The sequence below is a fragment of the Dermacentor variabilis genome, chromosome 7, assembly GCF_050947875.1.
Source record: "Dermacentor variabilis isolate Ectoservices chromosome 7, ASM5094787v1, whole genome shotgun sequence".
Taxonomy (NCBI): Eukaryota; Metazoa; Arthropoda; class Arachnida; order Ixodida; family Ixodidae; genus Dermacentor; species Dermacentor variabilis.
This window is the reverse complement of record NC_134574.1, coordinates 134898238-134970326: the sequence shown is the minus strand read 5'-3', so window position 1 is coordinate 134970326 and position 72089 is coordinate 134898238. Positions and strand designations below refer to the sequence as shown.

The 72089-nt window shown below is 44.9% G+C and overlaps 1 protein-coding gene across 2 annotated transcripts; it reads left to right on the top strand.

Annotated features, from left to right (window-relative positions):
• The first annotated feature begins 14046 nt into the window (after positions 1–14046).
• On the top strand, positions 14047–45165 carry LOC142587149 (tissue factor pathway inhibitor-like). Of its 2 annotated transcripts, none has more exons than XM_075698036.1 (5): positions 14047–14164; positions 23527–23625; positions 37586–37684; positions 40133–40315; positions 45011–45165. In XM_075698036.1, the coding sequence occupies exons 1-5, from the start codon at positions 14116–14118 to the stop codon at positions 45148–45150; spliced, it is 570 nt and encodes a 189-aa protein (XP_075554151.1). In that variant the 5' UTR covers positions 14047–14115; the 3' UTR covers positions 45151–45165. The 2 variants fall into 2 exon arrangements, with proteins under 2 accessions (XP_075554151.1, XP_075554149.1); XM_075698034.1 differs by having other exon boundaries at positions 40130–40315.
• Positions 45166–72089: the final 26924 nt, after the last annotated feature.

Genomic DNA, 72089 nt, shown 5'->3' with positions numbered 1-72089 from the left:
TATTTACCCTTTAAGTGCACAAAACACTTGACGACTGCTTTAAGGGTACATGTTTCTTAAACTTTTGTGATTCGTGGGTGATTTGAGATGCTGATTACTAAGCGTTGCTCGATAACTGATGATTCTGATGATAGTTGGAGCGATAAGCCTCTCTTCCTGCATAAGAAGGGCACATGCATCAGTTGGTGCGTTGCACTTTTACGCCAACTATTTATTCCTAAAGTAGACATTACTCTTCACGACTGCTTTAAGGGTACATGTTATCTAAAACTTTTTTGATACATGGGTGATTTCTAATGCTGATTACGCAGCGGTGTTTGATAACTGATTATGATTGGATCCTTGAGGTTTTAAAAGTTTTTCATCTGTATAATAATGACCTGTCATTGACACATAATATTCAAGCTGACAATGAGCTCCTTCAAAATTTAACTGTGAAGTATTTCGGGAAACATACCTACTGGTGCTCTTCATCACATGCGAAAAAAAAGGATTTCGCCCGGTCACTTTACCAACTGTAAGATTATAACAACATGCATCGCCAAGCTCGCTTGGGAATCTTGATTAGAAAACTGTGCACTCACCAGCTAAAGATTACTCTTGAGATCCAGGTACAGCTGCTTTTAGGAACCAGCTTTTCTCATTAGATGTTGGTGTAAGTGACGGAAGCCTCGTTACAGAAGCTCAAAGGAAGCCAACCGCAAGCACGGGCAAATAAATGGAGCACATGTTGATCACAGGCTGTGGTCAACATGTACTCAACTCATTCGCCCAACATCAAAGACACCAGATGTTGTGCGCTACATACGCAAGGTCATCCACAGCCTTAAGAAAGCGGCGAACCGGTATGAGGTAGCTGTTCATTCTTGTCGCTCCAAGCAAAGTTGCCTGTACTTTCCCCTGAATTGCTGTATGTACTCTGCAAGGGTGCGCATTGAAGCACATCAAGCATTACGTGCAGTGTTCGACAGAAGTGGTTTATCAAATTTCATTCAGGTGTGTGAGCACGAACTACCAAATGAGGGAGCGTGTAAACCATTTAGGAAAGCATTTCATCCCGCACCTTTCAGCGCGCTGAAATCAGCGAGGCGTAACTTGCTTATCCTGTGTGCATTGTTGTCCAGAGAGAAAAGAAAGGTGGTCGAAATAATCCGGAGGCTTTCACTAAGGCATATCTCACGCCCTGATGTGGTTTGCAACTCCGACTTCGAACTCATCTTTTTACGTTGGCTTCACATTTATGTGCTGTGTTTCACACGAGGTGACCGAAACTCGAGACCGCCTTTGTCTATACTGCTGTCATGACCACTGGTCGAGCTCTGACTGAGGGTTGCAATCGCATACTGGTGAATATCAACCACATCATTCATTACATAGCCCTCATCGGTCATATTATCTTGCTATCATAGCAGTCGGCTAACGTCGGTTGAGTTGGATCAATCACACAAAGGAACACTAAATGTTTCACAACATGAGTCTTGAAGCCTGTGTTTTCCCTGTCCACAACGCCCCTCAGATCAATACAAACTTACTCAATCGGAGTGGCAATGGTATAGTGGCAAGAGGACTAGTGTGACCTGCTTGAGCTTCTTTTCTGTGATGCGGTGCTCGATGGCGTCGAAGATAACGCTTTCAACAAGCTACAATCTCAAAGATGAAAACGATGGAAATATCAAAGATGGAATCTCAAAGAAGGAAACGTCATTGAATCCACGTCAGCGATTATCTCAGATATAGAGAACCATGCGTGGGCTTCGCGTATCACCACAACAGCCTGTTCCTTTCAAATCCCTCGCTTTGCACCAAGGTCGCAGCGAAAGTGACATTGCTGAAGAATTTTGCTGAAGACTTTCCACCTTGCAGTTCCAACGCGCAATTACACCATGTGCCACTCCTGTGCCACGGGATCCCCGCATCGATGTAATTTTTTCGCTGGAGGAGTTTGAAGCGGCACTGGCGACTTGCAGGCGCTCTTCGTCACCTGGCCCGGACGGGGTAACCTAGGCGGCGCTCGCCAATCTTGGGCAGAAAGCACGACTCATGCTGCTAAACCATTACAACGAATCTTGGCGCAACGGTTTGGTTCCACGTGAATGGAAATACAGCCACTTGGTTCCACTTCTCAAACCGGGTAAATCGCCGTTAAACTTGTCATCGTACCGCCCCATCGCTCTGGCCAGCCGCATAGGGAAAATAATTGAAAGAATGATTTTGACGCATCTGGAATGGTACCTGGAAAATTACAACGTGTACCCATATGCCATGTCTGGCTTCCGGCGTGGGCGCCCATCCATAGAAAATGTCATCGATTTGGTTAAATTTGTTGAGCATCAAAAACGTCGGAAACGACTCACTGCTGCATTATTCCTAGACATAAAAGGCGCCTATGATAATATAGCACATTATGCCGTTATAGATACTCTGATTTAAGCCAGAATTGGCGGCCGCACTTTTGAGTGGCTGTGCAGTTATTTGATCGACAGGCATTTTTTCGTGATGACCGAGGATGGCGCCACCACTCAACGCCAAACGTGCCGTGGAGTACCGCAAGGTGGAGTGTTTGGGGGGGGGGGGAGCCCGACGCTATTCAACCTACTGCTCGTTGGCTTAGTCCGATGCTTGCCCAACACAGTTCAGGTATCCATATATGCCGACGATATCTGCATTTGGGCGTCTGCTGTAACACGACTGCAGGTACGAGCACGGCTACAAAAGGCAGCTACGCTAACATCACTGTACTTGCGAAAACAGAAGTTAGAGATGTCTTAAGAGAAATGCTGCCTTATTACATACACTCGGAACGAAATGAAGCGTTACACTGGGCAAGCAGTAGCAAATCCACGGAAACACCGCTTTTTAGGGGTAAATATTGACCGCGACCTATCATGGAGCCCGCATGTTTCATACCTGAAGAAGAGATTATGGACAATAATACATCTCAAATTTCTCGGCGGAAAGTCATGGGGCACTTCGGTGCGGTCAATGCTGCAGCTTTCCAACGCCTTGTTCCTCGGTTAAGCAAGACACAGCTGCCCTGTGCTTGGGAACACCTGCAAAAGAAACCTGTGTGTACTCCAGGAACTACAAGCTCAAGCGCTAAGGCCGTGTCTCGGTCTTCCGAGGTGTGCGTCTACAGCGGCAACGATTGTCACAGCTCGAGGTCATCCAATATCAACCAACTTGGCAACCGATGCTCTCAGGGCGCATATTCGGCCCGTTTCCCGATTAACTTCTCACCATCTTGCCGCTCTACCAAGAAGGCCACACACAACTTTCAGTCGTGTGATTGATGTCAATCGTACCTCATTGCCAACGAACTACGTGCCGGCAGCAAGACCATCCTCACCTTTATGGTGCCTGCACAGACCTGACATACACCTCAACATCCCAGGAATTATGAAGAAAGCCAACATGGCGTCGTTTGCCCTTAAGCAGGCCACATTAGACTCTAGCTGTTACATGAAGTGCACAGTGGCTGTGTACACGTTTACATCGACGGTTCAGTCACATCTGCAAGCGCAGCTGCCGCTGTGGTGATACCAAGAATATCCGTCAAAATACAGCTAAAGACGTCACATGTATCATCAACAACAGCTGCTGAACTGGTAGCCCTGCGTGTGGCTCTTCATTTCATTAAGGAGGAACCATCCCACGCATGGTCACTCTTCTGTGATTCCAAGGCAGCCCTACAGAGTGTACTCACAGCACTGCGCCATGGACCACATGAGCAGCTCGCCGCAGAGATCAGAGAAGTCCACCATCGACTAGTTGACGAAGGACACTATATTATATATCAGTGGTTGCCTAGTCACTGCGGCATACATGGCAATGATCGAGCAGACGCAGCTGCCTGATCTGCCCATGACGGCGTCAACTGGGTTGCCATTCCTTTTTCGAGAGCCGACGCAGCGCAAAAACTTTCCGCAGTTGCGCGTGACGTGACATTAGCCCAATGGAATTCATCCGATTTCACAAGTGCACGCCTCCATACACTGGACCCTAATTTACAGCTCCATATTCCGCCCGAGCTTCCACGACGTGCGTGCACCCTTCTTGTCGGTCTGTGGCTTGGAGTAGTATGTTCAAATGCCTACTCTTTCCTTATCGGAATGGCCAACAGCCCACTGTATGACTTCTGCGGGTGCAACGAAACCATCGAGCATCTTCTTTGTCATTGCTCTCGTTTTAACCCACAAAGAGCAGTCCTCTCAGCCACGTTAGACAAACTGGACAAGCGCCCAATGACAGAAAACAAGATCCTTGGAACCTGGCCTACGCGAAAATCAGCGCGATCCGCTATGAAGACGCTGCTGCGATACTTGAAAGACACGGGACCTTCTCACAAGTTGTGACTGTACACTGTGTGACGTAGGACTGTACGGTGACACTGCGTAAGACTAGGAACGCCTTTGCGGGCTGCGTGACAGTGCCCACAGAAATAGTTCGTGTGTACGTGCGTGTATGTGCTTAGGTTTCTTCTTTCCCTTTTTTATCCTTCTTTCTTTCTCACCTATTGCATCCCCTTGCCCCTCCTCCAGTACAGGGTAGCGAACCGGAGATAATCTCTGGTTAACCTCCCTGTCTTTCCTTTGCCTTTCTGTCTCTCTCTTGCTTAAACTTTGAAAATAGCTTCCTCACCAACATGCGCAAAGACGTGTAAGCACCAACGAACCTCATACTTATATTCTTCCGTCCTTGTTTTTTTGTTGCTCTAAATAAGTCCAATACTTTAATCCACCCTTTACCTAAATTTATCACCCAGATACAGAAGCGTTTCTTATGTTAGCCCGACAGGAACCGTAAGAACCGACTAGGCCAGTGAATGGAAACGAAAGCACAGCAGGGTTTGTTGATTTTGTCGTTATTTCAAGTAAAAGAGACGTGTACCAAGCTCATGTATTTGTGCAATGTGGCATGTATCTTCATGCATTTATATGTCAGGTAGGCATACATAATGTAATGACAAGTTTTCTGGCAGCTGCAGCTTTTCGAAGCCAGCTGTGCACCACCTTCTATTAATGCTGCCACTGACTCCGAAACCAGAAGATAGCGTTTTTTACGTTGCACAACTTTTTTACCAGGTCGTCTCCACTGTGAATAGTGAGACGCGTCTGTTTTCTTCATCCAGGGGAGTGGGGGAGAAAGGGAGGTCGTCGACGCTCTATCATGCCTGCTGCCGAATCAACGTATTTCAAGTTGTGCTGGTTGTAGATGTCTCGTATTGTTGTGTTTGGCTTTTTTATATTTATTACAGCGTAAGGTGTTATAGCCGTTTCAGTTGGCAACGGCGTCAGTGGCCGCTGATGTCGCCAACGGTGTCCGTGCCAACTAGCCCCGGGAATAAGAAAAAAATTCCTCGCGCCCACCCGTAATGAGCCCGGGCCCGCTGTGTGGGCGTCAGTTACTCTATCACTGAGCCACGCTAGCGCTTTTTTTCTGTATTACATTGAAAACAATACTGAATATATTTTACAGAGCAGCTACAGCGGCACACTCAAAACTCGGGCAAACACATACATGCGTCGAACACGTGCATCCTGTCTGGCGGAGGTACCTACACAGCGCACACAATTCTCACATAAGCAGCACTTTAGCGAAAGAAGGATTTTGTAGATCGCGAGCTTCCGTCATGGCGATCACTAAGTCTCGATCTCCATAGGCTGTATAAGCCAAGTGCTATAAACTTGTCCTAGAGAGGACCGCCATGCAACCTTATACGATCAAAACTTAATTGAGTATGGAGCGATGTCAATGTCCTTTCTAACTGTCCGTTGGAGAACGTCGCAAAAAATACAGCCCCCCTACAATTTCTGAAATAGTGATCTATGGTGTCGGCACGTGGACAGAGTCGACAGTTTGTTGACCCCGGCCCAAAACAAGCCCTTGAATTCAAGCAAGTTTTAACACGGAGTGTTCCCGAATGTAATTTAAAGAAAAATGTTTTTACTCCAGGAGGTACACGCATTTTTCGGACGCGCTTAAGTACATCGTGATAGGGTCGGCTTAAGAAAGCTTCAGCTCGGGCCCAACTCCGACGCGCATTATTCAAATACATGTAAGACGCAAAAATGTTTTTCTGATATAACCTCTGGAGCGATTTTAATGAAATTTGTTTCATTTGAGAGAGAAAGTTAAATTCTAGTAACTGTTTCAAGCGAAATTTCGATTTCGGTCCTGAATATTGTTAAAAGAATTTTCAAAATTCGGATGTTCAAAAAAATTGAAGAACGAATTTTACAAATTCATAACTCTGCATCAAAAACAGATATCGGAGTTTTGTAAACGGCATCCATTAGACCATTGAAAGCAGACAAATTGAACGTGTCACTTTATGTGTTACATGAATTTGTTGCGTTGTATATAAAGGATTTGCAAAAGCTTTATTTGCATATTACTAAATTGCTTTAGATTCATGTATAGCAGATCAATTTTGTCCGCTTTAGATGTGCTATTAGGTACAATACACAGAATTGTATTACCGTTTTTGTTTCTGAGTTACAGAGTTGTAAACTTCATAGATTCGTTTTATGAAAACTTTCGATTTTTGCCAATTTTTAATAAAAAATTGAGGAGCTAAATCGAAAATTCGAAAGCAACGGTCACTAGATTTTAAGTTTTTTCTTTTAAACGCAACATGGTCCAATTTGGTGCAGTGGTTGCTGAGAAAAACGAATTCTCCTTTTACATGTATTTAGATAGGAGCACCCGAGCTTAAGCTTCCTCTTAAGTAAGGTTTAGAATATGGGAAGATTGAGTCCACCAGTGCCGCATAAATTGCTTTTGGACCCGCAGTGAACGCGTGCTCCAAGCTGAATCTAACTTTCAAGAAAATAAACGTGTCAACGACCTTCTTGTGAAAGCACGAAGGAGCCTGTAGACATCTTTGGAATTTGATGACACTAGGATATTAGGAAGATAATGAACTAATTGGAGGAGCAACACTTCACGCAACAACAGATGGCCACGGTCTCGAAAGAAAAACAGGCGAGAAACAATTTGCCTGTCGATGAGATGAACCAATTCTAGACCACCACGTTCAAGAGGGAGGAACAGATTGTTGCACCCCATCTAATCACAACTCGGCCTCAAAATAAATGTCGCAAACAGGCAATGCACTGCATGGATGCGAAGTCGTGAGCAGTGAGGCACTTGCAGCACATACACAAGACGGGAAGCTAAAAACACGTTACGCACTTCAGAACGACAGAACATTGACAAATTCCGCCCTCGCTTTGAATTCACTTTACCTTAAATTTTTACAACTTCTCCCAACCAATGAGTGTTGCTATTTATATACTGTTTGAGCAGTACACCTAAATAACTCAGATTTTTTTCCATTGAATGCGTCTGTAATGTGTGACGGCATGGCGGGTTATAATCCAAACCAGAAACCTCAACTTTTTTCAAAGTTAACGCTTGCCCGAGAAGCTGCACAAAAATCTTCTGTAGTTGCAAGCGCAGCCTTGAAACACCTTTTATCAGTACAAAAAAGAAAGAGCACGTCGTCTGCATATGCAAGAGTTTGAACCTCATTACTCGGCAGTTTGAACCATTGAAAATTTTATTTCAGAATGCTCGTACAAAGTGGCTCTAAATGCAAGCAGAACAGAAGCGGTCACAAAGGGCACCCTTGCCTCATTGGTGATAAAATCCTAGAAGAACCAGTTGTAGGGCGAGCTCGTGCATATTACCAAACAGTTTTATATCTGCGCAAAAAAAAAACACCAGAAAGGGAGAGAGAGAGCACACAAGGACAGGGGCAGTCCTTGTGTGCTCTCTCTCCCTTTCTGGCGAGATCCCAAGCGCTGCTGATATAAGCCCGCCGCATTTCACGCGCATATTTCCGCATGTGAGGACGTACTTTTAGCCAGACCTAGCTGTACCATTGGTACCTGCCCAATTGCCTAGCTACACACTCTAGCACTGGCGAACATTTATGTTGTGAGCAACGCCAGCGCTTGCTAGCATTGCGCGGAAAAATGCCCTTTAAACGCTTCCTAGCCCGCGTGGAGACAGGCGATGTAACATGCGCGCTACGTACCGTCGATGCATCAGATTTTGCGTCGCAGTTGCATATTATTACACCAGGTGGAATGCCATGTAGCAGATGCACAGGTAGCGGTACAGGGCACATAAGAAATGTTAGGGAAGAGAAAGAAGTTGCCGGAGATATGTACAAGAATGCTAGAACATGTGTTATGCACGTGAATGAATCAAGCTGGCTAGGTGACTATGTCACCGCCGCGTTTCAAAGGGGACGTCAATAAATCATCATGAGCTTTATCAGCGTATCGTGCCACTTGCCTTGACACGGCAGACGGGCGCCGCATAGCGTCTTCCGCCATTTGCATTGCAGTTGCATATTCTTACTCCAGGAGGCACCTCATGCAGCAGTTTCATAGGTAGCATTACAAGTTACATAGGGAAGTCCTAAGGAAGAAAAAGGTTTGACACGTGATGTGACATGCGCGCCTGTGGCATGTGGCAGTTGCACATAACATTTACATGTTACCCATAGCTAGACCTGGTTAACTCAAGGAGGCTGGGTGGCTCTTTGTTACCACGCCGTTCCGAAGGGGATGTCAATAAACCACGATCATCATCGTCATCAACAGCAATGTACCATGACACGGGCAAGAAAGGTGATATGTGCGACATGTAGAGTAGATAACTTTGTTTACTCTTCGGTACACGTTATGGCACCTCCTCGCAAGGTGCGAAGCGCTGCTGAAGAAGTGAATCGTCGAGCTACGCATGCGGCTTCAACCAGGCCACATCGTGCTCAGCAGACCGCTCTGCCGAATGCAGGACAAGCCGCAGCGCTAGCCGCAGCTTGCCGCCGCAGCCGGGCGGAGAGTTCGGATCCTTCTCGCGAAAACGACGCGAAGAGGCTTCGCCGCGAAGACTCTGTAGTGCGCGGTGGGAAAATTGAGCTCCTATAGAGTCGCTCCTCCACCTTACGCTGTGACCATGCATGCCTATGAGTTTTTGTTTTCACAAGAAACCACCTACTTTGGCTCTACTAAGCAAGCGATTGAGGCCATGAAAAGCTGATGGTCTCACTCTTACGGCCCTCCCATATGACTACTACGCCACCTTTCACAAGGCTGCCTTTTCAAACAGTAAGGCACATTTTAGCAAAACACCTCGGGTCTTCTCACACATATACTTTCATTACAGTTTTAAAGGGGCACCTTGTAGCAGCAGGATGAAGTTGGTATGTGAACACGGGCTATAGTCGTTGAAGACAAAGACGGTAGGGCGACATATTTGCTGAAGAGCGGCATGTGTATAGGCACTGTCGGATTTTGCTTTCTCTTGAGGATAATGTGCAGTACTCTCCGTAAGATTCTGAAGTCGACACTTGCCATCTTTCTCAGCCGCTTCCCACACGAATTACCACGATTCAGCTTCGTCATTGACAGCAGCTTGCAACCTTTGTCATGTTCACATTCCCACTCGTATAGAGTACGCGTGTTCACGCTTACCACGCAGCCGTTCCTTTATCACGAATTATCACAATCGCACTCATTCCATACTTGTCTCGCATTGCTCCATGCCGGCTTACCGCGAGTTGGTTCGCTCACTTGAGATACAAGAGGACCTTCTAACGTTACCACATAGCATGGAGGAAGAAGAAGCCTTGGCAAGCGAACGCTCCCATAATCCACAGTGGTGGCCCAACACGTCACCTCTTGCGTCGTGATCAGGGAGCAAATTCTAGAATTGTCGGGATTTTGGTTACCGGTAGTGTTTATTCGGTGCGCGCTCGGCCGGCAGCTACTAGCTGCTCAGATGGAGCCCTCAGTGGCTGCTCTACCTGTATCTCTGATCGCATTTTTCTCTGACTGCTTGTTTGGCTTCGGTCATTTCCTAGAAGGCATGCGCTCCGCACTTTGGTCCAATTGTGAGGGGCTCACAATCCAACGTCAGTGCATTTAGGCTACAGGTGTACGTCGGCCGAATTAACACACCGTTGTGAGCGGTAATAAGCGATATGTATTGGTCACATTTTTGGCCGAGGCCTTGCTTTTGCGCTGTTATGCGAGCTTTATTAATTTGCATTGTTGCTGGATCAGTGACATCTTACACACGAATGTTTGCATGGATGTGGTGGATCACATTGCGGGAGCGGAGTGACCTTCGCAGGCCGATCGCGGTGGGCTTACTGCCTCAGATGACGCTGACTACGGCAAGAAAAGGCGGCACTGCGAGCACTGCCGCCAAGTCCGCCTCCCGTGTACGAGCCAGCCTGCCAGACACCCCTCATGTCCGACACTGAGGGAGAGGGTGGCAAGAGTCAGCACGCTGATCGCGAGGAGGGCATGGGCGAGATGGATGTGCGAGAGGGCAATGGCAATGTGCGACAGGGTTAGATAGACATATCGCAATGAAGAATTGGATGTGCGCAGACTGCCTACTTTCGCACTTGGTGCACCAACATTGTGTTGGTGCTCCGATTCCTGTATTATTTTGTTTTCGAATGTGAACATAAGTTGCATTTGTTACGTACGTGATATGCTGTTCCCTCGTGAAATACAGCGCGTTTTCACTTTATCTGCTACCAGGAAAAGAAGCAGCAACTGCAAACAGCACTTGCGTCACCTTTTGGAGTTTTAGACCCACATACGGCCGGGTCATGTGGTCTCCGCTGTGTTCCCAAGCACTAACCATGCTTCGAACCCTGCGTACTGCGAACCGGAACAAGCGGTAGGACATTGGAAGCATACGATCTTATTACAAAAAGAGTATGGGGATTTACATGCCAAAACCACGATCTCATCATGACGCACGCCATACTAGAGGCCTCCGGAATAATTTGGACCACCCGTAGTTCTTTAATGTGCACCTAAAGCTAAGTACACGGCCGGGAGCTTTTGTAGTTCGGCCCCGTCGAAATGCGACTGCCATGACCGGGATTCCATTTCGCGATCTCATGTTTAACAGCCAAACACCATAACCACTAGACAGCCACGGCAGGTAACACATAACACGTATCGACGAACGAAAGAGAAAGGTGCACTCCAACTCATATACTAAACTTCGCTTTATCCTTCACACAAGAACTGACCAGTTTACAGAACAGTTAACACGGAAGGAAGTTGCTCAACTTATTGAATTTCTCAAGATAAAATAGGTGAGAAAAATCGTCAAGCATTACTTACACACTACCTGCAGACATGATAGCGTCCAAATTTAATTTGAACATACAAAAAAACGCAATTATGTTACGCGGAAACTCCAACAAACCCCATTACAGCGTTTCTACCACCCACAGACCGGCCAAAGCGTCCGCGATATGCGCGCGCCGCATCGTCCAGACCACGAAAAGGCGCCGCCGGATTCTTTGCGAAACCTCCAGTAAGGTGCTCGCCCCGGCAACATCGTGGCCCACGCAAGACGCCGTGTTTCTACCAGAAAAATCGCCTTCGTGCATAGCATTCGGCACCATCGTTTCCCGGTAAATATTAAGGTACATCAGCTGCAGTTCCCGGCAAACATGAGAAGCACTAAGGGATCTATGAGTGCTTTCGCGTTCCGCTCTTTAACACAAAAGTTAAGCGTCTTAGAAATTTTTATCGAGAGGCGATGCACTGTTGAAGAGAAGTCCTCCACCGCATGCTGGCTCTGCTTGCTGTTTTACCTTTCTGATATGTTAGAATTTGTTGGGTACACTCTTAGGCAAAGCTACACCCTTTGGCTTGCCCCTTCTGCCACACAACAATAATCGTTATCTGCCTTGATGCGTTTCCTTTCCTTAACGCTGCGAGCCCGGTACTTTCCAGTAACGAATGGCACGCGCGTTATCAGCATAGAACAGTTTACAGCCTTTAGAGTGCTCCTTCTGATAACGCGCGTACCGTTCGTTCCTGGAATGTTGCGGGCTCGCAGCGTTAAAGAAAGGAAACGCATCAAGGCAGATAACGATTATTGTTGTGTGGCAGAAGGGGTAAGCCGAGGGGGTAACTTTGCCTAAGAGTGTACTTCCTGCACTGTATGCGCTGTTTGTAGAATTTCCTGTCGGATGTAAGCCCAGTACGTGCCATGTACGATTCTTACTTGGTCCGGATTTCTGTAATGGGACGCTAGCTTTTCCGTTTTCTTCAACTTTTCCTCTGATTCTGCTGCTTCTTTCTGCATGCAGCATCGCGTGGTTGTACCGAGAGTGTGTATACTTAAAAGGAGCGTGCCACAGATGAAAGTTGACGCAAAAAGTTGTTTGTATCTTTCTATCACGTCGTATACGCACAATGCCCTCAGGGGCACCCTGGATGTCGCCACCTAAGTTTTCTTCAAAGCTGTACTTATCCGCGACCTCCCTCAATGGCATTGTAGAAGCTCGAAGGCTTACCCTTTTACTAATGTTTGATTCCAGAGGGGACGTAGATAGGATGGCAGAAACGAGGAGGGGAGAGGGGGCACAGAATTTTGGGGTCGATGCTATGCAAACTGTTTTGTCGGTAAGCGGCTCTCCGGCATCGTTTCGGGTAACGGATAACCATTACCATGTTTGTCAACGTATTTGTATAAGACGAGCAGTTGCGTGCGCTGCGAGTGCATGCGTAATCTAGTATCATGGCCCTTGCCCCATTAAACACCAAATATTCATTTAATCTAGTATCAGAGCAGACTCCCTGAAAATTCGCGTAACCCGCAGTGGGAAAGCAGTAAGTCAAAGACATCGTGGCGATGTTCGCATGATGGAGCAGGCATAGTATGCACTGTCCCTATTCGACGCGTCTAAGAAATTACGATTGTAGAGTTTTTTTAGATATCTTGTGAGAGTAAGCGAGAAAAACAAAGATTGTGGCGCCCTCTGCGGCCAGCTTTTCCACAATCGCACAAACATATATCTATCGCATGTGGTCTGTGTTAAAACGACGATGACATGTGCAGCCTGAAGAAGAAGTGCTAAAAGGTCTTCGAGTTGAGTTGATAACGAAAATGACACGACGTCGTGCAGCTTTTAATTATATTAAGCTGCTAGGGACAGATCACAAGGAATGTGGGATGATCTCTAAGACTATGGTATAAGGAACCTGAACGCGCTAGCTAGAATGCTAGACATTGGCACGTCACATGAGCGCAGCATTTCTGTAGAAGTTAGCAAACCTTTGCACGAGAAGTGGATACACGCAATTGCAGCCCACTGGCTACCGCACTGTCCTGCTGTGCTAAAAGACAGAAAGAGGTTCAATCGCCCCATCGGCCACACATTTCTTCCTATTATAGAGAGGTTGGAACAAGGTGAAAGAAAAAGCTTCCTACTTATGGAGAAGTTCTGCGATGTTGCGACGAATACTTACACCTGAAAAGTGTTTCGCGGCCCTCCAATCAGTTGCCGTACAAGTACAAGAGTGCGTTGACATCATAAGGGCTTAAGTACTTCAGACATAAATAATATGGCAGGCGGAATACATTTATCACATTGTGATAATGAATAATGCGAAAGCCATACGTGATTTTCTATTTGTCACCATGTGTCACGTAAGTACTACCATGAAAGTGCTAATCAATGAATAATACGTAGTTACTCACAAGATACGCAGAGGCCGTATGCTCTTGTAATTCAAGAATAAATCCTACAAACGTAGGTGTTGTCTTAGCGCATACATGACGACTTACTCTGCCGCGCAGATCGCTCCTAAGGTAACTTAACTAACATATCGACGGCAATTTGCAGGGAATAGAGTGACGCAGTAACGGACAGCATTTGAAGTTAGTTCCAAATAAATAATTGAACGTGCAGCGTTTTCATACGTTTTGGCGTCAAGAGAAGCTCCTCGAGCTTTGAAAGGTCTTTCTGTAAAGCAGACACATATCAAGCTCAGAAAATGGCCTCTCTTCCTGCGCTTCGTAGACTAAAAAATGCCGATATCCCATGACATCTCAGGTGCGTCGAAATATTGAAACTGACAGCGACGTCAACGTGCACGTTCATCGACATTTCTCTTGAACTGAAGAGGCCATTGTTCCAGCCTAGCTTTCTTAACACTTTGAACTCAAGTGAAAATGTCACGTATTTAACTCAAACGCGTATATAAAATCTCCAGGGAGAATGTAAATTAGTCATTCACATCGCCGTCTAGTTCCATCTGGAAGGATACTTCAGCCATGAAAGTCCGAGCACAAAATATGCTGATTTTTTTCATCGCTACAAATGGTAAGAGACGCACTCACATTTCTTCTGCGAAATATTGCGCTAAGTGGCGTAAGTACTGGCCCCAACACGTTGTCCCTGCAAGTACGCGTATTCGTTTGACATGAAGTTGAAAATTGTGCGCCAACTTCCTCAAACGAAGGTGTTTAGCGGAAAAAATGAAAAGCACTGGACAAACATAAAGCGCAATTTGTTGATTTCGAATATAATTCATTGCGTTATCCAAGGGCCGTAATCTAGTATCAGGGCCCTTGCGCCATTAAACACCAAATATTCATTTAATCTAGTATCAGAGCAGACTCCCTGAAAATTCGCATAACCCGCAGTGGGAAAGATTAAACGTGCACCACATTATAGAGCATTCGTCACATTACCACGACCACAAAAAGCAATATCTGCCGCTAGGTATCTTGGCTATGTCATTAAATTGCATCGTTACAATCAATATTATAGCTACTGCTAGTGTAACTAAACATAAGCCCGCCGGAACGGGTGCCTTTTTAATATGACACGTAACACTGTTACCTGTAAATTCTAAATAACTTTAACAACCTCTATATGAATGACACACCCCATGGGTACCCGCAGCACCTCGTGTTCCCAGAAGGGTAAGAACATAGCCCGCAAGAAAGATTCTAGTCTCAATCTTGCATTCATCAGAGATGCTGGCTCGATTTATACACGGTGGCATACCGCAGTAACACTGAAATAGGCGCTCACACAGAACAATTCGTGGCTTCAATCACCCGCATAAATCAACGATTTGCCACCGCCACCCCAAGTTTGAGGTTACTCAATACCATGATTATCATGGTCTACCTCCTCTGTGATGCGCAGCGCTTCATTGTAGCTTGGGCTAGGGAAAGACGTTCCCAATAGCGCCAGTGAAAAACTAAAAAAAAAAAACTACGCAGGTGATTTCGTGGCATGAGCGTCTGAAGAGTCCGTCGATATCGAGCCATTGAACCGGAGTTTCTATTTGTCAGTCATCATCGTATTGACCTCCTAGCGGCAACCTTGAGATTCGACTTCCGTTCAAATTGCAACGACTAACTGTAAATCACGCCAGGAAACGTTCTTGTCCCAAGAATAAGTGGTCAAATTTGTAAGGTAAATGAATATAAAGCTGCACGTTTTTGTGCCCTAAAAGTACTGTTCACGTGTAACAATCGCTGGTATAGGTGCCCTATCTGAGTGACGAATAGACGGAAGCATGGGTTTAACGGCCGAACTTCTGTATGTATCCGAGAAGTGGTAGACTGCACTAAGCAAAGAGGGCTTCAGCAGATCCTACCACCTGCGAATGTCGCTCAAAGGTGCTTCTAGCGCAAAGAGAAAGAAAAGAATATTATTGTATGATTAAAGCTCAGAGCTGAAATTTCCAAAAGAGCGTGCAAATCTTAAAGCTTTCAATGTTCAAGTGGTCGAGGCGTAGATGCAGGACAATGACTTTGGGAAGGAGGTAACGCGTGTACACGTTTTTATCCTTTTACACACTGTGTAGTTCTCCCAAGTATTAAATGCTTCCAGTGCTTCCAGTGACACCTTAAATTCTCCTTTTACTACTATGTCAGCGATCGAGGCTATCTTAGAATATGCCCTTTGGGACAACTTCTACATCTCCTTCCGTACAAGCACTCTCATTGACTGGCGCAGGTTCTCGATGTCTAGCATTTGAGACTCGGCGTAGCATGTTATCGCTGTATGTCTGTTAGATTGTCTGGTACTCATTTCAAGTGTTTTCCCGATAGTTGTCTTCACTCAGGAACAAATTTGACGACCGTTGTGAGCGGGTTGCACATAACTTTCGCGCAGCGCTCTTCTTTAGTACTCCGCGTCAGAAAGTTAACTTTATTCTCTTCAGACATGCTGCGATAAGAGACAGGCGAGTTTTCTTCTTCATGAAGATTGCTATGTTCTCGTTTGGTAGTTGTAGGCGGGTTTCTAAAAGAACTTCGGCCCTTTCCTCGCGTACGACACTCTTGCAAGCCTTCAGGAAGTTCTGAAGAAATACGCGTCACTTGACGTCTCTGTGTTCTCGAACCAGGTTCGAGTAGCCTCGTTTAGAAAAGCTAGACTTTCCCTCGTCGCTCCAGTTGTTGAGTTTTGCGGTCCTATGGTATATATATATATATATATATATATATACATATATATATATATATATATATATATATATATATATATATAGCGCGTTTTGGAAGTCATCAAACGAATAGAAGGGAATAGGTTTGGGCATGTGGTTATTCATCGTAATTCAAGTAACGTAGCGCAGTAAGTGTGAGGGTCAAGTACTTAGCGCTTGTCCTGTCTCGTCTTGTCCCCCACCCTTACTGTCTCACAGCGATGGCCGCAGGCGAAGCTGGATTTGTCATCGCAGTAGTTCGCTTGGGCACTATAGTCTGGCTGTCTCAGATAGAAGTTCGTGCTGCAGGGGGGCCAGGGGAGGGGGGGGGAGGTTTTTTACGGCGCGGATATCTCTGTTTCTGAGCAATGTTGGTGCTGTCTTAAGACTTAGGGCTTGACTGAGGCATCCGGCACATGATCTGCAAAGCACTTCCACCAGACATGTCGTTGTAATGACGCTAAACAACAGCAGCAGGACAATGTAAACAACGGAACTGACTGTTAGTGGGCTTACCAGAATAAGTGAAGAACGAAAGGGCCCGCCTAGGCGCAGTTAGAGTAAAAGCATATCGTTCAGGCTGGTGCTCAAAACAAATATGCAGCTTTAAAACAGAAATATGAAAATAACTTGCACGTAATGAATTAAACCATAAGAAAGTTGAGTTCAGAAGCAGCAAATGCCGTGGGAGGTAAGACATGAAAGCAAGCAGTAGTTACGCTCTTCCAAGTAAGAAAGGCCGTAATAAAGGAACGACAAAGCATGAAAGAGATCAGATAGCATTTTGTGAACTTCTGAAGCTGATAAAGAAGAAAGCGATATTCGCAATTATATGATCGGCAGCGTTGAGGGAGCAGTAAAATAGCCGCTGTTTCGCACGAGAGCAGAAGCTTCCATTAGGGTCGAAAATTATTAGACAGTTATAGTAATTAAAGATAGTAACTTTGCAGGCCCTATAAACTTATAAACATTCGCTTACAGTTTACATTAAACAGTATGGTGCCATGCTCGCACATGCAAGCGCGAACACATCTCCCGTGACGACCGCGGACATTCTATGTCAAAACGTTGACGTTTTGTGTCAGCGTTTTGAAAGCGCCTGCGCAGCAGTGAGCGAAGTGACCTTCTTGCTGTCTATCGCTTCAACGCAAACTCAGAACACAGCGAGCAGGAAGCTATGAGCGGTAGGCGCACCGAAAGTCGGTCCACCTAATTGATCACTTTTATGATAAGGCGCGCGCGCGCGCTCAGCCTCGCCATACGCAGCCGCCGCCGGACTAGAACACCTCCCTGCACCCGCTCCCTCGTTGGCTGCCTCCCCGTATTCCTTCCTTGCTACGTGATACCGAGGCATCATACTCTGTTGCACCCTCGCACACAGAGCTTATGGTGCGCGACCACGAATTTATCGCACTTGGACTTTATAGAGAACATCACGTCCACGCCAACGACGGCCAAGAAGGCGGAGATGCGCTTGTAGGGTCCTTATTTCTATCGAAAAAAATGGCCTTGGCACGAAATAGGTGAAAAGAAAACTTATCATTGGTTGGAGTAAGGTCTCTACATAAAAGATAATCAGCGAATTGTCATAAGCAATTTGGATATATAGTGAAAGCCGTACGAAAATTTTACAGTGACCTACGCCGCACCCAGAGGGGCCACGCAACGCTTGTTGGAAGCAGTGCCGAGCAGGATACAGAGCTTCCTTTTATATCTAGCTATGAATTTAACAGGGACTTGCAAGACATGTCCCGGGGAAAAGCGGCTGCATAATATGTAGTAACAACGTATTTTATCAGATACGGAATATATGTGTGAAATCTTGCGGTCCTTTATACGCAATTTCTCATGAATTGATGTGTATCAGAGCTGAAAGAATGTCTTCATTACACTAAACTATATGAAAGGAGATGTTAAGGAAGTGAAGGAAAAATTTACGGCCCTTTAGACGGAATGTCTCACGATTTCAGGGGTTCCAGAGAAGTCTAAGAATGCCATGGTTATACTAACCCACAAAAAGGGAGACAAAATTAGAGGCTCATTAGCATACTTTCAGTGTTGTATCAAGTATTCACCAAGATATTTTTCAGTAGAGTCACGGCATCACTATAATGAACCAAGACAACAGACCAACTTCAGCAAGGGATGTGCTACATCGATATCATCAATAGGTAATTTCGAAATATGTGGAGTACAATAGAACTCTCTATATGGCTTTCATACAACATGAAAAGGGCATTTGACTCAGTAGAGCTACCAGCAGTCATCGAGGCATTGCGTAGTCAAGAAGTGTAGGAATACGTGAATACTTTGGGAAATATATACAACGATTTCACCGCTCTGTTGGCTGTTCACAGTAAAAGTAGAAAATTATCCGTAAAGAAAGGGGTTAGACAAGTTAGCACAATTTATCAAATGATATTGAATGCAAGCTTAGAGGAAGAAAATTATCCGTAAAGAAAGGGGTTAGACAAGTTAGCACAATTTATCAAATGACATTGAATGCAAGCTTAGAGGAAGTATTAAAGCTATTAAATAGGGAAGGCTTAGTAGTGATGATCAACGGTGAATATCTTAAAAACCTTCGCTAGGCAAACGATATTGTCCTGTTCAATCACACTGGGGATGAATCGCGACGAATGACTGATGATCTTAAGCTAGAAATTGTAAGACTAGGGCTGGAGATTAAGATCCAGAAGACAAACATAGTCCACGCACGGGTGTCTGTGGTGTGTTACGACACCACATAACCGAGCGCGCCAGGGTTTGACCTTTCCTCGTCAAACCGTGCTCGTATTAGCCGTGTCCGGGGAAAAGAGGATCCTGGGGATTGAGTCGATGATGGGTGCTCGGATCTTTAAGGCCCCCCTGCACAGGCAACACACCCCTTTGGCTCCTGCTTCACGTAGATGGCACCCCCGTAATGAAAAACCCTGGCAAATCGGTAGTTACCTTGTCCTACCTTTTACAGCCTTTGTCTTTCTCCCTTACTGTGAATCTTTCCTGTCTTCTCCTTATTTGTCTTTACTTATAAATTTCTCGGCAGCAAGTGTTAACCTTGAGTAGGTAGGCAACCTTGTGTACACCATATTTGGTTATAGTACTGTCGTACAGCCGGCGTTTGGAGGACTAGCCCTTTGAAGGCCCTTCAGCATCCCCGCATGGGGCTCCATCGTGCACGTCTATGGGTGGTGGGGCTGCCCAATTTTATTATGTATATCTATGTCAAGGTCTCTTACCCCACTTCCTGATCCCTCTCATAAACGAGGACGCAGCGAAGTGTCAAGTTTCGGACAACCAAACACAGAACCTTCCACGCTTTCATGTCATCCTCTCTGATCAAAGTGAAAAGAAGGCGAGAATGATCTCAACCATTCTTATGTAGTTTTGCGCTTCAATGCACAAAACAGCCGTTTATGAAAAACATAAGCGGAAAGCCAATGCATTTCGTCAGACACTCTGAGGATTAATATATTTGAACTGGTACTGTCTGGAGAATGCATTCGATGTGGGTGCGCCTTGCGAAATCAGCGGCTATTATTCGTAGATTGAAATATGTGGCGTAAATTAAATAATTCAGAAGTAAATTAGCATAATTACCTTATTATACAATTGAACATTTTGATTTCTCGTCGAAAAAAATGGCCACCTAGTAGAGTAATTTAGATCAAAGGTTAGGATTGCGCTATCGGCCATAGGCAACCTTTAAAAGGACTGGTGGAGCCAGAAACAAATACACCCTCTATATGGAGAGAATATTGTCAGAATATTCATTAGTGATATTTTTAGACAACACCCTTTCAAAGAAAGGCTACAAGCGCAGCGAACGTGGCGGTTTTGCAGACAAGCTCCTAGAAGAGGTGTATGTACTCTCCAGCTAGTTACCTGAGCTTCAGAAGACCAATTCAAAAAAATGTATTTAACTTCATTTAATTAATTAACTTACATAATTAATTAATTATTTACTTTATTAATTGCTTTACGATAGGTTACTTAAATGACAAATGCAAAGGCAGTCACATCGTATTACAGTTTCATTTTCTTTAGAGCCTCAATGTCGCACCCTATGCGAGATATTTGTCATATAATTTCAATGGTGAATCCAGGCAACATCGAAACCGAGCGCCAGACCCAAACGCCCGGTGACGACAAACGTGACGAAGTTTGAAACCGAACACCTCCGCCAGTCACGGCAGCTGCTAATACGACACGCTTTGCCTCGCAAGCGTGTGCGGCTTTCTGCCGGGTCAGGATGCGACACGGAATACTTTCACTTAAACTTCACCACAAGCGTTTTTACGGGGCGTTGTCGTCTGACGCACAGCTAGATGCACTCAGTCTCGTTAATGCCTCGGTTGAGCTTTGTAAGTTCATGACCAATGTCTCGAATGAGGTACGACAGTCAGGATTTCGAAAAGATTGATGTGCATGAAAACTTCACTGGCTCAAAACTGCCCTGAAAGCACTAACTAAAATGTTATTTATTGAATTCTTGTTAATTATTCCTCAGACGCTCACGCTATTAGCGGCAAATTATGTCCGCCCCACCAAGGAACTTGTCTAGAAAAACGCCACCTTTGCTTACTTTTTTAACATTCTTCATAATTTCTTAATTTTTATTATTCTTTAATAAAAATCGGTGTGGTCTAAAATCAGCGCATATGAGGTCTATCGACTATATGGCAAAATCATTTCAACCTACATATTCATTTGGAATGCTTAGTTGCAACGATCATGCACTGCACCGCGCTCAAAGGCGCAGGCTGAGCACGTTACACAACAGAAACTTTTTTTTAATTTTTATTTGAGCTAATCATAGATTTTGTGAAAGCTTCATTTGTTAGTGCATTTCGTCAGGAGGAATGCCTAACTGCAGCGAACTTCATTCCACCGATGTTCAGATCATGCTCTGCGGCGAAACCCGTGAGCAACACTAGGTAAAGCTGCAGATCATCGAATGCAGCTACTACTTTTGTTGCCATCCAGGTTCGCAGCTTTTCCTCCCTAAAATGTTTTGAAGGCATTGTCGTTTTTCGATTACGACAATTTCAGTACGTTGTCATCAACTGGGACACGTTTGCCAGCCACCACACCTATTTAAGGGCTAAAAGAAGCAGTCTACGCGTACAGTGATTCCTTAATAAGCAAAGCAGGACGTCAAAACTCACTGACATCCATATGCTCACGCAGTTCGTGACTAGCCATGCGGGTTGCGCTAGTGCAGAGGGCAGCTAAATTGTGTTGTGGACAGGGTGATACCGTGGCGCGGAGTTCCTTTTAGCGCAACAAAGTCCCAAATTACTTTTTTTTTGGTTTTGAAGAGAAATTTGCTGTAGTGCTCTTTGTTGTATTAACGTTCTAGTAAACGCGAAATATAGTAATTCGTGCCTGGACATCATATATCAAGGATTCGTTACGCAGCTCCTTTCCCTCCAGACGAACTCGACTAACAGCGCAACTTTGATTGAACCAAGCAGCACATAGATACGAAAGATTTTTTTTCCTCCTTGGAGAACGGCACATAAATAGTGAGCAAAGTTTGAGTAAGAAAGGCTCGTTGAAAAGTACCACATCACTGTTGGCACAAATCAAGGCACCGAAGTGAGCGTCCACGCGGTTCGTGGAAGAGCAGCACATGCACAGTGGCCCATGTCGACAGGCCCAACATGGCGCGAAAGCACATCATTGAAGAGCGACACATGCGCATTCTCACACACCTCTTCATCTGCATTGGCGTGAAATGGGGTAGGTACATACATACTGCCGCTAACTGTAGAAATATACAGAAACAACGTATTGCGCATCTTAGCATGAGATCCCTAACCGTTGATTTCACCAAAAGATTGCAGCCGACTTCACCGCTGCACAAGAAAAGAATATCCGTCATCTTCTGGAGTCTTAATGCGACATTGTTTTTCTCATATCGGCGATTGAACTACGGACGAAACATCTACCGTTCAGAATTGCGTAAACACCAGTGACGGCACTTCTATCCATCAGAGTCCTTCACAGATCTCGCACAATTAATGTGAAGTCATCCAATTAGATACGGACGACAAAGGTTAGTAAATGTGCCATGGAACACACGTGTATGTTCTTCGTGCTTCTCGAGTCGTCCCCGTCACCACAAGAGATTGCAGTTTGCACTGTTGTGTCGACTACTAACACTTTAATTAGATCGCGCGAAAAAACGTGTAGCCGCTGAAACACATAGATGATGCATTCGACTGCCTGCATGAGACCAAATACTACTTGTCCATTGATCTTGCGTCCGGCTAATGGCCGAGTTCTGTCGAAAAAGTAGATCGCGAGCACACTCCCTTCATACCAACTGACGGTTTATACCACTTCAGGGTCCTGTGTTCCGGCCCAAATAATGCTCCGGTCACCTTTGATCGACGGAAAGACACTCTGCTTCTAAGCTACGAAGGGCCCACTTGGTTGGCGTCCTAGAGAAGGTTATTCTTTTCTGTTTACGTTCACCAACCATCACATCCACCTCATGGCAAGTCTCACAGTGTTACAAAGAGAATGCCTTCCCCTGAACACCAACTGGCACTTTGAGACCTGTCAGATACCCACGCTGGGCTACATTACCGAGGCTTTCGGTGTCACACTCAACTGCTCACTTTCGGTGCATCTTCGCTCGAATGTATTTATTTTTGCCGTTTCGTCCGAAATTTCGCCGGCGGTTTTCGAGCGCAAAAATATCTACTAAAGAAGAACACTCCAGTCTTGTTGGAACCGGAGAATGCCCATGCATTTTCTATCCTCGTACCACGTCCGAAGAAATTCCTATCGCAATAAGCATGTTCCATTGTTGGTTTTGCATCCACTATCCTCATTACGGCAGCTCAATGCTCTACAAATTAGACAATGAACCGCCCACGTGACGCAAGCCAGCAAGAAACAAGTCCCCGGAAAACATTACATGCACAACCACCACAGATTCGGTAAAGTTTACACAGAGGGTTCATTGCGATAACGCAGAACATTGTGCAACGTTGTTTAGTCAAAGGGGTAGACTTTTTCGGTTTCACCCGCTAGCCTTCAGTGAACAAAAGCGCCATTCTTGCTTTTTTTATTTATGTATGAAGTGAAAATTGAGACGATAAATCTTATAAATGAAGCGTCTTAGCAATGTGAAAGGAAAGTGTTTTTACTGTGAGCTAAGACACACCAATACGCCGAATAACGGTCTATGAGTACAAGCTTCCTTAAATTGGTCGAATTTTTGCAGAAATATTCAAAGGCAGCCAAGCAAGTAAGAAAATGATTTCCTATTTCAAAAGGAGCAAAAAGCCAGAGACCAGCACCACGTCAAGCTCCAACATTACTGGTAAGACACAAAGTGCGGCTGTCTTTATTGGTAAATGTTGCCACAAAATTTTCATCAGTTATCCGAAACAAATACCGTCAAAGACTAATTTAGTACAACGGCAGAAAAATATGGCGCGCCTTACCAGCAGCAGTGAATAACGCCAGTAACTTCGTGTTTTCCATTAAAAAGACTATCTTTCAGAGATCATTTAGGAATGTTGCACTATCTTTATGGGGATATTGTTTCTGAAATCGTACTATCGCATTGCAATACTGATGTGCGTGTTTCCTCTTGTGTTTCTCCTTATAAATAATTAAGTACAACCAACACGCGATTGTCCAACTCTGTTTTGAGAGTTGTCGCGCATACGTACGTATGCCATATGGGCCTACACTAGTCTGGCTTTGGGCCGAAAGGTTGTTTGCTTATGTTCATGTACAATTTTATAATGAAAAATATAATGTATAATGTAGAATATAAAAAAATGTATGCCTTTTAGCTCCCGGACTGACTGTAAAAACGTGCCACACAAGTAATGATGAAACGTACATTGTGAAAGCTACCACACAGTCGCTGATCGTTACTACGACAACATTCAGCAGAACAGGTGTGATGCTGATATTGGTTTAGGTTGCTCTTTCAGTGGCAAGTGTTGTCTTCGAGGGTCGCTCCTGTGTAAAACGGGAAGTAGTCATTCTTGTTTCTTTTTGCAACATATAGCACATTCCTAATAAACAAATAATCACGTTCTCAAATATTTTATTTAAATGAAAATGTCAATGAGAAAATTACACCCGTATTAATGTCGATGTGGCCAATTGTTATAATTGTGCCATGTCGACGAGCACCAGCAACGCCCTACCGGCCTCCCCAATATCGGCCTCTGATCAAAACCATGCCATCTGCAAGAATGGCTGAGTATCCGTTTTGTTTTATTTGGTAATATGTGGCATACAGGCCTGTGGAATTACATGTGTCGTTACGCTAACACATTAGGTAGTTTCCAGAAATATTGAACAATCTTTTGCTAAGCGAAAAAGGACTTTTGTGCTCTTCCACAAAGTTGCGTGAAAAGCTGTCTCGCTCGGGTCTCATTATTCTGGCACAGCGCTGCCGTGGGAAGCCAGTATGCTGTCAAAATGAACACTCATCCACAAATATTTATGCAGGTATTTTGCATCGAACACGCGAATAATATGCGCGCTCAAAAGTGTAAAGAGCGAGAGAAAACTGTCGAAATTAGCAGTAACAACCCTAACAATGTCCCGGTCACCGTCTTCTATTTCTGAATTGCTTATTTAACATAGATACCGTGCATGAAAATCAATGGTCTGGCACTCCACGATGTACCTGTGGATGGTAACAACAGTTTTGCTCTTCTAGAGATGCGGCAGTTGACGAGGTGGAGTGAAAGCGCATTTTCGCTCTTAAAATGCAAATGTAAACATCAACGCAAACAGGAATTCTTACTATTGACACAGCCAAAATGTGCAATTAGGGACAAGTTCGGCGTAGTGCAGTGGTGCAGTGGGGTGAAGAAGAAGAGGCTTGTTCAAACACAAAACGTTTATTTTTGCACTCACACGCCCAAATTGTTAACTCCCTTGTTATCATTATTATATTTAGGCACCTAATTAAACCGCCCGATTCTTGGCCAATCCCCCACTGAGGGTATGTGCCACGGCCACTCAGGACAACAAAAATAACAACAACGGCCACGTCTCCGATGAGCTCCGCTGGAAAAAGCGCATCGGCCCTCGGCCGAGGATCACACTCACCGTCTACTACTGATTCCGATAATTAAAAAGTCGTTCTGCCTAGTCTACCGAGTGGGAACATCGTTCTAAATTCAGTTTTCCTGCATGCTGACCTGGCAGGGCGGCCGCATCGGACTCCAGACTTTCGCGATGCACTCCTTTCAGTGCTAAATGCAACTGATATCCGCGGCGCTGGACAATACCAGATTAGTCATTTGTGGTTAGTGACCAATGTTAACAGCACAGCGATACAGAAACATGCGGAACAAAGGCGAGTTGTTGGTGAAGGGTCTCATGTGCCTTTTCATAGACCTCGAATGTAAAAATATTAAGATGAAGCTTCTCTGGCTTCCCCTACACCTCGAACATGGACGGATTGTTGAAGCGCTACAGCCATATGGCACAGTGTAGTCCATCATGAGGGAAATGTGGCGCTGTGAAGGCACGGAGAACTGGCAAATGTCTAATCGAGATGTCGCCTTTACCTTGAAAGATGAAGTTTCTGCCAGTAATCTGCCACATATCTACTGAGCATATACCGCCACCATTGCCTTATCTTGGTTCCTGGCCGACCACTACTCTGCGTTCGGTGCAACAGAGTTGGGCATATCCGGCGACAATGTAGAACACCACGCTGCAGTAACTGTCACCGCTACGCTCACCCTGCAGATGCATGCATCGGAAACTACGCTGACAAGCCTCGTGGAAATAGACCAGCTGAGGATGATATCATTACGGATCATCTATTGGACATGAGCGAAATTGTGGATGCAACTGGTGAAACACTCCCCGAGACTCATCGACAAGAACAGATTAAGCCGTCATCGGCTGGCAATAGCTTTAGCCAGAGACTGAGGCACCTGACGACCAACCAAGCGGCTCATGAGCAGGATCGCCACCAGTTCAAGATGGCCCATCGCCAGTGGAATCTGGATCAATGTACGAGGCCGCTAAGAAGCATCCAGCGCCATCTGACAATATATTGGCGATCGACCATTGAACGAAACATCTGCCGTTCAGCATTGTATAAACACCTGTGACGGCCATTCCTCCATCAGAGTCCTTCACAGATATCGCACACTTAATATGAAATAATCCAATCGGATGCGGACAAAAAGGTTAGTAAATGTGCCATCGAACAATAATATATGTTCTTCGTGCTCTTTCCGTCATCCATGTTACAAGAGATGGCAGCTGGCACTTTTGTGTCGGCTAATGACACTTTATTTAGATCGCGCGAAAACACCTGTAGCCGCTGAAACACATGCATGACGTATTGGACTGCCCGCATGGGACCAAGTACTACTTGCCCATTGATCTTGCGTCCGGCTACTGGCCGAGTTGTGTCGACAAAATGGATCGCGAGCAGACTGCGTTGATATCAACTGATGGTTTATGCTACTACAGGGTCCTGCACTTCGGCACAAATAATGCTCCGATCACCTTTGATCGATCGGAAGACTCTCTCCTTCTAAGCTAACAATGGTCCACTTGCGTTGGTGTCCAGAGAATGTTATTGTTTTCTGATTACGTTCAGCAGCTATCAAGCCCACCTCATGGCAAATCTTGCAGTGTTACATATGCCTTGCACTGAACACGATCAGGCACATTGAGACCCGTCAGATACCCACGCGGGGCTACATTGCTGACGCTTTCGTTGTCATGCTTAGAAGCTCAGGTTCTGTGCTTCTTCGCTCTGTGTATTTATTTTTGCCGTTTCGTCGAAAATTTCGCCGGCGATTCTCATGCGCAAACATATCTACTAAAGAAGAACATTACATTCTTGTGGGACCCGGAGAATGCCCATGCATTTTCTATCCTCGTATCACGTCCAAACAAACTCCGATCGCAATAAAACATGTTCCATGGTTGGTTTCGCACCCAGTTTCCTTATTATGGTAGCTCGATGCTCTACCTATTAGTCAATGGACCACCCATGTGACACAAGCCGGCAAGAAACAAGCCACAGGAAAACATTACAGACACAAACACTACAAATTCAGTCAATTTTCCAAAGAGGGTTAATTTCGATAACTCAGAACACAGCCGAACTTAGATTAGTCAACGTGGTCGACTTTTCTGGTTTCACATGTAAGCCTTCAGTGAACAAAGCCGGCATTCTTGTTCCTTTGTGTGATGTATCAAGCGAGAATTGGCACGATAAATCTCATAAATGAAGCTTCTTAGCACTATGAAAGGGAAGTGTCTTTACTATGACCAAAGACATGCCGCTATACCCAATAATGGTGCATGAGTACAAGCTTCCGTAAAGTGGTCTATTTTTTGCAGAGATTTTGAAAAGCACCCACGCAAACGAGAACCTATCTTACTATTTTAATAACACCACCGAGCCTGAGACCAGCACCACGTCAACGGTCAGCACTACAGGTAAGACACAAAGTGCGGCTGTCTTTATTGGTACATACTGCCGCAAAATTTTCATCAGTCACCGAAAACAAAAACGATCAAAGACTAATTCAGTACCACGATACAAAATATGGAACACCTTCCAAATAGAAGGGAGGAGCGCCAGTAACTTAGTGTTTTGCATAAGAAGACTATATCTTTCACAGATCAATTAGGAATGTTGTACTGTCATTATGGTGATAGTGTTTCTGTAATCGTACTATCGCATTGCCGTGCAGATGTATAATGTTCCTCTTTTCTTTCTCATCCTGAATAAGTATGTACAACCAATACTCGATTGTTGAACTCTGTCTTGATCGTTGTTGCACATACGCACCTACAAAATATGGGCCTACACTAGCCTCGCCTAGGGTGCAACCGTGGTTTGCATATGTTCACGTACAATTTTATCATGAAAAAGATAATGTTTAATGTCTAATGTATGAAAAAAAAAGAATACACTTTTGTTTTCGCACTATCTGTACAAACATGCAACGCAAATAATGATGAAACGCCCATTGTGAGAACTACCACACAGTGCGTGATTGGTACTACGACAGCATTCAGCAAAGTAGGTGTGATGCTGATATTCGTCCAGGTTGCTGTTGTCAGTGGTAAGTGTTGTCTTCGAGTGCCGTTTTTGTTTAAAACGGTAAGTGATGATTTTTGTTTCTTTCCGTAATCTATAATACCTTCATAATGTACAAATAATGAATAATAATAATATTTGGGGTTTTACGTGCCAAAACCACTTTCTGATTATGAGGCACGCCGTTGTGGAGGACTCCGGAAATTTTGACCACCTGGGGTTCTTTAACGTGCACCTAAATCTAAGCAGACGGGTGTTTTCGCGTTTCGCCCCCATCGAAATGCGGCCGCAAACAAATAATGAAGTTCTCAAATATTTTTCATATGAAAGGGTCAATGAAAAAAATGTCGAGCAGCGTGAAAAACTCCCGACACAGCTCTCTGTTGCACAATACGTGCTACATAAAAGCCTTTTTCCGAGCGTGAAAGAAGCCCGCAAATGCACCCTGATCAAGGTGGAAAGAAGTTGATAAGGATATCGCCCTTTCTCATCTAATTTTGTGCTCCAATGCCCAAAACCGCGGTTTAATGAAAAGATAACGGAAAGGCCAATGCATTTAGTCACACGCTCTGAAAATTAATACCTCCCAACTGATACCGCCCAGTGAATTCCTTCCAAGTGGCTACGGTTTTCTTACTCAGCGGCTATAATTCGTAGATTGAAATATGGAGCGTAAATAAAATGGGAAATATTTTAGCGTCATTACGTTAATTATTCAATGGGACATTTTGATTTCTCGTGGAAGAAATGGCCACCTCGTCGAGTAATCTACATCAAGGGTTAGGATTGTGCTTTTGGCCATAGGCAATCTTTAAAAAAATTGGTGCAGCTAGAAACGAATGCGCCCTCTAGAATGAGAGAATATTGTCAGAATATTCATGGGAGATATTTTTAGACAACACCTTTCTTAAAAAAAAGGCTGGAAGCGCAGCGAACGGGGCGTTTTTTTCAGACAAGTTCCTAGAAAAGGTGTATGTACTTCCAGCTAGTAACCTGATCTTCAGAAGACTAATCAACAAAAATGAATTTATTACCTTTTTATTTATGCCTTCGGATCAGCTGTTTAATTGGCGAATGCGAAGGCAGTCACATCATAATACAGCTTCATTTTCTTTAGATCCTGAAAGTCGCGCCCAATTCGATTCTATTTGTTATAGAATTTCAACAGTGAACCCAGGAAATATCAAAACCGAGCACCGCGGGAGCGCCGAATACGCAGGCCCTACATCAATCAGACCGAAACTCTCCGTGAGGACAAACGCGCCGAAGCTTGCAGCCGGACATCTCAGCCAGTCACAGCAGCTGCTGATACGTGACGCTTTGCCTGGCAAGCAGGTGCAACTTTGTGCCCGGTCAGAATACGACGCCGGAATGCTGTCACTCAAACTTCACCACCCACATTTTTACGGGGTGTTGCCATTAAACACGCTGCTGGACGTACTCAATCTCGTTATTGCCTCGGTTGAGCTTTGCAAGTTCATGACCGATATCTCGAATGAGGTGCGATTGACAAGATTTCGGAAAGATTGATATGCATGAAAACTTTACTGCCTCATAAGTGCCCCGAAAGCACCAACTCAAATGTTATTTATGGAATTCTGGTTAATTATTCCTCAGGGGCTCACTGTATTAGTGGCAAAATATGCCGGCCTCATTATAGAACTTGTCTGGCCAACGCACGTTTGCCTATTTTTAAAGATAAGTAATAATTATTATTATTTTATTTTTATTATTCTATAATAAAGACGTGTGGAGTGTAAAAATACCCCATATAAGGTCTATCAACATTAAAGCAAAACTTTCCAACCTACAAAATCATTGGAATGCTTCGTTGCGATGATCTTGCACTGCACCGTGCTCAAAGGCGCAGGCGTTACACAACATAAACCCATTTTTTTTAGGTAATGAGACTTTTAGTGAAAGCTTCATTTATTCAGCGCACTTCTTCACGGGGAATGCTTGACTGCAGCCGGCTTCATTCCACCGATGTTCAGATCATGCTCTCCGACGAAACCCGGGAGCAACTCCAGGTGAAGTTGCAAATCATCGAATACATCCACCACTTGTTTTGCCATCCAGATTCATCGTTTGTTTAGAGGCGCGTCATTATCATTGCCTCCTTTGAAATTCGCATCTTTTCCCGCTTAGATGCTTTGAAGGCATTGTGGTTTTTTGATTACGAAAATTTCAGCCTCGACATCAACTGCGACGTGTTCGTCAGCCGCCGCACCTATTCTAGGGTTAAACGAAGCCGTCCAGACGTAGAATTATGCCTGAAGAAGCGAAGCAGTACTTTAAAGCTCACAGACATCCATACGCTCACGAAGTTCGCCGCTAGCCTGTGGTGTAGCGCTGGAGCAGAGCGCAGCTAAGTTCGTTTGCAGACTGGGTGGTACCGTGGCATGGTGTTACCTTTAGAGCAACACATTCCCAAATTACTTTGCTGGTTCTGCAGACAAATTTGTAGTAGAGGCGTTGCAGTGAACACGAAAGATAGTAATTCTGCTTGGACATCGTATATCAAGCGTTCATTACACAGCTCCTTTTCCTGCAGACGCACTCGACTTGAAGTGCACTTTTCATTACACCAAGCACCACATAAATCGTAAAGATTTTTTTTCTTGGAGGAGGACGGCACATAGCTAATGAGCAAAATTTGTAAGAAAAGTTCATTGAAAAGTGCCCCATAACAATTGGCACAAATCAAGGCATCGAAGTGAGCGCCCACGTGGTTCATTGAAGAGTGGCACACGCGCATTCTCACATAGCCCTTTATCTGCATTGGCGTGAAATTGGGTAGATAGACACACACCGCGGCTAACTGGAAAAATGTACGGAAACAACCCATTGCGCATCCTAGCTTGAGATCTCTAACGCATGATTTCGGCAAAAGATTGCAGCCGACTTCACCGCTTCACACAGAATAATATCGATCACCTTCTGGAGTCTTAATGTGACATTTTCTCTTATATTTGGTTCTCACCTTTGGATGAAACATCTGCTGTTCAGCATTCTATAAACACCGATGACAGCAATTCCATCCATCAGAGCATTTCACAGATCTCGCGCACTAATAGTGAAGTTATGCAGTCGGATGCGGACAAAATGGTTAGTAAATGTGCCATCGAACACCCGTGTAGGTTCTTCGTGCTTCTCCAGTCACCCATGTGGCGACAAGAGATTGCAGTTGGCACGGTTGAGTCGATTATTGACACTTTAATTAGATCGCGCGAAAAGACGTGTAGCCGCTGACACGCATGGATGATGCATTCGACTGCCTGCAAGGGACCAAATACTTCTTGTCCATTAATCTTGGGTACGGCTACTGGCCGAGTTCTTTCGACAAAATGGATCGCGAGCAGACTGCCTTCATAGCAACTGACGGTTTACACCCCTTCAAGGTCATGCGCTATGGCCCAAATAATGCTCCGGTCACCTTTGATCGATCGAAAACCCTCTGCTTCTAAGCTACCAAGGGTCCACCTGCCTTGGCGTCCTAGAGAATATTATTGTTTTCTGTTTACGTTTCGCCACCATCACATGCACCTCATGGCAATTCTTGCAGTGTTCCAAAGCGAATGCCTTCCCCTGAACACGAACTGGCACTTTGGGACCCTTCAGATACCCACGCTGGGCTACATTGCTGACACTTTCAGTGTTATGCCCAGCTGCTCACTTTCGGTGCTTCTTCACTCCATGTATTTATTTTTCCCGTTTCATCCAAAATTTCGCCGGCGGTTCTCGAGCGCAGACATATCTACTAAAGAAGAACACTCCATTCTTGCGGGACCCGGAGAATGCCCATGCATTTTCTATCCTCGTATCACGTCCGAAGAAATTCCTATCGCAATGAAACATGTTCCATGGTTGGTTTCGTATTCACTTTCCTTATTACGGTAGCTCGATGCTCTACCCATTAGACAATGAACCACCCATGTGACACAAGCCGTCAAGAAACAAGTCATAGGAAAACATTACAGGCACAAACACCACAAATTCAGTCAAGTTTACAAAGAGGGTTAATTTCGATTACGCAATAATAATAATAATATTTGGGGTTTTACGTGCCAAAACCACTTTCTGATTATGAGGCACGCCGTAGTGGAGGACTCCGGAAATTTTGACCACCTGGGGTTCTTTAACGTGCACCTAAATCTAAGCACACGGGTGTTTTCGCATTTCGCCCGCATCGAAATGCGGCCGCCGTGGCCGGGATTCGATCCCGTGACCTCGTGCTCAGCAGCCCAACACCATAGCCACTGAGCAACCACGGCGGGTTTCGATGACGCAGAACACTGCCGAACGTCGTTTGGCCGAAGGAGTCGACTTTTTTGGTTCCACGCGTAAGCCTTCAGGGAACCAAACCGGCATTCTTGATACTTTGTATTATGTTTGAAGCGAAAATTGACACGACAAATCTCATAAATGAAGCTTCTCGGCACTGTGAAAGGGAAGTGTTTTTACTATGACCAACCCCATGCCAATATACCTAATAATGGTGTATGAGTACAAGCTTCCGTAAAATGCTCGCATTTTTGCAGAAATTTCGAAAGGCACCGACGCAAATGAGAACCTAACTTACTATTTTTATAACACCACAGAGCTTGAGACCAGCACCACGTCAATGTTCAACACCACAGGTAAGACACAAAGTGCGGCTGTCTTTATTGGTAAATACTGCCGCAAAATTTTCATCAGTTACCCGAAACAAATACGGTCAAATACTAATTCAGTAGCATGGTACAAAAATATCGAACGCCTTACTAGTAGAAGTGAAGAGTGCCAGTAACTTCGTGTTTTCCATAAATAGACTATATCTTTCAAAGATCAGTTAGGAATGTTCCACTGTCTTTATGGTGACAATTTTTCTGTAATCGTACTACCGCATTGGTGTACTGATGTATGTTTTTGATCTTTTGTTGCCCATCCTGAATAAACAAGTACAACCAATACGCGATTGTTCAACTGTGTCTTGATGGTTGTCGCACATACGCACATTTCATTTTATTTCATTTATTTTTCCCTTAAAGGCCCGAAGGCATTACATAAGGGGGGAGCAAAATCAAGGTCAAAGAGAAAGAATAAATTGACAAAAGAGAACAATAACAAAAAAAGAGCATGTAACAGTTAAATGTTCTTGTCACGCGTATACAATGCAAACTAAAATTCATGGGATTGAAACACGAGAAAAAAGAAAAAATATAGATATATATATGAAACACTCAATTAATACACGTGAAAAATACAGTGAAAAAGGCATCACACGGGAAACAAGTAAAAATAAAAAATAATCAGCTGTTCAGAGTGCCGAATTGAATATGACAGGAACCTTTTGCCCTCATGAAAAATGGTCATTTAGTTTATCCCGGGATGATTTGCGGTTAGTGCATGATGCGATGGTATTTGGCAGGCCATTCCATAGTCCTATCGCGTCCGGAAAAAATGATGACTTTAAAGCTAAGGTGCGACAGTTGATGCGTGCGATGCTATGATCATGGATTAGGCGGCTAGACGTCCTGTGCGGGGGTTGCAGCATGTCGTGTCTCGTGTGTGGGTGGTAGTAGAAATGATGAAGACAGAGGCGAAATATAATGCGGCGTGACTCGAGTGATGGGATGGCCAGGGAGTGTTTCAGTGCGGTAATACTGGTTTTTGTTGAATAGCATGATGATATTAATCGGACGGCCCATATGTCATATGGGCCTACACTAGTCTGGCTTTGGGCCGAACAGTTGTTTGCTTATGTTCATGTACAATTTTATGATGAAAAAGATATTGTATAATATATAATATAAAAAAATTAATAGCTTTTAGCTTCCGGACTCACTGTACAAACGTGCCTCGCAAATAATGATGAAACGTACATTTTGAAAGCTACCACACAGTCGCTGATCGTTACTACGACAGCATTCAGCACAACAGGTGTGATGCTGAAATTTGTTTAGCTTACTGTTTCAGTGGCAAGTGTTGTCTTCGAGTGTCCGTCTTGTGTAAAACGGGAAGTAATCATTCTTGTTTCTTTTTGTAATTTAAAGCACATTCCTAATAAACAAATAATCACGTTCTCAAATATTTTATTTAGATGAAAATGTCCAATGAGAAAATTACACCGCTATCAAAGTCGACGTGGCCAATTGTTATAATTGTGCCATGACGACGAGGACCAGCGACGCCCTACCGGCCTCCCCAATATCGGCCTCTGATCAAAATCATACCATCTGCGTGAACGGCCGCGTATCCGTTTTGTTTTATTTGGTAATATGTGGCACACATGCCTGTGGAATTATATGTGTCGTTACGCTGACGCATTAGGTAATTTCCAGAAATATTGAATAAGCTTTTGCGAAGCGAAAAAGAAGTTCTGTGTTCTTCTACAAAGTTGCGTGAAAAGCTGTCTCGCTCGGATCTCATTATTCTGGTACAGCGCTGCTGTGAGAAGCCAGTATGCTGTCAAAATGAACACTCATCCACCAATATTTATGCAGCTATTTTTCATCGAACACGCGAATAATATGCGCGCTAAAAAGTGTAAAGAGCGAGAGATAACTGTCGAAATTCGCCGTAACAACCCTAACAGTGTCCCTGTCACCGTCTTCTATTTCTGAATTGCTTATTTATTATAGATATCGTAAATCAATATCAATGGTCTAGCACACCACGATGTACCTGTGGATGGTAACAACACTTTTGCTCTTCTAGAGATGCGGCAGTTGACGAGGTGGAGTGAAAGCGCATTTTGGCCCTTAAAATGCAAATGTAAACATCAACGCAAACAGGAATTCTTACGGTTGACACATCCAAAATGTACACTTAGGGACATGTTCGGCGTAGTGCAGTGGTGCAGTGGGGTGAAGAAGAAGAGGGTTGTTCGAACGGCCACGTCTGCGATGAGCTCCGCTGGAAAAAGTGCATCGGCCCTCGGCCGAGGATCACACCCACCGTCAACTACTGATTCCGATAATTATAAAGTCGTTCTGCCTAGTCTACCGACTGGGAACATCGTTTTAAATTCAGTTTTCCTGCATGCTGACCTGGCAGGGCGGCCGCATCGGGCTCCATACTTTCGCGATGCACTCCTTTCAGTGCTAAATGCAACTGATATCCTCGGTGCTGGACAATACCAGATTAGTCATTTGTGGTTAGTGACCAATGTTAACAGCCCAGCGATACAGAAACATGTGGAACAAAGGCGAGTTGTTGGTGAAGGGTCTCATGTGCCTTTTCATAAACTTCGAATGTAAAAATATTAAGATGAAGCTTCTCTGGCTTCCCCCACCCCTCGAACAGGGACGGATTGTTGAAGCGCTACAGCCATATCTCACAGTGTATTCCACCATGAGGGAAATGTGGCGGTGTGAAGGCATGGAGAGCTGGCAAATGTCTAATCGAGATGTCGCCTTTACCTTGAAAGATGCAGTTTCTGCCAGTAATCTGCCACATATCTACTGAGCATATACGGCAACCAGTGCCTTATCTTGGTTCCTGGACGACTACCACTCTGCATTCGGTGCAACAGAGTTGGGCATATCCGGCGACAATAACTCCGGCAGTAACTGCAGTAACTGTCGCTGCTACGGTCACCCTGCAAATGCATGCATCGGAACCTACGCTGACAAGCTTCGTGGAAATAGACCAGCTGAGGATGATACCATTACCGATCATCTATTGGACGTGAGTGAAATTGTGGATGCAACTGGTGAAACACTCCCTGATACTTATCGACAAGAACAGATTAAGTCGTCATCGGCTGGCAATAGCGTTAGCCAGAAGCCTGCGAACGATGATGAGACTGAGACACCTGACGACAAACCAACCGGCTTATGACCAGGATCGCCACCAATTCAAGATCGCCCATCGCCAGTGGAATCTGGATCAATGTACAAGGCCGCTAAAAAGCATCCAGCGCCATCTGACAATATATTGGCGAGCGACCATTGAACCAAACATCTGCCGTTAAGCATTGTATAAACAACGGTGAAGGCAATTCCATCCATCAGAGTCCTTCACAGATCTCGCACACTTAATATGAAGTAATCCAATCGGATGCGGACCAAAAGGTTAGTAAATGTGCCATCGAACAATCGTATATTTTCTTCGTGCTCCTTCAGTCATCCATGTTACAAGAGATGGCAGCTGGCACTTTTGTGTCGGCGAATGACACTTTATTTAGATCGTGGAAAAAGACCTGTAGCCGCTGAAACACATGCATGACGCATTGGACTGCCCGCATGGGGCCAAGTACTACTTGCCCATTTATCTTGCGTCCGGCTACTGGCCGAGTTGTGTCGACAAAATGGATCGCGAGCAGACTGCGTTCATATCAACTGATGGTTTATGCCACTTCAGGGTCCTGCGCTTCGGCCCAAATAATGCTCCGGTCACCATTGATCGATCGGAAGACTCTCTGCTTCTAAGCTAACAATGGTCCACTTGCGTTGGTGTCCAGAGGATGTAATTGTTTTCTGATTACGTTCAGCAGCTATCAAGCCCACCTCATGGCAAGTCTTGCAGTGTTACATATGCCTTGCACTGAACACGATCAGGCACATTGAGACCCGTCAGACACCCACGCGGGGCTACATTGCTGACGCTTTCGTTGTCACGCTTAGAAGCTCAGGTTCTGTGCTTCTTCGCTCTATGTATTTATTTTTGCCATTTCGTCGAAAATTTTGCCAGCGATTCTCAAGCGCAAACATATCTACTAAAGAAGAACACTACATTCTTGTCGGACCCGGAGAATGCCCATGCATTTTCTTTCCTCCTATCACGTCTAAAGAAACTCCGATCGCCATAAAACATGTTCCATGGTTGGTTTCGCACCCACTTTCCCTATTACGGTAGCTCGATGTTCTATCCATTAGACAATGGACCACCCATGTGACACAAGCCGGCAAGAAACAAGCCACAGGAAAACATTACAGACACAAACACTACAAGTTCAGTATATTTTCCAAAGAGAGTTAATTTCGATAACTGAGAACACTGCCTAACTTAGTTTAGTCAGCGTGGTCGACTTTTCTGGTTTCGCATGTAAGCCTTCAGTGAACAAAGCCGGCATTCTTTTCCTTTGTTTGATGTATGAAGCGAAAATTGGCACGATAAATCTCATAAATGAAGCTTCTTAGCACTGTGAAAGGAAGTGTCTTCACTATGTCCAAGGACATGCCGCTATACCCAATAATAGTTTATGAGTACAAACTTCCGTAAAGTGGTCTAATTTTTGCAGAAATCTTGAAAAGCACCCACTCAAACGAGAACCTAACTTACTATTTGAATAACACCACCGAGCCTCAGACCAGCACAGCGTCAACGTTCAATACAACAGGTAAGACACAATGTGTGGCGGTCTGTATTGATAAACGTTGCCACAATATTTTCATCAGTTACCCCAAATAAATACGGTCAAAGACTAATTCTGTACCACAGTACAAAATATGGAACACCTTGCCCACTAGAAGGGAAGAGCGCCAGTAACTTTGTGTTTTCCATAAAAAGAGCATATCTTTGAAAGATCAATTAGGAATGTTGTACTGTAATTACGGTGATATTGTTTCTGTAATCGTACTATCGCATTGCCGCACTGATGTATATTGTTCCCCTTTTCTTTCTCATCCTGAATAAGTACAACCAATAGTCGATTGTTGAACTCTGTCTTGATCGTTGTTGCACATATGCACGTATACCATATGAGCCTACACTAGCCTCGCCTATGGGCCCTGCAGTGGTTTCCTTGTATTCATGTACAATGTTATGATGAAAAGATAATGTCTAATGTCTAATGTATAAAAAAAGAATAGCCTTCAGCTTTTGCACCATCTGTACAAACGTGCAACGCAAATAATGATGAAACGTCCATTGTGAAAGCTACCACACAGTCCCTGATCGGTAGTACCACAGCATTCAGCACAGCAGGTGTGATGCTGATATTTGTTTAGATTGCTGTTTTCAGTGGTAAGTGTTGTCTTCGAGTGTCGTTCTTGTGTAAAATGGTAAATGATGATTGTTGTTTCTTGCAGTAATCTATAAAACATTCTCAATTTACAAATAAAGAACTTCTCAGATATTTAGATGAAAGTGTCAATGAGAACATTGTAGAGCGACATGAAAAACTCGAGACACAGCTTTCCGATGCCCAGTACATGCTACATAGCGGTGTTTTTCCGAGCGTGAAAGAAGCCTGCTAATGCACACCATATTGGCGGGCGATTGGCCACTCGATGCCGTGTGCGTGTATTGGAGGGTTTCTTTCACGTTCGGAAAAACAGTTTTACGATGCAGCTAAGGAGGAACAGAAAGCTGTAGCGGGAGTCTTTCATGTTGCTCTACAATTTTTTCATTGACGCTTTTCGTGTATTTGTAATGCTTGAGAAGTTAATTATTAATTCAGACTAATGACCTAATTAGGTGGAATGAAAGATACTCTGAGTATCTTCAAGCTACGGAAACAACATTACTTTTGTTCTGTAGAGCGCCGTAGCATTTGGATATTTTTAAGGTTTGGCTAAAATTAGCTGGGACAGCCTCTATATATGTATTGTAAACAGAAAAAAGATATTTAAAGAGAACTGCGGCACTAGACATTCATACTTATTAGAAAGAAAAAGCGAGCAATCATTGCGATTTTAACGTTTTACTGCTAAGCTCATTCCAGTCAGCGATTCTTCATGAAAAATATTTGAATTTCTTGCTGCATACAAAAATTGGAAGAATTCTTAAATTATGTGGCTCTTTGGTGGAGTATACTATCGATATTGAATAATATTGAAATTTTTTAGTAAATATGAATAATTGTTTCTCTGGCAGCAGTCTCATAGTTCGAGAAACTGAATATTCGGTTTTTTGTAATAGATCTTTCTTCGATGTGCCGAAGACATTGATAAATATAAAGAACGCTCCATATTTTTGACGTTTTCTTGTTCATTTATGTGGATTTTGTAGAAAGGTCCCAATTGGTCAATCATTGTCTATAATTGGCTACAAAAGATATTTCTAGGCCTTTACTCAGTGGGAATATGGAACGAATAATATTGAAGCACGCCACGTAAAACGAAATAAATTATTCGCATTTGTAACAGCATAAGTAACATATTTGTTCCAGTTTAGATTGCTCGAGATGCGATAACCAATTTTCATATAGTTACTTGGAACGTATATCATTTGTACTTTTTAACCACACCGAAATCTTCTTTTTTTTCTCACGAGTTATCTTCATAAGCACTTTTGTATCATAGGTGATCAGTATTTTGTACCGTTTGTGCCATGCGGCAACATTCTGTAGTACCTTACCTATTTAGAATAGGTATCCCTACTTACCGTGCTCGATACTTGGTTGTCGGATGTCTAGCCTACAGCTGTTTAGCGAACCGTGACGTCTGCGCACTGACAGCTCTAATAACAGCGGCTGATGATACTGCTTGCAATAGAGCGCATGCTCTATTGCAAGCAGTATTGCAACTACAATATATGTTTATTTATTAGCTGACGCAAAATAAAACTAAATTCAGAACAGAGAAAAGCTGCAGGCATATCGCCAATTTAAAGTCTACGTACAAGTTGCAAAATACGGGGCATGCTTGTCAAGAATAAATGAGATGCTGAATACAAAAATTTTTATGGCGCCGCAGCGTGAGATGATTGCAATAAGTATTCGTCATACGAAAACAATGATTTCATTTACCTTAACAATATTCTACTAAAAAATGTGAGGTAAGGACCAAGGTCTGCGATTACTGATGTGCACTGCGACTAATGCAAGCTTGTTTTTAAATAGCAGGTGCAACTGGCCAAAACTCTTCCATCTGCCAACTCGACCCCGATAAAGGACGCTGCAGAGCAAGCTTAGATTATTGGTACTTCAACTCCAGCACTTCCACGTGCTCCCTCTTTAGCTATGGTGGGTGTGGAGGCAATGAGAACCGTTTTTACAACTGCACGGAATGTATGAAAAAATGCAATGGTAAGTGCTTTGTGTAATGTATGCCCAATTTTTTATAGTATTGATGCGTGTAAGAAGTTTATCACTCAAAAAAAGCTACTCGGCGTCTCCAGAGTATTTTTCTAGAAAAATGCATATATTTGTTGACCTTCATGCGGGTTCTATGGTAACCAAACAGTTTTGCAGAATGAGTCTGAAGAAACATAGGCGAAAATTATTCAAAAATAAAATCGAGCCTGGTGTGTCTAAACACTGTGCATCGCAGTTAGCGGAACGATTCATCGGAACATTTTTAGGCATGATAGTGTATCTACGCGCACAGAACACTGATATGCGTACACCAAGAACTGAAAATTGTACAGCGCCTGCTCATTTCTAAATACCATTCTTTATCAAAGCTTATTTATCCACTACTAACTTTGATATATTCGTGACAGGTATCGGCAGAGATTCAATACTGCATCATCAGTCCTCGGAAATGACTCTTGTCATACAGAGTATCCTAATATGTAGCCCTATAGAGTAGTCCGCGATCCTCAAGTTTTTCCGTGCATCTCACTAGGTATGTCACCCAGTGAAGAACATTACACCTGTGGTCTTCGGTTGCTCTGAAAATAATAGGAGCAACGGCTCACGTCAGTTGCGTGTCAGACAGTACCTAGAATATGTGGCGAGTAGGCAGATTTCAGAGCGGGTGGAAGCATATTAAACTGCGGGCGACTCTGAAAGAGAACACCCTCGGAATAATTATTGATGAAGGAGTTCGCATAGGCGGGATGATACGGAAGCATTGTGAATAGCTCATGACGGGAGCCACAACCACTACATTAGCAAAGCCTGCCGTTGATTTCGAGCAAGTGGTTGCTTCACGAGTCATGTGCATAATCGCGGCTAGGCGTTTCACAGAGCTGCCATGCTTTTGCACGAGAAAGGCCACGAGTTCTTCATATAGTTCTAGTCATATGCTGGCCATACGCATGCATTAGTGCAGACAGTGATCAAAACACAAGGAGTACTTCACCAGCTGCAAGGACATTCAAAGTAGCTTCAAAGAGCCTTCAAAGTGAACGATCTAAAAATGCGGCTGCCTCGAAGAACGCGGGCAGGTTGCGAAGCATGATTTGCAGCTTGTGCGTTTATTAGTCCGGGAGCGCCTACCTGTAAATGGAAGCTGCAACAAAATTTGCGCGTAGGTTGATGATACATGGAAGCCTTTATGCAAGACTTCACATTTCAGATACGAGTGGTTGTAAGGGGTGATGCGCAAAAACGTAGCCGTTTTTAGTACCAAAAGCGAAAGAAATGTAGGACGTTACCATATATTAGAAAAAAATATGGAGTTTCACGTGCCAAAACCTCGTAGGGAATGTCTTAGAGAGACGGCCCGAAAATCTGGACCACTTGTGGTTCTTTAACCCGCACCTAAATCTACGTAGATGGTTTTTTTTTCGCATTTCGCCCCCATCGATATGCGGCCGTCATGGCCAATATTCGATTCTGCAACGTCGTGCTGACAGCAAATCAGAAAGGGCAATTTCCCAGCGAATTATTGCGAAAACGACTTGGGGTGTATCGGAAAATGTAGAAAGTCATTTTAGCATATGCTAAACAGGTTCAAAGGGAAAACCTGCTCGCTCACGAAACAGCAATCAGACTACTTGACATAATCATTCGAATGCATCGTTACTTCCTCTGACTATTTTTCTCGCTGCAAAGCGCTTGTTTTCTGGTGCCCTCATAACTCTATGTTAAGTACCTGTCTCTGATTAGCTTTGCCTAGTAACACCAAAGGTATTTCGATGGACTCCCACCAATGGTCTTGGGTTCCACCTATAATGGAGGCACCATCAATTTCGGTGCCATCTAAGTTGGGTCCACCAAAGGTCCACCACAAGTCTACCGTTCGTCTTCCACTAAAGGCTGTGGGTTCGAGTGCCTTCATGAACTTCGCCTTTGTAGCGGTGCGAGTATCACCCCCAGAGGCATCGAAAACAACGACTCACGGGCACGCAACGTGAGGATAGAACACGCTGACACGCTCGACTACCGCGGCTGCTTCTAGGAGTCTGCAGCATCATTACTGGCGGCTCAGAATAACCGCGGCTACCTCTATGCCCCTCTTCCCACAAATAGGTGACACCGGACGACCGATCCCAGCAATGCCATAGTGGCATTGCTGGGAATGGCATTGCTGCCAATGGCATCTAGACCAATGAATGAATTGCTGCCAATGGCATCTCAACCTAAGCGAGTGACGTGGCCTCACGTGGTCCGGCAAACGTCCCGCTGCTGTAGAGTGTCCAGGAATTCTACATCGACATGCAGGTCACCTGATTGATACACCGGGACAGCCATTTTCGTAACAACAAGATTCGAGGCTCCTGCTGCGTTCCAGGCTCCAGCTGGCAACCCCCGGCCCCGATTTCTACGAGGACTTCACGGAAGCCGTCATTGCTCATCACACCACCTTGGGCACTCAGTCAGAACTGTTCTCGCCATTTCAACCGTCGCGTGATTACACGTCTTGTCCCACATCGTCTGCGCCCTCCCTTGCCGATCGTCAACACGTGCCTGGCCCAAAATCAAACCTCTGTTCGGTTTATCAGCCTCCGCATTTTACTACCCATGAGCGATTCGGGCTTTCGCCTTAAAAAGAAGTCGTCAAAAATTGTATCTTGCGTAAGACCCTTCCGCTCTTCCAGCAAACTGGTTCAGTGCCGAAAGATCGCTAAAGTTGGATGGTGTTTATTTCGTTGTTTCTATGGCGTTACGTATTTAAGACCCAGTATCCGGATAAACAACATCATTAAACGCTTTGTCAGCATTCATTATTCCTGCAGGACCCATCTCACGATTACTGGCGACAATAGACATTTAATCAACCCGGCGGCACAAGGCATAGATTTACGGCCTGTAAAGTTTTTTCTGAACCTTCCTTGCTTCGGTTGTATACGAGAACAAGGGTCTCCGGTATCAGCCCACATTTCTCTGGCACTCAGTTGCGAAAGCCGTTATTGAGCATGACGGCGACGGAGTTTCGATGGTGAAAAGACGCAGAGCTGAATTACTTTGATGCAAAGGCAAATGCGGCATGGCAGTGACCGCGTGACGGCAAGGAATCATGATGCCGGCGTGAAGACAGTTCAGTGACAACGAGTGTGTGGCAACAATGACGGGATTGTGACGGAATAAAAACAACGGCATGACAAGGTGGAATGACGACGATGGTGTGCCGACAAAGGCACGGCGAGTGTCAGACGAGAAATCTGGAATGTCAACAATGGAATGACCACGAAGGCACCACAGCCATAGTTCAAAAACTTGGGCTGCCTTATTGGCGTAATAGTCTAAATAGATAAATATGAGTAGATATATAGATAGATAGGTAGCTACCAAGATAGATAGATAGATAGATAGATAGATAGATAGATAGATAGATAGATAGATAGATAGATAGATAGATAGATAGATAGATAGATAGATAGATAGATAGATAGATAGATAGATAGATAGATAGATAGATAGATAGATAGATAGATAGATAGATAGATAGATATGCTCAGAGCGCATGAATTTTGCATAAAATGCTAATCGCATCATAATAAGCTGGGCAGACAACGTAATGCATAGGGCGGATAATCAGCCATCTGTCAGTGATATCGAATGGGTGACAAGAAAATGTAAACGCGATCAAGGATGGGAAAATAATAGGTATTGCGATAAAATTAGAAAATTTGCAGGCATTACTTTAAACTAGCTTGCGCAAGTACATGTGATTAGAGATTACTGGGAGTGGCCTTCGTCCTGCAGTGGTATATAAGCTGTCATGTTTGGAGTCGGGAATGAAATAGATGGTATACGTGGCCCATGGCGTCGTCCAACTTATCCACGCTGAGGACGTTGTTGAAAGGAGAGACTTGTTCTCATTGAGAACGAGGAATATGGGTTTATTTACAGTATTTACATCAGAACGTTACAGTTCATCCCTCCAACATGACTGAAAGAGGAATGCACACTCCGCAGCCGCACAACAACTGCTTATAAACACTTTGTCCTCCCTGAATCCCTAGGTGAGGGAAAACGGCCGTTCAACCGGCTACCAATTCGGAGCCTTCGAAGTGATCGTAGCCGACCCGATTTTGAGGGAGGGTGGGTTGCACACACATGTTCGCATAGGTTTCACTGACGAAGCCGAGGTGAGTGGGTTCTCGCAGACACGGGGCCTTATGCGAGCAGGCGCCTCTTCATCCCAGTGTTGACTCCGTAGACAATGATGCCGCGTCTGTTCATGACTTCTAAGCTGCCTGAGACGGCACCGCAAAATATCTCCCAGAGACTCCCCTGCTCCTATCAAACCGTGAAGGCGGTGGCAATTCCACAAATAATACTTAGCCCGGCAAGCGCGTTTTGTCATGGCGGCGCCGAGGATGTGTTGATGCGGCACACCGTCGTCCCTACAAAACGAGTCGCAGGGGCAGGTGGGGAAGGCTTCCATGGTCGCTTTTGGGAAGCTCGACACCCTCGAAGCTGCGGGTGGTTGGGAAAATTTTATAGGTCGGTACCCTTGCCGGCCGTGCGTAACAAGGCTCATAATCGTGATGATGCCGAAGGGAAAACTCATGGCGTCTGTTCAAAAGTTCGTGCAGTGATACCAGAACTATCAATTCATTTATGAGCACGTCAATGCCTGTCTGATATCGTTTACTTTTTTGACAGATCGCCCAAACATAACTGATATCTGTAAAACTTTGGAAGAGGAGGCTTACAAGGATTACGCATGGGAGATGGAAACGTCACCGCCAGACACAACTGAATATCAGACAGTTTATTACAAGTATTCTGAAGACGAGCAATAAAAATAATTTTTATTATTGCAGGTGTACAGTAATCCTCATAACACGCAGATTTCTACATTGCATGACCAGCTATATATGTGCAGTTATTTATATTGGTTGCATTAGTTACAGAAAACTCGCTGATTCGTACCTCTACTAAAAGTTCCTTATGAGTTTTTTCTACTTTAAATGGTCGAATAAGCATTGTTGAAAAAAAAATCGAATTACGGGGTTTTACGCGTCAAAACCACTTTCTGATGATGAAGCACGCGTTAGGGGGGATTCCAGAAATTTGTGCCACCTGGGATTCTTTAACGTGCACCTAAATATAAGCACACGGTTGAGCTTTGTTGAAGTAAATTGTATTAAAATGTGCGGTCGCCCTACAGCAGCTTACAACTTCACTTTTTTCCCACCGGTATGATTACTCTGTAATGTTGAATATGAGTATATGCGGCCGCTGTACATTTAAAAAGTGGAAAATCTCCTTTGCGACAAACATGATGATAGTCGACCGCTAAACAGTATTCACATCATACTGTTAAATTCACGTCACAATGACACAATGAATTAGATAAATGGACTGGAGGTGATATACGCAACCTTGAATATTCGTTCAGTCCTTCCTGACCAATGCGAAATCGGACTTTGAAAGATTGGGTTGCAAGTTCCGGTATGCTGAGTGGGAAGCGTAGCATCCAAGCGATGCAGCCGCGCCTAAGCGTCTTAGCATTTCTTAGGCAGTTGTTTGAGGCGTAATTCGTCAAAGTCGACTGCAGCAGCAAAGCTTACCGGGGTCATCTAGGCTACTTTTTTCTGCTGGGCGGCTGCCAGCGAAGACTTATCAAGAGCCTTCCACTGCTGGATTCACTGAGACTGCCGTGCGTGACGTGTGTGAAGAAACGGCCCCCTCAAAGCACAGCCAACGGACACCACCCCAAGAATTCTTTGTTAAAGGGCAGCATATCAGCCGCGACTAAGCGCCTCATCCCTTTTTTTTGCAAGGGATGAGTGTTTGCGGCATGCTTTCTCCAAGCCGAAGGCGGCAGCAAAGCGTACCAAGGCCATCGGACCTCCTTGTTTCTGCTGTGCGGCTTCCAGTGACGGCGGATAAAGCACCTTCCGCTGCAGGATTGAGCGAGGACGCCGCATGCGCCTTTCATTCGCTGCCAGACTTACGACAAAACGGCCCGCTATCATCGACAACAAGTGACTTAACGGATACTGCTTCCCAGACATTTTTTAGTGGGCGGCGTAGAGGCCTAATGAAACGTGCTCGTATTTCTGGTGCACATTATTAAATACAACAGTACCTCCGAATTTAAAAGAGGCGCATAGTACTTAGTAGTGCTGCCTTGCCCAAGCGTGTTGTGTGACAGTTTGGTGAGTTGCTTTGGTCTGCTTTTTCAGCTTGTTCTGAGCGGTAATATCAAAATGAACCTCGTTCCTGATATTGAGAAATAGTAGGCAGCGATCCTTGACAATCAGAATGTTTGTGCAAAATACTTAGGATCAATCCTAAGTATTCCAAATTCTCAATCCCAATTGATCAATCCCAAATACTTAGGATCGGGACCTTTAGAAATGTGGTTGCTAGTTCAATTTTTTGTCTATGTTATCGCCGGACTTTTTAGCACTAAATTGCATCCGTGACGTAAGTAGTGTCGTATGTTCTAGAACACAATATTGGTACCAGTGATCACACTGTAATCTACGCCGAGTCATCTATAAACAGCCCGCACGTCTCACCCGTGGATTTGATTTTCGACGATCGCTGACATGCTTGCTGCTGCTGTTGTGTTGTAATGTAGCTTAGTTTATTTGGGCACAAGTTCACTCAATAAAAAGTTAGTTTTCCAACTCAAAGTATATTTCTACTGTCTGTTTATTCGCTATCGATACAACATCAAAATATTTTCAGGTTGTATTTCGGGTCAGTGAGCGCCACGGCACAACTTGTTATACTCTTCCGTTGCAGTCTTAAATCAGTTGTATTCCTCTACCATATTTCTGAGTTCATGGATCCGTATATTCCCTGCTACATTAATATCACAGTCTCCTCGTAGCCACATAGTCCCCTGAAACGTTCCCTGCTTAGAGCTAACACACAGACCAGTTACATCAAATTTATTGTTCTGTCAAACCGCGACTTCAGAGGCGTATTGCTATCCGCAACGAACATCTGAGCATATGCAATTGTTATTAAAGTGCTCGATGAGGCGCTCTGCTACTGCATTTGCTTCAAGTGGTAGGATTTCAAAAATTTTAAGACGATGAAATTGCCCTATTGCCATCGCCCACTCTTCTAGCAGCAGCATCTTGGCCCTATTATCAGACAAAATCAAAGTTATGAGCTTGAATGGCTCGTTCCATCAATGTATTATATTATAAAAGGCTGAGTCAACCGAACTCCCACATCTTTATGGTTTGAGTGAAATAGTGATGCATGGTAGAGTAAAGCGGAGAGCTGAGTATGACGGATTTATCACGTGGTTTCCTTTCGGCAGGGAACTGGCTGTGGTAGTCTGAGACAGACTACGTGCCAAAATGTAATTCTCTATATCAGTTCTGTTGTTATTGCAGTTAAAATGTTTCTGAATCTTCTAGTAAAGCCACCGAACAGCATCACACTTTCCTGAATATGGCTTGTCCTCATAGAGCCATCACAGTTTTATATGCAGTTTTGGGGCGCAATAAGCCTTCCGCTGACAAATTCCAAGAAATCAATGTCTTCCCACATGGTGGCCACATATGCGTCTTGATACCCGATTATTCGCGGAATGTGAAATCTTGACATACCATATGCCTGAAGTTGCTTCTCTCTCTTCTAGGATAACATGAAAAGCCAACTCCAAATTCCAGTACTGCATTTTGCCACTTTTCTCTTTGTTTGTGCAAGTCTTGGGATATATGTTAAAGGTTGATTGTCTAGGAAGAGCGTGAAGAGGTTGCTCTCTAAGTAACGTCTGATGTAGACCACGGCTACCATGAAGACTAACGCCTCCTTTTTGCGATTGTGCAGTTTGCTTCATTTCTTCAATATGTACAGGAGTATACGAGACTGGCCAGTGACCTTCAACCTCCGGCTTATGTCTTTGTTTATATCTCGTTGGTATATTTCCGTTCCTGTGCCATAATCGGAAGCACAAGTACAGAGTTCGAAAGGTTTGGCGAAATCTGGCAAAACAGGACTGTGTCTGAAGATATGGCATGCAGTTTCTTGATATGCGTCGTTGCCCTCGTCGCTCGACACGAAGGATTTTTCTATTTAAGTCAATCTTGTGAGCTATTTAGATATGGCTTCAAAATCCTCAATTAACGCCCTTAATTGTGTTACCGGCGCATCAAATACTCGCAATGAGTGAATGTCATGACGTTTCTGCACTTTCCGTACTCGTTTGATGGACTGTTAACATGTGGTTTGCGAGTAGCTGCCCAGAAATCTCCCACTAAACGCAAGCTTTCTCTGACTGAGTTTAGTTTTCTTCTTGTTTTCCTCCAGGCATTAACTGCTCAGCGATCGCGGACGCGTCTTCCTGTCGGAAGTAGTTGAAGCGATTCTCAAAGAGTGCCACGTTGTTCATCGTACGACTACGGCGTACCACCCTCAAACGAATGGCCTCACAGAACGCTTCAACCGTACGCTCGGCGACATGCTTCCAATGTACGTTGCCTCCGACCACACGAACTGGGACGCCGTTCTGCCATTCGTCACGTACGCGTATAATACCGCTACGCAGAGCACCACTGGATTTTCACCCTATTTCTTGCTGTATGGTCGACAGCCTCGGATGCATCCGATGCATCCGAGGGTGCACTCGGATGCATCCGGCCATATGCCTATTTCTGCCACGGTCAGACATGCAGGGGAGTGCCGCGACCTCGCACGGGCCTTTATTTCCGCTGATCAAGAGCGCCAGAGGAGCACTCGCGGTGACGCCACTGCCACGGTCACCTTCGATCCCGGAGCGCTCGTGTGGCTCTCAGTCCCTTTAACTGCCCCTGGCCTCTCATCAAAACTGGTCCCTAAGTATGAAGGCCCTTATCGTGTTCTCGAGCGCGCATCTCCTGTGAACTATGTCATAGAACCAGTTTCATAGAACCATAGAACCATTGTCATAGAACCATCTTCAGACATGCGCCGGCGTGGAGGAGACATTGTCCATGTCGACCGCTTAAAGCGTTACTACAACCCGCTCATCGTGACGAGCTGTTAGGTCGCCGGACGGCTCCCTTCTCCTTCCCGGGGGGGGGGGACTGTAGCGAAGACAGACGCTAATGGGTTCAGCGCTACTGGCTCCAAACGCTAGTAGGTCGAGCGCTCCTGCTCAGCAACGGCTCTCGTGCTTGGAAGCTGTGACTGCCCTGCCCGTCGACGTTGCGCTGCTACGAGCTGTGCCAAATAAACACCTTTAGAATGAAGTTTTTTTAGCACTTCAGACATGTTGGAACAGTCTTCTGCTTTTATGCGAGAGTAAATTATGAAGAAACCAATACTTCGCCTAACCATCGTCATCCTCCCTTGTGTCGATAACAAAAGATGGTGAGCCTCTTCTGCAGTCCTATGTTGCGGAAGAATTAAACACTTTTTTCTGTTCGGTTTTCACATCAGAAGAACCAGTGCCACCAGATCTGAACTTGATCAGCTTAAATACTTCAATGAATGACCTCATAATCACTCGCGAAGGTGTAGAAGCTGCTAGATATCGTCTACCAGTCAATTCGGTGCCCGGACCAGATGACATTTGCGCAAAATTGCTAAAACTTACAAAACCAGCTATATCACGTATCTTGGTTGCTTTATTTCAACAGTCAGTTAATACAGGATGCGTGCCTGATGCCTGGAGGTGGGCACGCGTGATCCCATTTTTAAATCTGGTGATCCCTCCTTAGTCTCAAACTACAGACCCATTCTATAACAAGCATCTGTTGTAAATTACTAGAGCACATCATATCATCCAACGTCATGAAATTTCTATCAGATCACAATTTCTACGCTAGCAATCAGCATGGTTTCCTTCGTGGTCGTTCCTGTGAAACCCAACTATTCGAATTGGTAACTGACCTCCACGAAGCCGTTCATGGTGGACTAAAAATAGATGCTATGTTCATTGATTTTGCAAAAGCATTTCACAAAGTTCCGCACATCCGCTTATTAATGAAGCTAAGGAATCTTAACATAAACAGTAGGATTACAAATTGGAAAGCTAACTTTTTTAACCAACCGCAGTCAATTAGTCTACGTGAATGGGCACTCATCTTCACTTTTGCATGTAAAATCCGGTGTACCGCAGGGTTCGGTCCTGGGTCCAATATTATTTCTGATCTATATTAACGACATAGGAAACACTTTATCTTCTACCATAAGGTTATTCGCAGACGACTGTATCATCTACAGACAAATTAGTAACGCGGAAGACAAGAACTCATTACAGGTAGACCTCGACAAACTCGCATTTTGGTGTTGCCAGTGGCAAATGGAAATTAACGTTTCTAAAACTAAGGCCATGACGTTCACGAGAACACATAATCCAGAATTAAGCTATTACACGATTCAGGGAATCCTTGTTGAGAAAGTATCCACATTTAAATATCTCGGAGTTCATTTATCCTCTGATCTATCTTGGAACGAGCACATTAATACCATAACCAGTAAGGTATCCAAAACACTCGGCTTTATTGAACGCAACTTATACTTGGCGAACTCTGCTACTTAGTTATTGGCATACACTACGCTTGCTCGTTCGAAGATAGAGTACGCATCCATTATTTGGAATTCGCATCAGACCTATCTGATCGATCACCTCGAAGCATTACAAAATAAAGCAGCAAGATATATCACACAAAAATACTCGCGAAACTACAGTGTTACGGACACCAAGGAATCACTTTCATTGCCCTCTCTTCAAAACCGCCGACTAATAACATTGTTATCACAGTTTCACGCGCTTTATCATAGTAGATCCCTGTTCCGCGAATCTTACATCAATGCAGCTCATACTATTTTTCAGCGTTTTGATCACCCATTTAAAGTTCAACCCTTTTTGCTCGCACTAATCTGTACCGTCATTCACCCTTACTTTTAGCAATACATCATTGGAATAGACTACCGAGGGACATTGTATCCGCCATTAACCATGATGTTTTTGTTAACAAGTTGAAGGTTTTTCTAAATGTGTGATTATTTCTGTGTTGAGTGCCTACTTGCGTATGTTATTCTTTCTGTATATAATTATGTCACTGTCACTGTATCTTACCAATGTTCTTTTTCTACACGTTTCTAAATGTAACTGGCTCCCCCCCCCCCTATGTAATGCCCGAATGGGCCCTTAGGGTATAGGAATAAATAAATAAATAAAATAAATAAATAAAAAATGTAGCCCTGTCCCATCCGTCGACTAGGCTTTCCTCAAACGTCCTTTAGATATCTCAATAGATCTTCAACCGCCTTTGGTGATCGTTTTCGCACCTTCTTTCGACCGTATTTTGTCATACCAAGGATGAGTAAAGGCACAACAGATGATTCAAGAAGCGCAGAATCTGCTTACTGTAACAGTTATCCCTTCCTATAGTAGCAATTAAAGTAATCTAGAGCGTTGCTTAAAACCTAGAGCGCTATCCCATCTGCAAACTGGCCTTTGCCGAAAGCACAGAATAGACTCGCGCTCCGCTCGTAATAGGCACCATAGTTATTCTGTAGTATTTGTAGCTCAAACCGTGCTTTAGCATTGTGCGTTAGGCACAGACTGATTTAGCACTCTTGTATGTGATGTCACGTTGCAGTCTTTTTCTGGCCCATTTACTGAAAGTTTTTCAGCCTAAATGTTGACGAATATAACGCTCCATCCAGTACGTCCAGCTTCACTATGTCAGATTTAGGACCAGCGATACTGCGCATGCTGTACGGAATGCAAACATGTGTCCTTCTTGCCTAAATTTTGACGACTGCACCTGCTTATGACCACCAAAGTTGGTGTAGTAAACAAAACTACCCGAGATAATTTTCTAAATTGGGCATTTTTAGATGAATACGCAGGCTACGTTGATCGATAAGATCTACCTCAGTGACTTTTGTTTTGCTTGCGAGGAACTCCAGCAGGCTCAGTGGCTTTGCCGAATCCGGGAGCTCAAGTTGTACCTCACGTTCAGCTAGGTATGACCTAACCTAGGGTTGTCACACTTCGCTAGTACCAACTCGCATCTCTATGCACTTCATCTCAGCTGGGCGAATTCTTTCATTCTACAGGCGCTATCGGATTTGAACATGGGGCAGGGGCTTTTCCATTTTGTCAAGACTTTCCTCATGGATAGAAGGACATGTCACAAGTTTGGGCAGATAAAGTCGGAAGTCTTTAAATTGGGTTGCTGTGGCACTCCACAGGGATCCGCACTCTCGCCTATGTTATTCAATCTGGCGATGCCGAAGTTGCCTAATACACTGGACACTGTCCAGGATATTGCCTATTCTATCTACGCGGATGACATTACTATATGGAGTGTCGGTGGTAGTGATGGAGAGCTTGAGGCTAGGCTGCAGAAGGTGGTAACGCTTGCGGAGGAGTATCTGGGTCTCATGGGGCTCAAGTGCTCCACTAAAAAGTCGGAGTTGTTGATCTTCAAATCTAAGAAGCTAGGTCATAGGCCGAAGGGTTGGATACCGGAAGTTGAGCCTTGCATTAGAATTCATACTAGGGGAGGGTCGGTGATACCCAAAGTTGAAGCAATCCGGGTCCTGGGTTTTGTACTTGAAGCGAACGAATCAAACATTAGAACCATTCAGCGTATTACCAAGAAGACGGAGGAGGCGATAAGACTTATAAGAAGGATTTCTAATAGACATAGGGGTTTAGGAGAAGAAGGTGCGATGCGCTTAGTTCACGCATTTATTATGTGTCATTTCTCGTATGTGGCAGCTATGCTAAATAGGAATAGGGGGGAGAAAAATAAATTGGAAGCATTAATCAGAAAAGCCATCGAGGCTGCGCTTGGTCTGCCTATGACTACGTCAAACGATATGTTGTTACGACTCGGTTTGCATAATACTTTAGATGAAATTGCCGCGGCTCAGCGTACTGCACAGAGGGAGCGGTTGCTAGGTACACCAGCGGGTAGGTATATTTTAGAGTCAATTGCAGAATCGGTGGCTGTGTCGCACGATAGGGCGCCGCTACACGAGTTGAACGTGAACCTCAGGGCAAATATGATGGTTCGTCCGTTTCCGCGGAATGTGCACCCCATGCACAATGTAGGGAGGCGGGTCGCGAGAGCTAGGGCTTTGTTGCGAGAGGCAAAGGATCAGGAGGAGGAGTCTGCTTTCGTTGACGCCGCATGGATTAATGGTAAAAATGCTTATTCGGTGGTGGTGGTAGATTGCAAAGGGAGCGTTAGAAATGCTGCTTCCATTTATACCAAAGATCCGGGGGTTGCCTAACAGGTGGCTATTGCTTTAGCACTAATTGATTCAAGAGGAGTTTTGGTGTTTAGTGACTCGCGATCTGCGATTAAAGCCTTCTCGAGAGGACTTGTTGCGGAACCGGCTAACAGACTGCTGCAGGGTAGGGATATCACTTTGCATACCGTTACTTGGTTCCCGGCGCACATGGGGACAGTGGAGGGAGCCCCGCCTAACAACAACGAGGTGGCGCACAGGGAGGCACGTGGATTAGTGTGCCGTGTACTCACTGAAGGGGCTGGATCTCCCGCTCCTGAGTACAAGGCCCAGCTGTTAACCTACAACGAAATCACCAAGCACTATTACCTAGGGCGCAGGACATTCCCCCTGCCACATTCTAAATTAAATAGGCCACAGGCGTTTACATTAAGGCTTCTGCAAACACGTAGGTACCCTAACCCGGTCATCTTCAACAAAATTAATCCGGACTACGGGGTTTCACTCTATTGTAGTAAGTGTGGGGGTTTGCTCGATTTAGAACACATGCTTTGGCGCTGCTTGGCGTTGGCCGGTGATGTTTCTCGAGGTGAACAGTGGTGGCAGTGGATGCTGCACAGTGAGGTGCTGGCGGACGCACTCAGGGCTGTCCAGAGGGCCCGTGTGACGGCAGAGGGGCTCGGCCTCTCTGTACCGACGTGGGAGCGGCCCGCATCAGACCCAGACTGATCCCTCAGGACCTAAATAAAATTATTCATACCATACCATACTGATCAACTCCTTATTCTGATAGCAGAATCTTCTTTTTTATTTCGTTCGTCTTAGTGCATTAGCATTCTATCTATCTATCTATCTATCTATCTATCTATCTATCTATCTATCTATCTATCTATCTATCTATCTATCTATCTATCTATCTATCTATCTATCTATCTATCTATCTATGTTGGTCCATTCGACAAAGCTTTTTACCAGCTTGGGCCAGTTGGTAAGATCATAGCCGTGATGCCGTCGTGGCTATTCCATCGTCTTTCTACATTCATAAATCGGACTGTCGTCCCGTCATCGTATTCGTGCCTTCTACGCGCGCCCGTTACTCTCAGATGTATAATACCTTAGACCAAAGGTGTGTGATGGGAGTCATGCTGCATTTGTCGTCGTTTCATCATCATCAGTTTAGTTATGTGATTGGATTTGTACTGTCGTTGTCGTCATACAATCTCCGTCACTGAGCCTTCGAGACACAGTCGTCATCCTACCATTGTCATCTTACCTTATCATCATCCGACTGCCTCATATTACTTAATGGAATCAGCGTCATTGTGTCATCGTCATACAGTCATCATGCATTTGCTCTCGCACCAGCGACCAGATACCGTCGCTGTCGTCCTCTTATACCAGCTCCAACTTCGTAATCTAACCCTTGCCACGCTATGATCTTCACACCATCAAATACATTGTAGTTCCATTCCATCGCCATCACTTCAGCAACGTTATCCCATTGTCGTCAAACGTAGCTTCTCTACCGCCTTCGTTGTTCGATCAACATGAAGCTTTCTTCGTAATTCTATCATCATGGTGTTGGTATTGAAACGTGAATACGTCGCCGGTGTCTTACCATAAGTGTTATCTCGTCATTATCAAACATTCGTTATCATGCATCAGTTATCATAATATCGTCGTCATGCCGTCGTGGGCATGTCATTGACGTCTTTCCAGCTGTGTTATCCAGCTCTAGTCACACCATCGACATCATATCGGCTTCGCGACACAGTCGTCTCCCTGCCATTGTCATCATCTGCAAACTCAGTGCTTCTAAGCTATGATGCTTACACATATTTGACACTTTTGGTAAAATCTTTGACGTCATAAACAAATATTCAGCTTGCTGGAATTACTAGTATTTACTTCGTTTTCTGTGTTAAACTCTTAAACTATACTTTGGTTTCTTCAGGGTGGGTTTAACAATTAATCCGCAGAAAACGAAAGCAATGTTTAACAGCGTCACAAGAGAACAGCAATTTACCATATGTAGCGAGGCACTGGAAGTGGTCAGGGAATACATATACTTAGCGCAAGTAGTGACCGCGGATCCGGATCATGAGACTGATTAACCAGAAGAATAAGAATGAGCTGGGGTGCGTTTGGCAGGCATTATCAGATCAGGAACAGCAGGTTGCCATTATCCCTCAAAATAAAAGCGTATAACAGCTGTGTCATGCACTCTTAGGCAAAGATACACCTTTGGGGGTGTATATATACCACACAACAATCGTCATCTGCCTTACTTGCGTTCCCTTTCTTGAAAACGCCGCGCCCGCTACTTTCCTGTCGGGAGTGCTATGTCTTGCTGATAACGCACATGCCATTCGCTATCGGGAATTACCGGGCTCGCAGCGTTAAAGAAAGGAAATACGGACAAGGCAGATGACGATTATTGTTGTGTGGCAAGGTACGACCGAATGGGTGTAATTTTGTTTAAGAGTGTACCAGTACTCACCTACAGGGCAGAAACCTCGAGGCTTATGAAAATGGTTCGACTTAAATTGAGGACGACGCAACGAGCTATGGAAATAAAAATGATGAGTGTAACGTTAAGAGGGGGAGAATAAAAGAGCAGATTGGGTGAAGGAACAAGCGCGAGTTAATGACATCTTAGTTGAAATCAAGAAAAAGAAATAGGCATGCGCAAGGCGTGTAATGAGGAGGGAAGATAACCGATGGTCGTTAAGGTTAGGGAGTGGGTTCCGAGAGAATGGAAGCGTAGCAGGAGGTGGCAGAAAGTTTAGGTGGGCAGATGGGATTCAGAAGTTTGCAGGGACAACATGTCCGCAATTAGCACATGACCGGAGTAGCTAGAGATGTACGGGAGAGGCCTTTGCCCTGCAGTGGGCGTAGCCAGGCTGATGATGATCACTTTGTTTTCTCCAAATACAACTAACTCTTCTCAAATCAGTTAAGCGGCTGCCTCTTAAAGCCATTAGTGTTTTTCGTGTACCTAAATAGGAAAATACCGATCGGCTCCGAGCTAAAGGACTTTTTTAAGGGATGCTTAACATATTCATTTAGTAGTTATGCAGTGTAATTTGTAGGGTATCAATTTAGGAGCTTCTTGCAGCATAAAATTTCAACGTTAGAGAGCATAGACAAAATTGAAAGGTTTTCCCATGCAGACAGGGGGCTAGATTCACGAACGCAGATGCTCTTTCGTTCTGTATCGAGTAGCGTCCAGGATTCATTTATTTTGTCTGTCTGGGTCTATACCAAAGACTATGAATAGAGTCATCTTGGAATCTTGAACCCCGACTCCTTTTTATAGTTTTTACTGCGGCGCCCACTGCACCTGACGTAACAGTAGCCCCGTTGAGCGTACAGGATTGCATAGTGTATCGAGGTCACATGCATTAATTCGTAACCTTTCAAGCAGTGCGTGTAACGCATAGATTCTTTTCTGTTTATAATTTTGACAAGTTTTCCGGAATAGGAGGAGTACCTCAACAGGAATGGCTCGCTGGCTCCTCTTGGTGCTATGTTTGGCGCTTGTTTCCTTGGAATAAATGATAGACATGATTATACGTACGTTGCATCGTAAAACAATGAAGACAAAGTTACTCATTGAATTTAGTTTTTTTATGGCTCACTGACCGCTCCCCGAACGCTTCGCTCCACATTAATTCCAGGACGTGGACTGGATCTGCATCAATTTTTTTCCCTGTGATCGGATCCCGCATTGCTGCTGGTGTGAGAGTTTATTCATGTCAAGTTTCCACATACCTAGAGCGTCGTCTTCACTCAAAGAGCTAATCCTTCCACAAAGAGCCCCTACAGTGCAACTGCTGCTGTGTAACGTGCTCTTAACGTACATGCTTCTGGAATGGTTCTTCCTGGCGTTCAAATATGTTGTGCTTGATAAGATTGAATTTTACCATGAGACCAACAACTGAATACATCCCTATGAGTGTAGTTTTGCCGTTTTGCCGTGGCACAACTTGACAACATGTCTTCAACGACAGCTGGTCAAGTATAGTTACTGAGCATAGAGCAGTGGCACTTCAGGGCGCATTATTCACCAGATGATTTTTTAGGCATCGGGTCGGCCAAGTTAGAAGAGTGAACGCGTCATGTGAAGTGATAGATGGCATTGTAAAATACTTTAGATCTTATTTCTGTGAAGTTCCTAAGAAAGTTCACTTTCTTTACATGAAAATATGCATCGCGACCGCGAAATGATGGAGGTTTAGACTTTCAACTCATCTTTCGAACTATAAAACTTGCCAAATGTAAAGCGATGCTATGGCCCTGATATAGGCTTCACTGTAACTTCATGGAAATATACACGTGGCACTTATGTACTATGACAAACAAGAAGCACGCATGTATGCGACTAACGGCAATGTCCTACAGCTCTAGTCGGAAAAAAACAAGCTGTGAATGTGATGTGACCACACCAGCGCAGTCAGCCTCAAAGGTGCGCACGAAGACACCTGGACCATTGTTTTTTCTTCCAAATCTCTTCTTGCGCGCTCCCAAACTAAGACAAGCTGTGCCTCATATTGCTGCTTACATAAGAATTTCCGGGACCGACTTATGTTTAATGGAAACTTTTTAGTTTCAGTGAATGCCCAATACCCTCAGCTTTCACAGGACACGTTCACGGAGAGGAAGGCGTGTGAGCATGTGAGCACCTCCATTCTTTGTTTTGTAAACAGAATGTGAACATGAAGGACAAAGCCTCAGTATACTTCGCTTTCGTCGTTGAAGTAGTCGATGCCAAAGAAGGTCCAATAATTTAATGTAAGCGCTTCACGTTAAGTAAGAATTCAAACTGAAAGTTAGTTTTTTGCACAATAAAACAAATACATAAAAGGAAAGCTTTTGTGTTAGCATTCCAATAAGTGATTGCCAATTATTTAAATATATCTCATGAGCGTATCTCATGATGGCTGTCAACGGCAACGCGTTTAGCATCGAATTGTTGTAGAGACGCAACACGTCCACAGCCACATCCATCATAATTATCTTCATCATCATCATATTTAGCCCATTTTGTGCCCGCACCAGAACTATGGCATTAGTCAGTGAGCTCCAATTACCCGTGTCTTGCACAGGCTCATAAAAAGTTGTGCCTGCCCAATTTCTAATTTCCTCGTATCACATAATTTTCTATTTGTCTTTGGTGCGCTTCTCCTTGCGCCCTTGCTCGAATTGTAATTGACAACAAGTTGTCTCTGCAGGGCGTGGCATGTCCTGCCCATCACCACCTTTTTCCTATTATAGCGAACTATAATAGGCACAACACCCACTTGCTCTCTAATCCACAACGCCTCTTCCTGTCTCGTAACGTGACCCTGAACATTTTTCGTTCCATAGCACTTTTCGTGGTGCTCTTCCTACTACCATCCAAAGTGCTTCCAATGTGGTTTCACTAGTAGAATGTTATAATGTTATAATTTTTTGTTATCTTTTTAACGACGGTGCTCAGCTCACAGTCAGGATTTCATATTTCCTGCAGTATGCACCCCAATCCAACATTATTCTTGTGAAAATCCTTCTCCTAATCAGGACACTCTGGGATATATGGAATGCGTTATGAATAATATATATTAAATAATATACGAACATATGGAAGCCATATAGAGAGGTTGTTTCTAATCAGTAGATTTCTTAAATACCTGTATAATGACGTAAGTGTGTGCTATTGACGAATACGCCTTCCTTAAAACAGTGCATTTTCTTGGTTGATTGAAGTGTTGGCCTGAATATATTGTAAATTACTTGCATGACTATGTTATACAATATTCAAAGGAAGCTAATGTGTGAATGCGAATGTTAATTAGTGTAACGTTGGCATTCTTTCAGCTGTCAGGTAGACTTATGTCGGGAGTCATTCCGAATAAGGGGTCCGAAGTTATTCAAATATCAATACCGATATCAATTGTTATTCTATCTTATCCTGCCGCGTTTTTCCGGGGCATGCCTTCCATATTCATTGTTTCTTCATTGTTAATTAGATAATGAATCTGTGTAACCTCAAGTGTTAATTTACGATAAAGAGAGCATGGCCGTTATGGGTGCTATACAGGTGAGTATAACAATAATTTGATGCACTTACTATAATTGGATACAACTTAAGTCGGCAGTGAAGCCCCACCCACGTCCGCATAACCGCCAACCACTGTTCCTCCGCGTCGCTACAAATAGTTTGTACTTCAAACTTTCCCTGCTACGTAAAAGTGCGGCAACCACAAAAATAAAATTACAAGTGCGTAGTTTTATAAGTTTTCACTGGTCTATTATAGTGGAACGGAGAAAGCCTAATTCATTATTGAGCAGAAATAAAACGCTGTCTCCGTTGCAACTTGCTGTAACGTTTCACTTCTGCTGGCAGTGAATTTTCCCAAATAAAACGCGCTCAGGAGTTAAATCAACTTCACCGCGCACTTTTGAGGAGTGAAATTCTCAGACTACACGCACTTCGATTATGTCTGTTGGACACCTCATATCTTCTGCCGATGTAAACAATCAAGAACAGAAGACGCGCCGGAGGTATCAAGCACGATGCCATTTTGAAAAGTTTGCATAACGACGATTTTTACTTCTGTGATTGGCTGACGGATTAACACATTCCCGCGCTGTACATACGCCTTGGTTTCCGACTGCTGTTTTATTTTTTAAGTTGTATCCTGCTATGTATCCTCGCAATTGCTAATAGAATTAACCTGCTTACTTTCCCTGGATACATCTTGTGCTCTGCTAAGCTTTCAACTCAATCATTTTATACCTGCGCATATATTTAATGCTCTCTCAGTCTTTCCAGTGTTACAACTTTGATTATCACCAGCTATATTCACGTTTATCGCCTCATCTTTTCAGTGAAAGTGACAGATGTCTTACGCTACACGTTCATGCTTGGTTACTTGGATTTTCTTTTTGTATAGGCGGAACAATTATAACCAAAATATGCTCAGAACTAGAAAAAAATAGGCAAACGAGGAGTGCTCATTGGAATACGCAAAAATTGCGGTTGATGGAAATAAAAGTAAGCCAGAATACGATCTGTACATACGAAGAGAATAAATTAGCAAAATGTGGCAGCCTAACACCGCACGAACTTCCATATAAGACATGTATAAAACGCATAAGCGAGGACCACTGATCCAAATTTATATACACTATGTTGATGTGATAAACTCGTGAATAATTCAGGAAATCAAAAGTTAATTTCGTGTTTATCATTCGTTTGAACGTGCTATGAGGTATCTTTATTTGTAACCTTTTAGCTGCTTTCGAATGAGCGGTGCGCCATCCCACGAATATACTGCCGAAACGACTTCGAAATGAAAGCGTGTTCATCACATGCGTTTCTATTTTCCGCGCATGTTGACGATGTTATTTTGGCAACCCACACTTCCTGATGCGCTTAACGAGTAGCACTAAGTTGCACACTTTATCTCGCTGCACACTCATGTGTATTAACTATTACTACCGCATTCACACGTCTTTGAAGGCGCCAAGAAAACATCTTGCTATGATTGTTCGCGCGAGTATGGTGGTGGCACGGAATTAAGCTCGGCGGTTGATGTCGCACTGTGGACTGGCGTTGAAATAAATTCCTGTTGCAACGGGCTACGCCTGTGATGGCGACACACCTAGAAAGCGTACAACTCAGGAAGCCTACTATAGGAATACTTCATTACTCCGGAAATTGGAGCGTCCAGGGGCATTCTAAGGCAACGTTACTCCATCTTACTTAATTCCAATCTTGTTACGTCAAATTTACGTAAACGCCGGCGCAAGCACGGGCGGTGACCAACCGGGTTGTTTCAGCAGACCAATGAGATACCCTCCATGTTAAGAGAGAGGTGAAATCTTTTTTTATTTCGAAGAGAATAGCATTGCCCAGTGCGATGGGACTTCCTTCTATAAATGGCTGATGAGAGGTTAGGAGTGCGCAGAAGAGGAGCCGGCAGCGGTGGGGCTGAGGTCGCGAAGTGAAAGTAGTGAGCCGTGTGAGGACAGTAGTGGTGGTGTCGCCGTTTGGCTCGCTTCCTTTGTTAACCTTGAGGTGGCTCATCGACGAATGCAGTAGCTTGCAACGGGATGTTAAAAATGCCACCAGGAAAGGATGCCCAGTGAATAATATTTGGCACAGCTATATAGTCAACGTGGCCGAAAGTCTTGGTATTCTAAATTCTAATACTGGCACGCAAAACTTGTATTGAACAAGAGAAAGTCAATTCTCGACGGTAGCTTTCAGCTATACAGCGCCGGAGTGATCATTGCACAGTCATTTCCTATTTCTGTCCGAAGGACGCTGCCTTCACGTATTATAAAAATAAGTTCGTTTTTGGTCAGCATATCATTGAATCTTTAATGCGCAGATGTCAGCTGGACGTGGTGAGTTCTCGTGGTTTTGTGAAGTCACGTTAGAAACAGGTCGACTAGGCACGCCCTGAAAAACTTTTTTTTGCCAATCGCGCAAGGCTAATGGCGACTGAGGTGGATAATGGGGAAGAAGTACGCTTTTATTTCTTCAGCCTTGTCACAAACAATAAGTCATCAGGTCATCTTACGATAGGGAACTTAAGCGGTTTTCGTGACCCCTAGTGGCAGACAAGCGAAATGTGCGTGCCCCCTGCAAATAACGGAACAATAAAGGACAAATAACGGACTGCTAATGAAGAAAATGGAATTAATACTGATTGAAATAGAATTGCCCTATAGCGCCTCAAGACATGAATTTGTGCGTAAACCCCCAAAGCAATGCGCTTTGCCACACTGAAATATAAATCAACGTTTTATTTTTGGAGGTACCATTTATGCTGCCCCGTCATCAGATTATATTTTCTTCTGTGGTTAACCGTTCTGTGTTAAAATAAATTTAAAAGTTGAGTTACTCAGAATTTGGGGCTGTTCTTCACCGTGTTTTACATAATCGCGAAAAACGAATAGGGGGCGCGGATAAATGTTTTCGTGTATGCAGATAACAGATGGCGTTGCAACTCAGTGCCACTCAATGGTGCTGGTATTGTGCGTTGTCTTGTTATATGGATAGCATTATTTTATGCAGATTGTCACCGTGACCTTCACGATTAAACTATAGCGTGTATCTCACCTTAGTGCAGCGTCACCACTCCACTTATCTGAGTACTTTTCTAAGTGCTTGTAGAAGCTAAGCCGTGCCACCGCTATCATGAGCGCCTCAAAGCTACGATCGGTGTGTGTGTGCTAACGGTAGACAGTGACACTTGATTAGGAAACAAGAAAATTCTTTGCATTCAGACAATACCTTGTTGCGCGACTACGAAGATGACCTTAGGTGTTCGTCATGTGTAGCAAGCGAGAGTGCTGAGACTAATACATGCGGCGAAGTTAAAAGATATAGCCGAGAAAACGCCACAATTGCCACAATATTCGCTCAAACCATTTTACAAGCATTTATTAGACTTCTGGTGGCTTTGCTGCAATGCATCCGGAAAGAGGTACCGCGTGATATAGCTCCAGGAGTGGCTGGTGATGAGCTCCGCAATACGCCAGAACAGCCAAGCGGCATTTTTCGTAAGGCCGCGGGCTGATGGACGGTGCGAAGAAGAGGTGGCACAGTTTGATCGGGAGGACATCGAGAAGGATGGTACGAGTAAACAGCTGTGACGTGATACCGCTGAGCTGTAGCCTGGCATTGAGGTGGGCGAACAAGGCCCACTGGTACTGTCGAAACGGTGCAACTAGCGGGATGAGCCGAGGAAGGCCTCTGACAGCGGGCTAACGACGGAATACGTGTTCTTCAGGATCACCATTGTAGAAAGACGGCATGATGGTCGACGAGGCGTGCCATCGTCCTCATGTTTACTTCCGTGGATGAATGAGAAGTGGTGACCGGGGTAGGGGCTGCAGTATCTAGCCCGGCCGAAATTGTGAGCGGGCACTATTCCATGCTCGTGACTCGAGGCACGCGAAGCACGTGTCGTGATTATGGCACATGGGGATTATGCGGGGGATATCTATGGCCCTAAAAGGATATATGCTGGTCTCTTTATTACGGAGGCACATCACCTTTTCCAACTCCATCTCCGACATGTTGATGTTGGGGTAGTGTGACCCAAAAGTAACCTGCGTACATTAAAAAAGAAAAAAAAACTCTGAAAAATATGACACGGTGCAACGACTAATGAACTAGTCCGTGTGGTTGTATCCATATATTTCATCGCAATTACAATTCGAATTAGGTTCGCGTAGTTATATCCGCCATTGTATAGTGCGCAGAAATAATTAGTGCACAAACGCATCTGCTATGCAGCGTACGTCTAGATCTATTTATTCCCGATATTTTGGAGTTTCGGCACGTTTAAAATAAGTATCGTTCTCCCAAGATATGTTCCCCGTGCTGCATTTGAAAGCCACATCAAACGTCTTTATAAAATGGCCCACACTCTGTTCTAGGGTCCTTATCTGCAATGAAACAAAGTTAGAAAAATAGAATGACTAGTTAGTTTCATAAAGCAGAAAAAAATAAACCATGTGCGCAGTTATGAAATAAATGAGCAATAAATTTCTTGTTTTCTTCAGTGACAAAGTAGGCGCAATAAATGACATGCAGGCTAAACAAAGGTCGAATCGCTTCAAAGGGTGCTGAAATAGAGAATGATGAAAAAGACAGACAATGATAAAAAGCACCTTCGTCGGAAAACTATGGTGGGCGAACTACAACAGCAAGCTGCGCGAATTGAATAACCAGGGCAGGATGATGAAAAACTTTATTTATCTCTCTTTAAAGGGAAGGGGGAATGGAATAGAGGGTGGGAGGAGGAACTACTTGAAGTAGGCCTCCTTTATCCTCTCAGCCCACTCCAGGATGGCCTCCTGAAGATCGGGCCTGGAGCTGCGCAAGGCAGCCTCCCACTGCTCCTCACTAGATATTAATTGCTTGAGGAAAGGGGGAAGGGGGTGCTTAGGGCACCCCCACATGATGTGGTTTAAGTCTGCTCTGGGAGAGATACAGAATTTACAAGGGGGAGAAAGGTAAATGGCGGGATGAATGCGGTGGAGGAGGTAAGCGGACGGAAAGGTGCGAGTCTGCAGCTGTCGCCACAGAACTTCACACCTACGCGGGGATTTGCCCATGAGTGGCGGAAAGGTTAAGCGGTCTAATCGGTAGTGTGTGCAGATGTCGTGGTAAGTAATATGTCGATCCTGCGCTGTAAACGGTGCCTCCTCCGTGGCGAGGTCCAACACATCTGATGCCTGAGCCCGGACTTTAAATACTCGGGCACTGGCATGAGCCGCCTCGTTTCCGGCAAGGCCCGCATGCGCGGGAGTCCAGAATAATGCCACAGTTTGATGGAAAGAATCGGCCAAGAGGAGAGAAAGGGCTAGCTTACAGACCCTACCCACTCCGAAGTTATGTATGGCTGCTTTGGAGTCGCTAACGATAACTGAAGAATTTGGAATTGTGAGGGCCAGGGCTATGGCCGCTTCCTCCGCCTCCTCCGAGGAAGAGACAGGAATGGAGGCGGCCGCAGCAACCTGGCCGTGAGAGTTAATTACTGATATTGCGTAATGATTTCTGTTGCCATAGTCGGCGGCATCAACATAGAGCACGTCTTTAGAGGTGGAGAATTGTTCTTGGAGAGCCTTTGGTCGCTGCCTCCTACGCTGTTTGTGATGGACAGGGTGCATGTTTTTAGGAAGTGGGGGAATGCAGAGGTTCTCGTGTATGTGATGTGGAATGGTGTATTTAGTCTTGATGATGGGTGCCGGAGTGATAGAAAGAGTTTGTAGAATGTGTTGACCTGTTGCAGTGTTAGAAAGTCTGCTATATTGGGATGTGAGGTGGGCTTCTGTGAGTTCTGTAAGTGTGTTGAAAGTTCCAGTAAGCATTAGCCTTTCAGTGGAGGTACGTATGGGGACCCCCAGAGCGAATTTATATATTTTGCGTAAAAGAGTGTCGATCTTATCTGATTCTGATTTAAGGAAATGTAGATATGGTGTTGCGAATGTAATCTTACTGATAACGAAGGCCTGAATCAAGCGGAGAAGTTCGGCCTTCTTTAGTCCGCCATGTTTATTGGAGACTCGCCCTAGGAGATGCAGGGTGTGATCGACTGTGGTGTGGAGTGTATGTAGGGTATATGTGTTCAGCCGGTTGCTTTGAATGTGTAAACCGAGCACCCGGAGCCTGTCCACTCTAGTAACGGGGATGTGGTTTAGGATTACCTCTATACTAGACATGTGTTTTCCGGCCTTCCGGTGGGATGGCAGAAGAAGTAGCTCGGATTTTTGAGGGGAGCACGTGAGATTCATAGCCCCGGCATGAGCCACGACGGCCTCTGCTGCGGCCTGTAGAGTGTCTTGAATCTCTCCACCGGAGCCGCCAGTCGTCCAACGAGTGGTGTCATCGGCGTAGAGGGAAAACTTGAGATCGGGAATAGACCGCAATGCTTGCGCCATCGGCATCATAGAAAGATTAAAAAGAAAAGGGGACAGCACTGAGCCTTGGGGCGTGCCGTGGCTACCTAAAGCGTATTAAATGGATTGCTCTCTACCTATGTGTATCGTTGCGGTACGGTTGGATAAGAAGGTACATATGTAGTCATATGTCTTTCCGCCAACCCCAATGAGATTCAGCTCTCGGAGGATGGCGGAATGTGAAACGTTATTGAAGGCTCCGTGAAGGTCCAGACTGAGAATTGCTTGCGTATCTAGACTGCTATTGGGCGTAATGATGTCATGCTTCATTCGAAGCATGCTATGTTGGCATGAGAGAGATTTTCGAACGCCTACCATTTCTTATGGATAAAGATTGTTGTCCTCCATGTATTTACTGAGTCGGTTGAGGATGATGTGTTCGAGTGTTTTACCTAACAAGAGGTTAGCGATATAGGCCTGAGATTAGAAGTGTTGAGTGGTTTGTTTGGCTTTGGGATAAAAATTACCCTGGCATCTTTCCACGAACTAGGGAGGGTGCCAGTGTCAAAGCAGTGATTGAAGTACGCCGTGATGGCTGTGACAGAGTTGTCGTCTAGATTGCGGAGTATTTTATTGTTAATAAGGTCGGGGCCTGGTGCTGACATTGTGCGCAGGGTGGCGAGGGCATGGCGAACCTCTGCTTCCGTGATAGCGGCGCTAAGTAGGTCGTTGGGTTCGTTAGTATATTTCGGCATGTCATACTTCTGAGCGGGAGGCAGATGTTTATGGCGGAGGTCGTCGAAGAATCCGTTGAGATTGTTTTTGTGTGCATGTAGCAGTTTGTTTATGCTATGGTTGTGGTGTGTGCGCGATGTGGCAGGGTCTAATAAGTGTCGCAAGAGCTGCCATGTGCGCTTGTTATTGAGGTTGTCATGCATGCTTTCACATACTTGGCCCCACTGCTGGCAGGCCAGTTGTGTGGCGTACTCCTGGATCTGGAGGTCTAATTTGGCAATTCTGAGTCTTAGTTTTCGGTTGAACCGTTGCCTCTTCCACCGTTTGAGAAGGTACTGTTTGGCTTCCCACATGTGTAGAAGCTTGGAATCAACCGTAATGAGAGCGATTTCGGGGGGCAGAGTGGTAGTGTGCGTCTGGGCATCTGAGTGTAGTTGCTGAACCCATTCTGAAATGTCTTGAATGTTTATGGGAGCTGATATCTGGCGGGCCTCTCGAAAATTGTCCCAATTGGTAAGGCTGAGGCGTTTGCGTGCAAAGGGTTTGTGTTTTAACTGTAGCGTGATGGTAATGATGTAATGGTCGCTGCCGAGGTTAACTTGTGAGTTGTGCCATGTGACGTGTTGGATTCTGTGTGTAAGCGTAAGATCGCGGGAGGTGTCCTTAGCTACGCTATTGCCTAGCCTGGTTGGTGCATCGATGTCGTTATGTAATGTGAGTCTGTGGTCTTGTATGGGGATCCATAGCGCTCTGCCCTTAGGAGTAGAAACGGAGTGACCCCACAAATGGTTGGTAGTAGCTACGCTATTGCCTAGCCTGGTTGGTGCATCGATGTCGTTATGTAATGTGAGTCTGTGGTCTTGTATGGGGATCCATAGCGCTCTGCCCTTAGGAGTAGAAACGGAGTGACCCCACAAATGGTTGGGTGCGTTGAAATCTCCAAGGATTAGAAGGGGGTGGTGGGCGGCAGCGGCAATAGCTTGAGCGAAAAGGGAGTCAAAGCGGTGATGTTTGTCTTGTGGATGACTATAGATATTGAGAATGTAAAGGCTAGGTGCATTACTTTTGCGAGGAATAATTTCTACAAATCGTGCTCTATACCGACGCTGTCGAATTGGGAGTGATTGGCAGTGAGGTGCTTTGGCATAAGAATTGCCGTATCGGGCCGGGAGACCTTATTGTTGATATAGACATTATAACCTGGGAAGCTGATAAGTCCGTGAGTTTCCTGAAGCGCAATGACAGCTGGGAGATTAGAAGAGGAGGCTAGAAACTGCTGGAGGTGTGCTTTCTTTTTTCGAAACCTCCTACAGTTCCACTGCCACACTTCAATCTCGGAGCGGGTCGGGTTATTGGCCATTGTTAAGCGGAGCTGGTGGGGAGGCGGATCGAGCAGGTGCAACTATGTTAGGATGATTCGCGGTGACTCCAGCTATCCAACTTGTAGTTTGTTGGATGTGTGCTTGTACGAATTCATAAATTTGTCGAGCTTTTCATTCCTGGCAGTGTAATCTGTATTTATTTTTTCAATAGCAGTGAGTATATTATGGAATTTAGTCTCCAAAGCGGTTAGCCTGTCGTTATAATTTAAGACTGTCTCGTCCAGGGTGTCCTCTGATCGCGGAGTGCTCGGATTTTTACGTTTGCTGGGGGGAGGGCGAAGCGGTTCCCGTTCAGTGGAGGGGCTAGTGTCCATGGGGTGGTGTGAAGAGGTTTCAGGTAGGGCTGATGGATGATTAGTCGAAAGGTTCGTGTTAGAGAGAGGGGCTTCAGAGGTTGAAGTAGAGGGGTGACGAGATTGGAGTTCTAATTTAAGTCTTTGAATTTCGGCTTTTAGAATTGTATTTTCTTCAAGGAGGGATTCATTATTAGCAGTCTGGTTTGAGGAGCAGCTGGAAGAGGCTACCTTAGCCCAGCTTACCTGGGGTGGGTTGCGCGAGGAGTTGGCGGGAGTAGGGCTTGATGATAGAGCTGGCCAGGCGACGTCTTGGGTTGCATAGCCAGGCCCACGGTCCTTGCTTTTGCTGCGACTTCTTCGCCGGCTTGAGTCGCGAGTACGGTCGAGACTGGGAGTCCGGTTGGTGGGTGAAGCGTCTTGTTTATGCCTGGGACGGGTAGGGCGCGGTTTGAACCTTTGTTTGCACAGTGAGGAGCCGGTTTGATGGTTTACGTTGCACAAAACACATATCGGGTCACATTCGTGGTCCATGGGTGCGTCTTTAATTCCACACTTGGGGCAGAGTGTGTCGGTGGCATTTGTGCAGACGTCCTGGCGATGACCAATCCCGCGGCATCGGGTGCAGGCTATCTACCTTCTGCCTGAAGGGGCGGCATCGAAGTGAACAGCCGTCGTAGTTGACGTAGAAAGGGATGATTTTGCCTTGGAATAGGACCAGGATGGTTTCAGTATTGCCCAGGCGTCGTGCACCCCCAATAATCAATGTCGGGTTGCATCTGCGGAGGGTCGAGGCGATGTCATTTTCTGAGTAATCTGGGGGCAAGTGAATGCATCCTCTGCAGGTATCGATGGGATCGCCCACATGGGTGGCGACTTCGTAAGGGTTACCATTGAATTGCAGACTCTGGATGTTGTGGTAGAGATCTGCACGTCCCATGTCTGGTGTGCTGATGAGAACGGTATTGTTGATGGTGTTGACACGAATTTGGTCAGAACTGGTGCGGTCGGTGATGGGGAGCCCCGCAGCCTTGAGGATGACTTGTCTGAGGATGCATGCATGGATTCCAGCGCAGTTGAGGCCCCCACGAACTCTTAGGATGATTTTATAATCGCTGCGCGGCAGCGGTGGGGGCTTCGGTTCAGCTCTTAATTGAGTCCTATGAGCCACTGTGGGGTATGCTGGTGGCGAAGGATGCTGACGCTAGCCCTGGTCGTCCTGGTCCGGGACTCGAACCCGGGACCACCGCCTTTCCGGGGCAGCCGCTCTACCATCTGAGCTAACCAGGCGGCTAGCAGATGGCCGGGCGAAGTCGAATTTGTCGACAACACGAAGCAAAGGCAAGAGCTTTGACGTAGTGTTTCTGCGGAAACCCGCAAGGTGGAGAGAAGTAATGAATAAAGGAGCAATTGCTACGAATGGGTGGATGTCTGATTTTGCCTTTATTCATTACTTCTCTCCACCTTGCGGGTTTCCGCAGAAATACTACGTGAAAACTCTAGCCTTCGCTTCGTGTTGTCGACAAATTCGACTTCGCCCTGCCATCTGCTAGCCGCCTGGTTAGCTCAGATGGTAGAGCGGCTGGCCCGGAAAGGCGGTGGTCCCGGGTTCGAGTCCCGGACCACGACGAATTTTTGTTCAACTATGAGGCTTTTCTTTCGAGGAACCCGTATGGGTTTCCTTTGTAGCAATTACTACCACCGAGTGGATGTCTGATTTTCCCTTTATTCATTACTTCTCTCCACCTTGCGGGTTTCCGCACAAATACTACGTCAGAACTCTTGCCTTTGCAGGGCGTTGTCGACAAATTCGACATCGCCCTGCCATCTGCTAGCCGCCTGGTTAGCTCAGATGGTAGAGCGGCTGCCCCGGAAAGGCGGTGGTCCCGGGTTCGAGTCCCGGACCACGACGAATTTTTGTTCAACTATGAGGCTTTTCTTTCGAGGAACCCGTATGGGTTTCCTTTGTAGCAATTGCTACCAACGGGTGGATGTCTGATTCTCCCTTTATTCATTACTTCTCTCCACCTTGCGGGTTTGCGCAGAAATACTACGTCAAAACGCAGAAACAGCTCCACTCCTTGCGGCAGGTGCTCGTAACATCGCTTACATTATATTGCGCCGTTTCATGCTCCCTGAGGGTGCACAACGGTAACTGCAGAGCGCCATAGGCCGATCATTTTTGTCCAGCGTCGTACAACAGCTTGTTGGCTTGTGCCGTACCGTTCGCCGCGCATCTCCTACGTACCGCCCTCCAACCAATGGCCTCGCGGAACCTTTCAACCACACGTTGGGAGATATGCTCTCGATGTATATTGTCACGTGGTAGTAACGGTGACGAAAGCAGCAAAACTGGAAATGATGAAACTAGCGTTTTATTGGGTGAACTTCGGCCCTCAAAAAACAGGCTACACTCCAAGAACAGCGACCACGCCAAACAATCGGCGATCGTCGAAATGCTGGTCAGAGGGTCAAGCGCGACAGCTTCTATTCATCAGACCTCCAAGGTTCCACAGTAATCGCTGGTGTCCGCGTGTCTTCCAGAAAGTTCTACACCATTCACGTCGCACATACATGAAGTCAGATTACACAACGTTTGGTACAGTGGATAGAACCATCGATAATTTTCGAGAAACTTGCGATACATGCAGCCGCATCCTGCGCTGTGTGATAACATGTGTTAGGCAGTGAAACGTGGTCACCCGATCAAGATGAAGAAGTACGCGTGTAAATATTGATTATGACTATACCAACTGGGACGCCGTTCTCCCCATTGTGACTTACGCATATGACAGCGCGAAAGAGTCAACGATCGGTTTTTTTCCAATTTTTCGTTGATACGGCCGTGAACAATCTTCAAGAGTTGACACAATTTTACTGTACCGCCCAGACGCCTCTCAACTCAGTTCAATTTCTGACGTCGTTTGGCATGCAGAGGAGCGTCATCAGCTGGTCCGCTCGTTCATGTACCACAGCCATGGCCTCCAGAAAGATCGCCGAGGTTACGACCAGCATGTCCAGAGTTTTGCTGTTGGATTCCTCGTCTCGGTCAGAGTGTCATTCCACTCTCCTGGCCTCACTTCCCAAATTTGCTGCCAAGTATCACGTGCCATACAGCGTCATCGAGTGCCGATCTCCCGTCACTTATGTCATTAAACCGACCAACCCCTCCTCAGACAAACGCCACCTTCGTCGCGACACGGTTCACGTCAGCCGCTTCAATGTGCATCCCGACCATCTCATCCTTTCATCGCCTTGAGTCACCAGGATGGTTCCTGTTCGAAACCGGGGATATTGTAATGAAGAAGAACGGGAAGCAAGCAGTAGAAGGGCGCTATCACCTATCTAGAACGCGACAATAGATCACGAGCTGATGGCGCCGAGACTGTTGTTCCCATGGCACTGCATTGGTATTTCTTCTGTCGCTTACCGTCAATAAATCCCCTTATTAGGTGTTCGATTAAGAGAAAAGGTGAGAGCTTTGTGGATCGGAGGGCAAACGCGGATAGCCGATACTCTAGTTGAAATCAAGAGAAATAAGTGGTATTAGGTAGGCCATGAAATCTGTAATTTGTAGGTTAAGTAACCGGCGGACCATTATTAGAGTTACGCAACGGGAGCCAAGTAAAGAAACGCGCAGCCGATGATGGCAGAAAATTAGGTGAGGTGATGCAATTCGGAAATTAGCGAGCGCAAGTTGAAATCGGCTAGCACAAGACCAGTGTAATTGCAGATCGCAGCGCAAGGCCTTAGTCT

Bases quoted from the DNA above. Each gene is read 5' to 3' on its own strand.
- LOC142587149 (XM_075698034.1), top strand. From the start codon at position 14,116: ATGAAAGTCCGAGCACAAAATATGCTGATTTTTTTCATCGCTACAAAT. The intron at 14,165-23,526 runs GTAAGAGACGCA...GAATTTTTGCAG, and splicing joins TTTTTTCATCGCTACAAATG to AAATATTCAAAGGCAGCCAA. The intron at 37,685-40,129 runs GTAAGACACAAT...GTTTTTAAATAG, and splicing joins GTCAACGTTCAATACAACAG to CAGGTGCAACTGGCCAAAAC.